This window comes from Cavia porcellus, unplaced genomic scaffold, assembly GCF_034190915.1.
Source record: "Cavia porcellus strain 051 isolate PalLab524CR breed Dunkin Hartley unplaced genomic scaffold, mCavPor4.1 scaffold_17, whole genome shotgun sequence".
In the NCBI taxonomy this organism is placed as follows: Eukaryota; Metazoa; Chordata; class Mammalia; order Rodentia; family Caviidae; genus Cavia; species Cavia porcellus.
In genome coordinates this window covers 54,836,146-54,906,888 of record NW_026947500.1, presented here as the reverse complement: position 1 = coordinate 54,906,888, position 70,743 = coordinate 54,836,146, and the positions used below count along the sequence as shown (strand labels likewise).

Below are 70,743 nucleotides of genomic sequence, written 5' to 3'. Positions count from 1 at the left end.
GAACAATCTGGGCTTTGGGCAGAGTGCACTGAGCACTTACAGCAGGCTGTGGGGCTTCTGGAACCTGCGATGCTCCCCTGCTTGCTGAGATATCCACAGTCCTCCAGACACACGGGGAGGCAGTTGCAGGCGCCCCAGATCCGCCCGGTCCTTCCTCTGCACAACGAAAATTGTCATTTTGACTTCTCTTTGCTGCACAGGTGTTTAGAATTAATGGCCATACTGTTTCTGCACTGTTGCAGTTAATGACACCTTGGGATGTTAATTAAGGGCCTCTTTCCTTCCCAGATAAATGAATCATGCAACCTCAGCACTGCTTTGCCTCCCTGGGGAATCCCCAGGAGTCAGATACTTGGTAAGTCAGATACAAGGTAAACACACTTGCAGATGGGGTCCTTTGTTGTGTTTCCATGGATCAGCAGCGAGGGGCTGAGGTATCATTGACAAATAACCTCTGATGTGCGTCTGTAACACAATCATCAAATCCATAACTGTAACCAGAGTGTACTGGCTATATTTATGCTAAATAAAATAGATTTTAGCATAAAAACATTGTGGAGGGTCAGGAGGAAAAGGTAATTGTGGATTGAGAATCTGCAGCAATCTCTTCCCACTGACAAGGCAGGTTGAATATTCACTCACATCACACTAACCTCACAAGATTAAGGAAATTGGGTGATGGACCACAGTTCTAGCATTTCACCCACTGGGACAACTAGGGAGTTGGTTAATGGAAAGCTATAAGCTTTTGAAGTTATCTTTTTGTCTTACTTTCTCACATTTGTTTCTCTGTGTCGAGACTGGTTCACCACAGATAACTCTTTCTCTGTAAGCAACGATATTTCTAGGAAGCAGCTTTCTCTATAATGTGCGCTGGGGCACTGGTTTACCTCAGTGTCTGAACATCTACTCACCACATTCAAAGTGCCAGGTTAAACCTTCAGTACCACTTTGGGATGGAAGAATAAATATTCACAACAAAGGAAACTGGGATGCAAACCAAATACAATGAAAATGACCTATACAGAAGTTTGAAGTGCAGGTTGTTTATGTGAGCTCATTCTGTTTTCCTGATATGAGAATTCACTGCTATAAATTGCTCTCTGAGGGCTGCTTTCATTGCATCGCACAGTTTCTGGTAAGTTGTATTTGCATTTCTATTTGATTGTATCTATACAATTCCTCTAACTTAAAAAAAATAAAGGGGAAATGTTAGTATAGAATATACCAAAAAAAGTACTAACATTAGCAGCATTGAAGTAACATACAAGTGAAAGAGAGCAAAGTAAAAGATAGAAGATATGACAAGAAAAAGAAAAAAAAGAGTGTATAACCAAATGAGGAGAAAAGAAGAAAAAGTACAATTAAAGAATTTTAAAATATTTAAATTAGATAATCATATGAAAAACCCCTAATGAGGGTAAACAAGAAAACCACATAAAAGACAATAGAAGTGAAGGCATTAGCGAGACTATTATCACCCTTTCTGGAGCTATTTGAAACAGAGCACCTCTTTACTAGACTTCTACTATGGAAGTCTCCCTGATATTAAAGGGTTTCTGTCAGTGGGGTTGCTTCTCAGAGCCTGTTCTACTAGACAGGAACATTCAGGACAGTCCATAGGCTGACCTCCACCCCACCCCATCAACAGGCAACTGTTAATGCAAAATTCATGGATTCACATTCAGTATCTTAGGTTTGGAGGTGTGGAGTTTGTAGCTGGAGACAGGCATAGGCCTGGAGTTGGAGACACCCACTTTTCTTCTAACCTGTAGACTAGTCTGGATTGTGGTCCCTAAATCCTGGTGCTCATGGATCAGTGCAGTTGGAGATATGGACAGCAGGTGGCCAACAGTAGGGCCATCGGCTCTTGGTAGGAATGAGCTATCTGGGTCAAAGCAATCTGCACCATGATGAGAAACCATGTCAACCAAGCTCTATGCCAGTCCCAGCACAGTGCTTCTTGGCCCAGACCACTGCACTCCACCCTGATATAACATTCAAACCACAGGGTTTTTTTTTAGCATAGAAACTGCGAAGACTTCAGTTCCCCTCTTCTGACCAGCAAGGTAAATACTTCCTGCCACCTGCCAGCTGGAGAGTGAGCACCCACTCAAGCCAGAAGCAGCTGGCATCTGCCTTCTCTTGGTGGAGTGCACACTCTCCACTGGAGCTCTGCACAGCGCCATGGCACAACCACTACTTTCCTGGGCCCAAACTGAGTATAGGGTGGGCATCTCTGCTTCTCCCAACCCACCTGGAGAACCCAGGAGACTCCGAGGCCATGGGTCCTGGGAGGCCACATTTTTCAACTTCCCCATTACCTTTCTTCTCTCTCCTTTTTCAATCACCAGCAGAATCCTACCTTTGCTAATAATGATTTTATCTCCTTTCCGAGGTTTTGATCATTGCCTCCTTAAGACACAGCCCTGGGTGAGCTCATCCCTACACGTGATGGCTGCTTGGTTCACCTCTATCTCTGTGTTCTCACCCTGAAACTCCTTCCAGTTGCCCAGCTCTCAATTCTGCTGTTTGTTGCTGCACTTCTGAACCTATCCTGCTTTGTCTCCTGTCCTACTGACAATTCACTTTTGTAAACTAGAATCCAAACATTGTGCTTTCTTTCCCTTTCTCCTTAACTTACATATCCCAGGGTGTCGCCTGGGACAGCCATTCCACCTCATAAATATCCTGTGCACCCCTCCACTCCCCTCCACCATCTTAGTACCACAGCCTGGGCGCCAAAGCCTTTTCCTCCTCTGGAGAGCTGCATTGTCCAGGAGTCTGTATTTCTGATTTCAGGCTTGTTTATTCCTGTGGTTTGTTTGCATGGAGCAAGGGCAATATTTCCAAAAGATATTTTGTTTCTTTTTGTTGTTGTTGTTGTTGATCATTTTTAGAATTTATTTCTATTAGTACATATTTGCAGCTTATCATGACTGAATTTCTCAGGATAATTTTGTACATGCCATAACACATCTTTATTCTTTTTTCGCCTCTTGCCAAATGTAGATTACATTGTATTTGCTTCTGGATTTAAATCTCATGCATATTAACTTTGAGACAGCTTTTTGAGTTTTACTTCTATGTTCTGGAAAATAGATATAAATATGGCATCTACCTCACAGCTTGGGTGTGAAAACATAAGCAGACAAAATGTGAGGAATGGGAGCTGGCACAGAGGACAAATTATTTAATTATATATTACTAACTGAAAGATATTTTAAATGAATTTCTGTGACATAGGATAATTTCCAAAGTTCTTCTTGTGGACAAGTTTTTGTCCTTTCAGAATTGATGTGGTGAAATCCTAGCCTCCAAAGGGAGGATGTTAGCAGATGAGATCTTTCATAGATAATTGGGGTGCAAGGCTAGTGTCCTCAAAGCTGGCATGAATGCCATTGTGAAAGAGCACAAAGCTCTCTTTTTTCTCAGCTCCTTAGAATGCAACATCTTCCCCAAGCAGGAAGAGCTCGATTCTGGAGCTGGCCGTGCTGGCAGCTGATGTTGAGCTCCCAAGCTCCAGGACAGTTAGACACAAACTCCAGTTGATTCAGCCTGCAGTACCCAGTTACCACTATCCAAACTCACTGGAATGGTTCTGAAGAAGACAGAGAAACTGCCAAATGCTACTGCTTTTGCTCTGCTTTTTCTTCTTTTGAGTTGGAAGCCCTGTCAGGGGGTGCAGTCAAGAAACAAATCTCCTTGGACCTTGACTTTTTTTCGCATTTTATTGGCTTCCCTGAAAACCACCCGTCCCTCAGTTTCCTTCTATTTGTCTCTCACATTTTTTTCAGGAGTTAGATGAGCCCTGCTCCAGGACATCTCTGAATTCCCAGTCAGGAGTCACGAATCTTCCTATGAGTTCAGAGCATGCTTCACCTTGCAGAGAATCGGCTACTCTGGTGTTGGGAACCATTGATGCTGGAAATTGACCACACATGCAGGGTTGAGGCATGGCCAGGAGATGACTATGCCAAAAACAAAGAGCCCCCAATCAGCCATGCAAAGAAGTTGCTTCAACCTAGAAAAACACCACGTTCCTAGATAATCCAAGCAATGGGTTGCTAGGCAGCAGAGTTGAAACTGACATCATCCTTCTGAGTATATAAATATAGGTTGAGCAATGCCTTTCCTCTCATCAGGAGAATAAGGGCTCTACCTAACACCAGCTTTGTCTCTTCTTTATTTTCTCATTCTCTCGCAGTCCTTGACCCCAAGAACCTCAGGGCCACGTGGGTTTCAGCATTCTGCATTCATGAAATATGAGCACTGGTCTCTTTTACCCTGAAGTTAATAAACTCCTGGGGAGGCAGAGACTGTGTCAATCACTTTTCCCCATTGTGCCTGCAGTGGGTAGTAATATTCCTCCAAGATGAATCTTGCATAAATGAAACATAAACATTAATTCATTTTTCTTCCCCACATGAGATGTTGTTTTCATTTTATAAGTGAGGATTCCAAGGGTTGGGAGAATAGCAAACACATGCAATAAATGGTGTCACTTGAGTTTGGTTTAGCCTGCAGCCAGGTTGGCTGTGTACCAGATGACTCTTTGACTTGGAAAAGCATATTAATTATTGGCAAAATAGTTGATTTGTTACTATGTTAGGGATATTAATGATGTATCTGTGACAATGAAATTTCATGTCAATAGCATAACTAAACTTTGCATAAACCAGTAACAGGATTATGTGGGAAGACAAAGGTAACCTGGAAATGAATGCAATTGCAAAAACAGATATTTTCTCTTTTTTTTATTTAAAGAGAGAAGAAAAAAGAAAGGACATAAAAAACAATGCAGTAAAAGGGTACAAATAATACAGTATTTCTAGAAAAAAATACATACAGTACGAAATCACCAGTTAACAGACTACACATTATCTTCCCTGAAACAGTTGTCCATATCACTAAATTAAAGGATACAAAGTGAACATTCATACAGTGAAACTGTAGGCAGTTCCATTCAATGATCCAAGCTCAGGTATATGGTTTTCCATCCTACACTCTCGAACATACCTGCGGTTATATCCCTTAGTCCACCTTACTTTCCTCTCTTTTTTACAGTAACAATTAGACTTTTAGGGTTTAATTACTCTCACGGTTCTTATTACTTTTTGAAGACAATAAAAACAAATGTGACTAAGCAAAACAGAGTCATTTAGAACAGAAGGATGGGCATAGCACGTGATGCAAAAATAGAATACCAGATGATCAAAAGTGGTTACCATTGTGCCTCTTGCTATTTTCAAACTGAGTTGTCTATATCATCAGGAATAATAGAATTGATCAAAACAATATGGAACAAAACCAATAAAATCTACACTGAGGACCTTACAGGACTTCAAAAAAAAAAAGGATGATAGTCAATCCATATTGGGCATCATAGTATATCTTATTGCCTTCAAAGTGATTGCCTATACCCTCAAACTTGATACTATCAAACAAAATAGAATATATAATAATCAGACAGAACAAGATGGGGAGAGCAATACTGGGGTTCAAGTCAGGTTAATAGGACAACAAAAAGTTACTATAATATGTCCCGTTATTCTTTAATTTAGTTTTCCCTTAATTAAAAAATGCAAGAAAATAGATTAATTTAAAAATAGGGGGAAGATTGAGATAAGAGAGGATATTGTAATAGAACAATGAAGGGCAGAACTGAGCAATTCAAGCATCATTGTGTTCCACCACCAGATAATCTAACATAATAGTAGTCACCATAGTGTCTCTTTCCTTAAATTATTTGAGTGTAACTTCACGTGCTATAATATAAAGCATACCTAGACAGTGTGAAGCCTTTCAAGAGAATGCAAGAATTACAGTGTATTTAGAACCTGCTAATAGAAAACAAACAATGGTTTCTATATTATCTCTTTGTCTATAAAGAGTTTTGTTTATACTATGCATATAGTGAAATATAGTAAGATACAACATGTTAAAACCAGTGGAAACAGATGTACTACAGCTTGATAGGACATTAAAACAAGATGATATTAAATCAGCACTAGCTTTTATGTTGTGTTGCCTTCTTCAAAATAGCTATTCCTGCTATCATAGATACTAAAATCGAACAACCCAAGTTAAAACCATTGCGGATAATCAGTGAAAACATTATATGACTTCAAACCAATATGACTGGGAATCATGATTACCACGTACTTCTATGTATTGTTATCATTTCTTACACTAGGGAAACCATTCGGTATTTATACATGTGAGTTTGATTTATTTCACTTATGAGTATGGTCTCAAGCTGTGTCCATCTATTTATAAATGTATCAATGCGGTCATTCTTTATAGCTGAGTAGTACTCCATCGTATAAAAATACCACAACTTTTTTATCCATTCTTCAGTCGATGGACACTTAGGCTGTTTTCAAGATCTGGCTATTACAAATTGTGCTGCTATAAACATGGGTGCACATATATCACTGTGGTATGATGCTTTCAGTTCTTCTGGGAATATGCCTAGAAGTGGTATAGCTGGGTCATAAGGGGCTTCCAGTCCTAGTTTTCTGAGAAATCTCCAGACTGACCTCCACAATGGTTGCACTAGTCTACACTCCCACCAACAGTGCAGTAGAGTTCCTTTTTCCCCACAACCTCTCCAGCATTTGTTGTTGGTGGTTTTCTGATCTTGGCTATTCTTTCAGGAGTGAGATGAAATCTCAGTGTGGTTTTGATTTGCATTTCTCTAATGACTAATGATGATGAACATTTTTTCATATATTTATTTGCCATTTGTATTTCTTCATCTGAGAATTGTTTATTCATCTCAGATGCCCATTTTTGGATTGGGTCTTTGAATTTTGGGGGTCCGATTTTTTTTTAATTCTTTGTATGTTTTAGATAGAAGTCCTTTGTCTGAGGGGCAGTTTATTAAGATTTTTTCCCAGTTTGTGGGTTTTCTTCTCACCACACTGGAGACTTCTTTTGATGTGCAGAAACCTTTTAATAAGAGGTGATCCCAGTTTTTGATTCTGTGAAGTATTTCCCGTGCAGTTTGAGTCCTGTTCATGAATTCTCTATCTACTCCTATATCTTCAAGGTTTTTACCCAATTTGTCTTCCAATAGATTTAGTGTTTCTGTTTTAATATTTAGATCTTTGATCCATTTAGATTTTATTTTAGTACATGGTGATAGGCATGGGTCTAGTTTTAGTTTTCGACATATGGGAGCCAGTTTTTCCAGCACCATTTTGAAAGAGACTGTCGTTCTCCCAGTGAACATATTTGGCCCCTTTATTGAAGACAAGGTGGTTGAGTGTATTTGCAGTTGAGGTTGTATCTTCTAATCTATTCTACTGATCTTCAGCTCTGTTTTGGTTCCAGCACCATGTTGATTTTACTACAGTTGCTTTGTAGAGATATTGTAGAGATATTTTCTATAGGCTTCTAAATGCCACTGAATCAGTTCTGCCTACCTTTGAGTCAGCTCTCCATGACTGTACCAAAATTCCTGGGTTAATCACCTTAAAAGAGAAAAGGTATTGTATGACTTATACTTTCAGGCTCAATGCATTGTTGGTTGGGTCCCTGGCTTCTGGCGCTGTGGCATGGTGGAATAGCACTGTGCAAGTAAGTAACTCAGCAAATCTGCTCACTTCATAGCAGCCAGGAAGCAAAACAAAACAAAACAAAAAACAGAAAGAGGTGGGGTTTTCAAAGCTGTTTTCCAGGCCACACTCCCAGTGACCTAGGTTCTTCCCATGGCATCCCACATATTGAAGGTCTAGCCACTTCCCAATATTCCATGGGCTGAGGCCAAATATAGGCCTTTGGGAAATTATCTTCCTAACCCAGCATTGCATAAATAGTGAGCAGAGTCTGCAGCACAGGCTACATAACCACAGAAATAACCATTATTATTGTCATTTGAAACACTGGAGAGGCAGCTAGCTACTGCTTTCTCAGCAAACTGCATTCCAGATACATACATGCATGCATGCATACAACACATGCACACATTTTACAGACCCTGGCACAGTCCACCTATCCAATCTAAAAAGGGAACTGTAAGGCCAGGGTTTGGTCCACCACAATACCAAAAAGGAACTGGTTGTTTTCCTCAGAAATCCTCCCATTTCAACACAGCCTTCAGGACCATAAAAAGGGTTGGGAGCTGGCAGGCTGAGAGAGAGAGAAGTGTGAGGCATCCTGACTGACCGCATCTGCATGCAGGACTAGAGTCTCTGCTAGAGCCTGGCCTTCCTCCGACACAGAGCACATCTCACGGGCTGGAGGAGGTGGGTGCGGGAGCTGCCTGCCTAAGCTTTGGGGCTGATGGGTTCTCATGGATAGTTCTAGCACACCTGGGAATTGAGTAAGAGAGAATCAAGCCATGGTTCCATGCTGGGTTAGGTGGGGTTGAGTGCACCCCTAAATGTATACCTGGAATATTTGAGGAACAGTCTTTGGTATAAAGGCTGGAGCCAGTAAAGGCAAGGACAAAGAACAAAGCTGGGTACCTTGCATGGTTGTTTTAGTTACTTTTGTTCTCTAAATCCCCAGGCTGTCAAATGAATGGATGCAATATTTCAGACCTTTAACTAATTGTTTATTGAATACTCTGTATATCTCTTCTTCCATGTTCTTTATTCCTTGCCACTGATTTGTTATTTTTATAACTGAACAGTTAGAAAAATATCTGTCCCCAGCATATTTTGATGGGGATGATGTAACGGCAGGGCCCTCATTCTTAGCACTTAGACTGATCTTGAGACAACTCATACCTTTCCAGTCATCTCTAGGACCATTATCAGATCACCCAAGCCAGGAACAAAAGCTTTTCATGAGGATGTTCACCAATGGAAGTCACCATGAAGATGACTAGCATTGTAGAGACAAAGGAAAAGCTTGGAGGAATTGTGCTGATGAGCTCTTTCCTCAGATGAGATGCATGAAATCCAGAGAAGAGAAATAATTTATCCATTGTAGAAATCTTTGCTTGTTATGAGGAAATCCGTGCCATGCTAGGAGATTTGTAATGAAGAAATCAGCTTCCTTCTTTGTGGCCTCCAATGTATTAGAAAATGGATTACTTTAACAAATTCAATTTTGCCAGGAGGTGATTTCTCCTCTACTGCTGTTCTCCTTGCTACTCAGAACTTTGTTTCCGAGATAATACTTATCAACTAGTGTATTCCCTCCCAGGTCTATAAATATTTTACATTTTATTCTTTAGGAATTCTCTGATGTTCAGTAAATATGTTCTGAAGCCTGGGGCCACAGTGTGCTGATGTGACTCTGTCTCTGTAATTCTGCACCAGTTCTTCCTGATGCAGTCTTTATCTTTATCAATCATTTCCTCTAATGTATAGGAATTTTAGTTATTTTCTGGTTTTGTAAATAAGTGGGTTGCAAATCTGCTTCTCCAAGCCATTTTTAGAAATATTCTGGGTGAAAAGAAAATAAAAACTAATTTTGGTTTTGTTTAACTTGAATTTCTACTTTATTTCATTATTATATTTCTCTAAATTTTGAGTAATTTACTTTAACTTTATGTTCTATCATATTCTTCTTTTCTTTTACACAGCTTTGCATACTGTTTAATAGATATTAATATATAATGTTTTAAATGATTAGTATATTATTTTATTTTTCCTCTACATTTCCATGAAGTTAACTTTCCCTCTTTTGACTTACAATTTTTGATAGTTATCTAACACTGTGGTTCTCTTGATAAATCACGTGTAAACTTTTTTCCATCTAACTGTGAATTCTTTTCCTGAATAGAGCAAACTTGGACATGGCAAAATTTTTCATGTTGTGCTACGAGTGAGAGGGCACATGTGTCCAAACCTAAGACCTCTGTGGAGGCTCAGAAGCATAGTTGATGTACTCAACTGCACCTTGACGAATCTTACTAAGCTTCCCTCCTGTCAACTTTTAAGCAGAAGGTTCAGGGAGTTCTGAACATAGACTCCCATTCTTTCTACCATGTTGCGTCTTCTATTCCCTGGGCTCCATTATGATATAGGAAAAGAATTTTAGAGAAGTCTGTCCTCACAGGACAAATGACCTCAGAGTGCCATGTTCCTTTCTTGTCATTCCCAGGACCACACCCTCAACTGCATTTCTTAGTCTGCTGTCATAACAACCATGCATGGAGTGGAATCCACCTCAATGGACACCAACCCTGCTCTGCAACAACTGGAGTCACCGGCTGCTCAACACTCCTTTGGGTGGAGATTGATGGCAGAGAAGTTCTTGAAAGGGAAACCCAAACTCCTGGGGGTAAATCACTTGCAGATTTGGGAGGAGAGTGGTGCTGTTGTGAACTCTCACTTGAACACCCTAGTGCCAAATTTCTATTCCTCTGGTCTTGGAACACATCAACCTGTAGAAAATCATCAGAATTTGATTCTCAGGCCTCATCATTGGGAAATGATAATATGTTCTACCACATCATGCTTCCAGTTTAGTTATATTTCAAGTAGAGTGACTTCAGGTCTATTTTAGGTTGCTGGTCATTCTCAAGAAAAAGACAGGAACAGAAAAGGCTGTATGCACTGCCCCAGTGCCCGCCTGGTAGCTAAGGACCTGTGCTGTTCCTGTTTCTCTGGAACCATTTCATAGCCTGCTCTGCAGAAGATAGAATAGCTTCCTTTCTTCAAGCACTTCTCTCTGGATTTGTGGTCAATGTGGTTAAATTTAAAGGAGAATTGAGAAAGAGAAAAATGTCAGAGAAGGGAAAAGTTCCTTGATGATTGGGGTTTATCCCTATCTTGAATTTGAAATCAGCAAGGGAAAAAATCATTGTGTATACATTATACACTTCAATTTTTCATTGTTCTACTTTCATTTTGAAAATAATTATTATTTATGCCATATGGGATATGTTAGCATATACCACAATTAATTTTAAACATATTCATGTGCATCTTAGGCTGTGCAATAGAAGTTTTAGCTTCATAGAAAACCAGGAAAAAATCCTATATCTCCTGTTTCCACTGCCCCCAGATTTGCATCTTCCGACCTCAAGTGGTCTCCTCAGAATGCTGTGTTGGCTCCAAAAGATGAACCTACACTGACATGTGGCACTGGCAGAGGTGCACACTTATATGAGGATTTACTCTTTCTGTTGTTCACCTTGTAGGTTCTGAGCCATACAGAAGGACATATACCCATCATTATAGTATCACATAAAGTCTCCTTTCCCTGAAAATCCTGTGTTCTGTCTGTTCTTCCTTTCCTTGCTGTTCCTAAACCCAGAATCCACTGACCTTTTATTGTGTCTGTAGTTTGTTTCTTCTGGAAACTCACACAATTGGAATTATGCAACACACTGCCTTTCAAATTCATCTTATCTAGAGCCCCAAATACTGAGGAATGGAGTTGTTCACGGCATTCTTTTATTTCCTGTTAATGTCTTATGGGATTGGTATTCCTCTGCCCCACCCTAGGCTATTATGTCCTCAATAAGCTTTTTCTAATTTGTCTGGTTACAATCTTATTTTCATTTGTATTTTTATTTTTTATGTATTTATTGAACCAGAGTCTCCCTATGTAACCCAGGCTGACCTCAAACCCCTGGCAATATTCTTGTTTGGCCTCCTGAGTGCTGGGGTTATGGTATCCAGCACTATGCCTGACTCATTTACCTTTCAAAGACAGTTTTTTAGCTTTTAGTTGTATGAATTTTATAATTGATTTCCTATTTTCAATTCATTGACTATTGATCTAATTTTTACATTTCTTCCTTGCTTACTTTGGCATTGATTTGCTCTTCTTTTTTGGGTGTCCTAAATTGGAAAATTGGGTGATGGATTTCTAGATCTTTCTTTTTACCTAATATGTGCCTTGGAACTCCAAGCACTACATTTGCTAGGAAAATGTGTATGTGTTTTCATTTATAAATTGATGTCATTTTATTTTATATAAATACTATCCCTTCTCAGCCTTGTGGCTAAATTCAAGTGCATTTAATATAGACCCCTTTTTACACCCTGGGATACACAAACCTCTCGCACCTCGGACTCTGTAATTACAATGTGCTCTCAGTCCCCACACTCTGTGAATGTACAATCTGCCCTGTTTTGCTCCTTGGGTATATTGCCTCCTTTCCTAAATGTATTGCTCCTTGATAGAATAAATGCTTTGTAAATCCTGGGTGACTCACCTCTGGGAAGATGACAAAAGAGAGAAACCAATGTGAATGAAATAGCACTATGGGCTTAAAAATATCTCTGAGCGACTTTCTGCAAACTCCCTGTGGATCTGAAATTACAGAGGCAGTGACACATCTTCTGAGCAACTCTTTGTGTGAAATAAAGGGAAAACAGACTACGCAGAGGGGATGTGACTCTATCCAAAGATGGAAAATGGAAAAAATTAAGTAGTTGGAAAACAGCTGGCACAGGCATCATTTTGTCATAGATAATAACATTATTTTTCACCATTTCTAGACCATGCAGATTCTGATTGCTCTGATGAACTTTGGATTGGGAAGAGTGACAATGAGTATCATAATGTCAATTTTTAATGCACATCCCATTTTCTACGGCCTTGGTTACCCAATCTGGGGCTCTGTGATGGTGAGTAAAACCCTTTTTGAGACCATTGAAGGTGACCTCATTGTTAATATCCTAACATTGGATTCTTGTCCTGACATGATCCCATGTGGCTATAAATCTGAGAAAGGTATCTTATGTTTCTTTGATTTGGTTTTCTAGTACTTATGATAGTAATAACAATATAAAACTCATAGAAAGCTAGGTAGATGCATCATTTCATGTGCATGACTCAGGGTGTAAGACAGAGGCATGCGACCAAAACCCAACTTGCAAAGCCATAAGACTGAAACCAACCTTCATTTCACAGTAAAAACCCTGTGTTCCACTATTTCCAGGTGAGTCAACTCAGTGCTGCAAGGACTTCCAAAATAGAATAAGATCAGACACATTGAATTCATGAATATTTTATGTGATTTTCTAAGATCATTTATGGATAACAGACTTGTCTTTACTGATCTCACCCAGACCTGCTTATGTGGCTTGGAAAGGCTCCCACTTCTATGAAAGTCAGGGGAAACAAAAAGAGGAGCATTTGGCAAGGAATAATTAGATGCACATGTTGTACCAGCCATTTATAGTGTTCAAACTGCCAAATCAAATCTTAGCAAACACTCTTCATAGCTGGAGTAACTCCTTGATAAATTTCATTTTCATTTAAATTTGATAACAGTTGCAATTAAAACTAAAGCTAGAATTTTAGAATCTTTCCCCCAAGTTAAGATGTAAGAAAATTGTTCAAGATTGAAAAAATAAATAGAATATAAGAGGTATTTATTGCTTAATTGATGGAAACAGACTACTATTCTGTCTGCTAAGGAAAGAATAATTAGTTGTATAAAGGGCATGTGTTAGAATTGGGAAACCAAATCTGAGTGTTATGAGTCTTCCACTTACCAATGAAAGTGAGGATACAGCAGAGCATGATAGCAGTTCCGCCTTTTTCTTCTCCTTCTTGTTTCCAGGAGAGGTGAAAGATCTGAAGACAGCAAGTGCTGACCTACTTCCAGGGTCCTATGCATCTTAAGTATCAAATACAGTACTGCTAACACCAAGGATACCACTTAGCAAACCTCACTGTGATCTGGGTGCTCTACTGAATGCCATGTATGTGCAATATGATTTCCAAAACTCAGCAGACTTTTGAGAAAGGGTTTCTCATTATCTTCATTCTATGAATGAAGAAAATGCAGCTTCAATTAACTTAATCACAACATCACACTACTATTAAGTAAAAGAACCAGAACTCACGTAATAGGGTCAATATAATTTGGAAAATGCATCATCTAACAACTCTCATTACCTGAGGACTGTTTCACTTTCTTTCCAAAGCCACACTGGAATTCAGTTTGTGAATTCGAGGCCATCCTTTGCAGGTTCAGCAGAGGTGGGAGCTGTCTGTCAGCTGAGCAGTCATGTAGACTAATGTAGGCATGCCCCTCCAGAAGAGCCTTAGCTTAAAGGGGATCACTTTTGCTGCTAAACTCTATTGTCCTTTCTGAGTTTCAAACCTTGCCTATAAATTATATCGTTTTTCTTCCTTATCATGTGCAATGTAGAAATATTCAGAACAAATTAAGCATTTCTCTCATTTTTCACTTTTGGTCATCATATAAGTCCTTTATTAGAAGCCTGTAAAATTATACCCATATTATTTGTTCCAATTTTCTTTTGCAAGGTTTTGGAGCATTGCAAAGCTTTATTTACATGTAATGTTAACATTCGTTGTTAATTTTTTGAAATTTGTTTCTTGAGATAGCATGTAGAGATGTCACAAGTAAGTTAAACATACTATGTATGTTTTCATATGTACACTCTGTGTATACATGTATATGTGTGCATGTCCACAAGGGATTGGCTTTGGGGCTCTTATGAATTCCTAAATTAAAACCCACAGCTGATCAGGTTAAATGAGCCCTCTTTTGGCAGAGTCAAAACCTGTGATTGTGAGGCCCATTTCTGTATATTTCTGCTATGGTAAATAAAATAGCTTGATTGATCTTAACTTTAATAATAAACCCAAATATTGTTTACATGTGTATGTACTCCATGCATAACACTCCATCTATCATACTAAATTTTTATAGTCTGTAATAGTTTTTAACTGATAATTTGTTTTTAGTGTTCACTTGCAAATTCACTATTTATATTCATATTTAAATATTAACTTTAACTAGTCATTCCAAATATATTCCTGTATAAAGATTGTGATTAATAGCATCAGAATAGAGTGCCATAGTTTCTCATGTTAATTTGACTGGACCTAGAGTTTCCCTATTAAAGATGAAAAGGATTGTACTGATTGAGATGTTCTACCATAGTATAGAACTTACAGTTCTTCATATTTAATCAGTAATGTTACAATGTTGAATTGTATTAAATGTCTTATTTTTTCATTAATTTCATTAGTACAGTTTTGACATACATAATGATCACATTCATCGTAGGAAATTTGTACCTGTACACAACAAATCTTAAGTCATTTCTCCTATTAAAAATCACAATTATAATGTGAATTTTTCCCTTAATCTATTAACTTCATCAATTGTAATAATTTTTAGCACTGAATATATATGTGTTTTTGAAGACATTTCACACATGTTCATGATTTATTTCATAAAATGTGATGATTCCCTCTATTAGATTTTTGCATAAATCCAGTTGTTTATATTAATTATTTCTATCATTTGTCATTAGAAATTTATGGAGAAAGTGTATCAAACCATTTTACTTCTTCATAAATTATGGTAGTAAAATAAATTTAATATTGCTATTATTAAATATGAAAAGCAAACCTAGAATTCCAGATGAGTTACATATTTTAAGCAGAAGGTTTGAATGAGTTGACACTAGCCATATAAACTAAAGGGAAAATAACTGCTCAACGGATGGAAACAAACTAGCATTTTACTCATCATGTGATAAGATTTAAGTTTGTCTCCATTATTATTTTATTTACAAAATTTAAATTCAATTCAAATGAAAATAGTTCTTGGTTTTTTTTATTTTATCCAATTTAACACCATGTTAGAGTCAGTTCTTATTTGCAGTTTGGAAGGATTATTATTCAATATTGAGATGACTTTAATACCATTACCACTAGATGTGCTTTAAAAGATCAATAAAATTTCCCCCAAAATCCATCTGCTAGGATTTCTCTGTCACTTCTGGGAAAAGAAAGGTTTATTTTGCACACTTAGTTCTTTAAGGTAGATGGGTTGTTTAACATACCTGTCAAATATATGAATAGATTTCAGTTATGATTGAATATATTTGTTTGAAGTTTACATAATTTTTTTCTTTTATTCCTAGTTTATTATTTCAGGATCCTTGTCAATTGCAGCAGGAATAAGAACATCAAAAGGACTGGTGAGTGTGCTTCCACTTTATTTTTTTCCTACTCAACATGGATTTATTGAACAAGCGTGTACGCTTCCAAAGTAGAAACAGATTCAATGTAACTTTATATTATTTTCTAAAATCATTTTAGATGAAAATGTATATATTTACGTGTTCATTCTATTATGTTTTTAGTCAGATAAATATAGATACATCACTACCACTATTAGACTCTCTAATGTATCATCAAGTAGTGAACTTTTTCTCCTGCTGTCAAACCACTTAAATCTACTTTATTGGCAATTTTCAAGTAGACAATACATTACTGATTCATATCATCGTGAGGTATATTCTGCATCTAATAACTGAAACTTTACACATTTCTACCCATGTCCCATATTTCCTCTCTGCATCCATGAATTCGAATTCTGTGGGTTTTACACATAAGTGTTTTGCTTATTTCATTTTATAGGTACAGGTTCTTAAATGGGGTAACTGCCAAGATTTCCTTCCTTTTTAAGTCTGAATAATAATCTGATGTTCTATACATACGTGCTGTGGCACAGGTGAACATATAGATAGATGTAGATCTATCTCAATTTCTGACTGCAGTGATAATGAAAAGTGTGTAATGAACAAGGGCATGCACAAGTCTGTTGGAAGTGATGTTTTCCTTTCCTTTGAACACATGCTGAGAAGAGTGAATCTGGGTCACAGAGTAACTCTACATTTAACTTTTTGACTTTCCATGGTGTTTCCATTAATAGTTATACCGATACACTTCAACTAACATTTTCCAAGGGTTTATTTTCTTTTATATTCTCACCAATGCATGCTATCTTTTGTTATATTACTAAAGCCATCTACAAAACTAAGACATGACATATAATTGTGGCTTTGATTTGAATTTTACTTGTGCTTAGTCATGATGGCCATTTCTTCATTAAATTGCTCAGCTCTTTAGGAAACAGCTTTCTGAAAGTCAATCTTGATTGTCAATTTTATTAGGTTGAGAAATGCCTAGAAAATTCATAAAGAATGATTCTGAAAGTGTCTGTGTGGGGAAGGTTTCCAGAGACGATTGGCATGTGGGACAGTAAGCTGAGAGCAAAGTCCCATCCTCACTGTGGGTAGTCCATCCAATAATCTGTGTTCTAATGGGACAACAATGGAAAGAGGAGGAAGCCCAACCACAGAGCTTGCTCCCCCCTCCATATCCTGCCCACAATGGGAAAAGAAGGCTCCCCCAGCATGCTTTTCTGCTGTGATTATTCTACCTCACCTCCAGTGCGCAGTAAGAAGCCTGCAGGCCACAAACTGATGCCTCTGATACTGTGACCCTAAATAAGTCTTTCTAGCTTTCCGTTAATTTTCTCAAGTATTTCATCACAATGATGGAAAATTGGATAAAACAAGGTCCTTTGCCCAGGTTTTAGGTATTGATTTTTTGCTGTTGATTTCAGTGGGTTCCTTACATACTTTAAAAGTTGATCTCTTTGCATATATATATATATATATATATATATATATATATATGTATAGCTTGCAGATAATATTTATTAGGAATGTGCTAGAAATCTCAACATAGTAATTGAGTAAGGAGTAGAAGTGAAAGAGGAAAAGACGGAAAATCTGTAAATATAATTATTCATAGGTGTCCCTATTGTGTCAAGACATCTAAAGAACATACACAAAATCAATGAGTATATAAATCAAATACACCTATTTCCTACATATGTCTAATGTATAAAAATCTATTGTATACATATGTATATGTATATTTTGCTACAAAATGTTTATAATTTCTAGTTATGAAAATTACAATCCTTCTTCCTGAAAATCCTTTGTAGAAACAATATAAAGTAAATGGAGAGATAAATTATTCAAATGAAAAACAAAACAGTATAATGAAGATGCCCTTTTCTGCAAACTAACTTATGGATACAAAACAATCACAATTAATCATAGGTCATATGTTTTGTGCAACAAGTTATTTGATTGTATTTCAGGTAAAAGTCCAAAGAGATGTGTCTTTGTTACTTTTCTCTCATTGCTGGGACAAAACACCTGACCCCCAAAATGAAGGAAGGAAAGGTTCATTTAACTCAACCTTTGTGGAAGTTTTAGTCCATCATCAACTGGCCCAAGGCAGAGTGACATGGCACTGGGGCAACACCTCAAGGCATCAGCCAGCAAAAGCAGCCAGAGCAAAAGAGAGGAGAGAGCAAGCCTTTTTCCTTCCTTATATTGTATGCAGGCCACTTCCCCACTCCAGGGTGGGTGTAGCACTCACATAACCTGCTTGCCCTCATTTGCAGGGAATGAGGATATTTACAAAGAACCATAGCACTTGGTTAAGTCTCTTACTTAAACTTCTAAACTTCTCAAATTGACAAAATGTATCAACCATAACAAGACACAGCCATCAAGAATCTTCAAGAGCATGATGGTTGAAATTATTTAATTTTCACATAAAATTATTAAAAGTTGATATCAAAACTTTAAGATAGATAGGAGAAAACTCCTGGACTTTTCTTTGGAAATGATGTTGCAACCCTGATACTTTTAGTTTGTTTGTTTGTTTGTTTATTTTTATACCAAAATTCAGACAATAAAATGAAAGTAAGCAAGACTGCATAAAACTAAATAGCTTCTGCAGAGCAAAGGAAACAATCACCACATAAAAGGACAAGCTAAAGATTCAGAGATAATTGCAAACCAGAGTGTGTGTGTGTGTTTTTTTTAATCATACGAAAGTGTAAGTTTTTCCTGGTTGAAGTTGTCTTTCAAAAACTTTATTAAATAATTATCTAATAATAGAATTACTAGAATAAGACTGAATACATGGACAAAGTAGTTGGAGATAAAGTGTTTTTGAAGATAAAGGGGATTGATGACAGGAAATAACAGTGGCTTCAATCAGACAATCCTTGAAAGCTTGAAATCCCTGCCCATGAAAATAATAGTACGAAGTACAAATGTCTTAATACTTACTGACTTTTTGCTGCATTCGTTTCAATTGCATCCAAAAAGTATACGAAATTTTAATGAAAGAAATTTCTAGTAAGATTACTACATAATAGCAAACAAACATAAACCAAAACTTTCAAGCATCAAAACTTTCAATATCTAGCATAATGACTATTGAAATTATCAAAGTATTGAGTATGAAATGTGTAGGATAAGAAGTGGAAAATTTAAAGTGATGAGCAGAGATATGTCTGAATATGATTTTGTGTTGTTTAATGAAGTTTCACTTCTTTTCAGATCCAGAGCAGTATAGGACTGAACATCACCAGTTCCGTGGTAGCAGCCGTAGGGTTCATAATCATGGCAATCAGTATGAATGTGTTGGCATTTTACTATCCATTCCTTAACCATAATCAGACAGTATATACTCTTCCCATGTGCTTTTCCATTGCAGAGGTGAGTCTTCATCTTCTCATGGTGGAAACACTTCTAGAAACTGACAGTTGTGGGAGAAACAAAAGGTAACTTTCTGAAGTCACTGAGTTACTTTAGGAAGTTGACAGCAATTGAGAACAGAAAAATATTTACAATAAATAATCTCTTGAGTTAGTTTTTACTAAAAACCAGTCATTAGTCTAAACCAAATTATTTCTCTTACCCTTGCTTTGATATATAAAGCATGCTGTGACTACTTTGGATTCACCTGAAGAATCCAGGATAATCTTACCATGTTGGCTAATAAGCAGTTTATTTTTATCAGCAAATTTAATTCCTTTTTCACTATATCATCTGACATATTCTGAAGTGCTGGAGAGTAGAATGTGAACATCTTAAATCAATCATTATCTTGTCTACAGTCATCAAGGTGGAAGATCAAATTATAACATCAATATGGAATTGCTGGCATCTGAAAAAACTAAGACAGTAGTTAATATTGCCATTTCCACCACCATCTTGTTAAAGTATTTTCACATTCTGAGCCCACGATGACACTGGAAAGTACTAAATGAGGGGAAACACTGAGTATTTTATCTGAGAAAACAGAATAAATTACATTCAGTAGGTAAAAAATTGGCCAATTAATTTACATGAATTAGTAGCAAGGCTTCCAATGCCTTTCTTTGATCATTGTAATTAGAGGTAAAGGTTAGAACCTGAATTTCCTCTTGTTTTTTGTTGTGTTTTGATTTTTAGGGTCTGAAAAGTATGGTGCTCATCTTAAGTCTGCTGGAACTCAGCATTGCCGTGGCCCTCTCTACCTTTGGATGCAAAGTTGCCTGTGGTTTCCCTGGTGGGGTAAGTGTTGGCCATCATTTGAAAACCTCTCAATTCATTTTCTGTTGCTGTGTGACCAGGTTCACAAACCATTATTGGAGTCTTGGTCTAGTTCCAATCTACTAAGTGAGTGAACAGCAAAGGTTTAAACAAAGAGACAAATGGTATGATTCTAGGACTCTAGGAAGATCAAAACCCTCTAATTAAATTGAAGATTCCCTGGGGGTTAAGACATGGAACTTCTCCTGGCAGCCCATTTTTATTTGGTTTACAAAAAAAGGAAGGGGATACTGAGGTAAGCACAAGAACTGAGCAGGACCTTGGGAGTCAGTTCACAGACCTCTCCAAGAAGAAAAGTTTGCCAATTAGGAGATCTAATCTTATCTCTAAAGTTGGAAGTTTTGTTGCTCTGAATAGGGGTGTCAGCAGCCTGTGTCCTCAGTTGCCTCAGCTGTGGTGTCATCTTGACTTCATAGCATTTTCCCAATACAGCCACAGGTTCTTGTGTTCAGCCCCATCTTAACCCTATACCCACAGGCTTAAACAGCACACATTTATAATCACTCCATTGCTATGAGTCAAGATGCTAGACCCAGCTGGGCTGGACCTGCTCAGGATCCTACACAGCTGTGCTTATTGACCTAGGCCTGGGGTCTCATCTGCTCTCTTCAATGATCATGTAGCAGAGCCCACTCCCTCTCAGGTGTGGAACTCATGAGTATGCACTTCTTTGAGGACCATGAATATCTTATTATTTCAAATTCTTAAAGGGCCAACAAGATTAGGTCAGGTTCATCCAGAAAAAATGTCCTTTCTGATATACTAAAAGTCAACTGATCAGTAAGCTGCTCTCAGTAAGAGATCTCTCATCACATCCATGAGTCCCATCCATACGCACCAGAAGACACTCATGAGAATGCAGGCCACTGAGCAACATCTTAGAGCCTTACCTGTTGCCATGGCTGTAGAAAAGCATCCCCTCCAACATCTTATCATCTAAAAAGTCATCCACCCTGAGTTCAGATCAATATACACTTCGCAGTGCCTGGGGCCCCAGAGGTGCCAGATTTGACATTATTTCCCTGTTATAGGGAAGAAATATAAGGACTAAATCTTCTCTGTCAGTTGTGCTCCCTACCATTGGTAGAATCTTTGGTTTTGTAGCAGATCCTCCAGGGACTGTGCAGAAATATCACACAGAGACAAAGTGGAAATGAAAGAAGGGAGACCCAAGAAAGAGGTCCTTGGAAGAACAGAGCCAGGGGTGTGCCCTCCAAGCACTGACTTCTGGGGTGAGGTCTTGGTTGATAAAACCTCAATGGGTGCTCATTAGCCTCCTGGTCCTGAGGCCTATGGCAGACAAAACTCAAAGCCAGGAACATAATAATAATGGCTTCATGAGGTTGCTTTTGTGTTCCTCATTTAACTCCTTCTGTTCTTCTTCAGGAATTCCAGGCAGCCCCATCACACACCCCTACAGACTTCCCATGAAAGAAAGAGATGAACATTAATTCTTACAATGAATTTGCATTTCTAAGGCTACAGAGTGTGAGCCTCTCAGAAGTCACCAATGAACTTAAATCATTGAGTGAAACACACATTTAATCTGCGACTCCTCCTGCCCTATACTAGTTCTTGAGCTAGGAAATGTTCCCACTAATCTTGTTACACCCAGAATACCAGTGGTCTTTGTGCACATAGTGTCTAAATCTCAATGTCGTTCTGGTTCTGCCACTGCCCACAACCAGTTCCATGTGATACTGTGTTTTGGGAAAAGGCTAGATTGTTTTTTACTTTCATCATGATTTGTACCGTGGTTTTAATCATGTTTTATTTATGACCAGCGAACCATGATTTAAGATGCCATTGAGACTGCCATGGGAAAACTAGTTTGGAAGAAGAGCTGTGTGTTTTCCATGGCACCTTAGTTACACAAGGCATTGGCTACTGTGATCCTCAAGTTAGACAGATCCTCTCTAGATGCAGCAAGAACCATCAACATCCCCAGTTAAGCTCTACCTCTGATTGTGTTTTCTCAGTCTGGCATAACATAAAGAATGCCCAAGAAGTTAACTAAATTGATCTTGAGATTGATTCATGGAATAAAAATTAGGTACTAGTAATGATGATAGAGAGTAGTTCAACAAGGGAAACTGTGAAATTATTTGGCATCTTATCTATGGCATTGTGATTGGTTTCACAGGTTGTGTTAATTCTACCATCAAATCCACCTGTGGCATAAACTGCATCTTCCACACCATCTAAAGAAAGTTTGATGCCATCAACAGATCAAAAGGAAAACGTTCATGAAATCTTCCCGGGAATCAATTCATGCTTCTGATTCTTTACCAGGATGTCAGCCAGTGAATGGATAAATCTCACATTTAATGGTCAATGGTCCTTGAATGTTCTCATCCATCTTAAAGGCATTAAGTTAACCAAGCTTTAGCAACAGAAGCAAAACGAAATTAGAAAAAAGAGGCCCTCATTCACATTACCTATTTCTATGTCCCCGTATTCCTTCCATTGGTTTACCTGTTTAACTTTTTGCTCAGCTCATGTTTGAGGACTCAAGTACTTTTGCTCCTCCAAGATGACAATGATGATTCTTCCCCTTTCCTTTACCATCACCTTCTTTCTTTATTGCATAAAAAGCACCACGGAACAGCATTCAGTCCTTGTATGTGCAAAGGCCACTATGTGAAAATACACATGCATTGGATTATCTCCCTTTCCTCTATTTGGCAAGTATCTCTTAAGTTAGCAAACACTGCTATATATATAGCTTCACCATGTATGGTATTTACTTAATGTTCATTAAATGCATTTTCTTTGTTTACTAGTGAGCAAAAAATTAATTAGATACAATTAGACACAGAACATTTCTGAGTTACCTGCTTCTAATTCAGGTGTAATATTGGTAGAAAAAGGCTAAGAAGTTACATCAATAAATGTAGTAGTATGTTGGACATAGTAGTACACACCTATAATACCAGCACTCAAGAGGCTGAGGCAGGAGGATTGCAGCGAGTTCAGGGCCAATTTGATCTACACAGTGAGTTCAAATCCATCCTGGGCATGGTAAGACCCTGCCTTAAGAAAAGAAAAATATAGTGATATGTTAAAAACATGCTTTTAAAACAATCAACTTGGGGTTTCATTTTGAAAATTCTGTATCTCTTACTTGCTACCTGTGCTATGTAACCATGGGGTTGTAAAACAATTTCTCTGTGCTTCATATTCCTTTTTAATAAAAGAAAGTCATATGGCTCACAAACTTGAATTATAAATAATTGTATAATATAGATAAAGCAACTAGTACTGTGACTGGCCTATATCAAGTCTCAAAGTTTTAATTAATATATATACATAAACATATGTTCATATAGATTATTGTAGAATTCAGATTTTGCCATTTTCTTCTGTGAGATAATTGCTCATAATCTTTGCTGATTTATCTTTTTAGTAATATTTAGACATTTTCATATTAGTATCATCAACCTATCATCTATGTCCCATGATACAATCATACTTTTTCATCATTTTTATATATTTGAATCAGTTCTTTGTGGCCTCGTAACTTAAAAAAGACCAAGTATATAAATGACATATTTCCAATGAATCCAATCCCACCATTTTATTTCACTCAAGAGGAAAGAGTGTCTCTCTCTCTCTTTCCTTTTTCCTGTAAAGATGGAACTGTGAGGATGTAAACATGATGCTAACAGGATCAGCAGTGTGACTCTCATAACAGACAAATGCCTATGGAAGGTAGCAGAACTGAGAGAGCCCAAATGAAAGCTCTGGCCAGAATGGTACCCCTCAAGTCTCTGGATCAAAGCAAAAGTGGTATGGGGTTGGCCCCTGGGGTTTTAAATGTATGAAGAAATGAACACATGTATTTCTAGAGTCTGACAACTGGGTAAGAGGTGTGTCTTCTCATTGCTCATAAAAGTCAAACTTCTCAGTAACATCTGCAAGATCTCTCCACCTTGGATTTTGACAAGCATCTTGCACTCACATTTCCTGCTATGTTGTTTTGAGTTTAAATGGCCAGAGAATGGCTTTGTTGGTGAGAATTATTGCACATCTACGTATTGTGTTACCAATTATTGCACAATCTAAGTACTGTTGAAACTATTAGGACTTTAGCAACTGTTAAGAAATCAACAAAATGCATTTTGCATAAAGAAATGTACATGAGTCTTTAATGGGAGAGGTAGGGGCAGAATGTTATGGTTTGTGTTTCTATGCCTCCCAAAGCCTTCTGTGGTCATAGAAGGCAGTTTTTCAGAGGTAGCTGAATCTAGTTTGTGACTGATTTATTGCCTAATTCCAGGATTGGGAGTGTGAGTGCTACATCCTCCCTAAAATACATATAATGTAATGGTGGATAGCATACATATAAGGGTGGAAAAGAGGCTTGCTCCTCTCCTTGTTCTCTTGTTGCTTGTGTTATCTTCCACTGCCATGACTGTTATCCTTCAACCACACCATCCTGCCATGGACCCAGTTGATTATGGATTAAAATCTCCACAAAATGTGGAGATAAACCCTTTCCTCTTTAACTTTGAGTGTTCTGTATTTTGCCCTAGCAATGAGAGAAAAGCAATTTAAACATATTTGCCTCTCCATACTGAATAAACTCAGATGCAATCTCCATTGGCAAATGGGAAAGAAGGAAGAGGCTACTTGACCTAGGAAATTGTGCTAGGGTTCCAACTGAAGGAGCCAAATTATGAGAAAATTTGTGAATAATAATCATATTTTTAAAGTATTTCTTCAGCATTAACTCTGTTCCATGTGTATGTGAAAAGTATGTATTATTTCTCTTGACAACTTAAAATCTTTATTCTGAATTTCCTTAAGAGTTAATATGACTGTGATAATCAAGGAACTAGTAGAATTGGGTATAGAATTAAAAAGCACTGTAGGAAAATGGCCAGTAAAAATCATTATAAAGATATACAAGATCAATGATAATAAATGTTAAGATTGGACTAATAAATGAGCAGATTTAACCTGACCAGTACAGAGAGAAAATTGAATATGTACAGAATATGTACAAAAAGAAAATTGAAGAATAGAACTTTAATCCTGTTATGATTTATGGCATAGTTTGAGGATACAATTCACTAAATAAAGGGCCATGCCTTTATAGGTAGGAGTAGGGCAAAGGGAGATGGCCACATATTGAAATGTTTCTATGATAGGGCCAAGGATTTAGCTCACTGGCTCAAGTGCTTCCTGATAAGCAAAAGGTCATGAGTTTGATCCAACATAGAAAGAAAAAGAAAGAAAGAAAGAAAGATTTATATGACCATTTGCTTATAAAATAAGAACTTCTGAAGATTCATGCTGCTGCTCTTCTGTGATATGTATATTACCTATAATCAGTAGACTGTGTCAGATATGATGGAAAAATTTCATAAACTCAGTGTTTTATGGTTTTCATTCTGCATTCTACCCATGTCTTTCCCTGAAGGGCCAGTTACATCTGAACAGACAGGCAGATGTCCAGTTATAGTTTTGGAAGCCATGATGGGGAAACCCACTCCTTTTAAAGAGATGAATTTCCCTTGTTTTCCAGAGCAGGCATAGCATCATGTCATCACAAACCCTGACTAAGGAGACTTGAGGCAGAGGTCATATCAAATAGCATTATCCTACCCAATACAGAAAGCACAAAACCCACTCTGCCTGCCTATTCTCGTCAAATCTATCATTTCCTCACACAAAATCTGTAAATTGTTCTAAGCAGAAAGTTTCAGACTCTGTGGTAACCTGGTTTGAATGGCCTTTATCCGAGCTTCTGCATCTTTAGCAGTAATGACACCTTGTGATGGTAGCAAGGAGGAATTTTTCCTCCCACATCAAGAAGAAAGGTAGCTCCCAGCACTAATTTCCTAGGGGGCAGGACAGGAAGGCACCTTTGCAAATTCTGTCCTCAGCAGGTCTTCCACATGTCCTCAGTGATGGGAGAAATCTGTAACTTTAAAAAAATACTTATATCTTCTTATGGCTTATATCTAGATGTTGACCCAAAGCCTCATGCACCCATAGGTGGGGCTTTTGAAGGCTGGTTGGATCTAGGGTTCGTGGATGTGTATTAAAGGATGTGTATTAAATGGTTTCTAAGATAAGTCCACCCATTGATCTGGCATATTTTTCAGTGTGGATAATGGGAAAGCCCTCCCTATGTTTACCAAAATGTTTGTAGCCTGGATGGGGTAAAAAGGAAAAGGAGGCTTGATGATGCTGCCTCCTGCCCACCTGCCATGGACTGTTTCTCCTGTGGGATGCCCCTCTGTCATGCCACTCTGCCTTGGAGCCACCTAATTATGGACTGAAACCTCTACAAACTCCTCTCAAACTCCTCTCAAAATAAATCTTCCCTCCTTTCATTTGTGGATGTCAGGTATTTTGTCTCAGAATTGAGGAAATTACTAAGAAACATCTGCAGAAAATATTATAAAAACCATAACCATAAGAGAACTGAAAGACAATACTCATACCAAATAAAATGGTTTCTAAGATAAGAAATATTATTACTCTTCCAGTTTTTATTATTTTTACACTAGAGAAACAATGTAGTATGTACTGATGTGAATCTTGTTTGTTTCACTTCTGAAGATCATCTGAAGTTGCCTCCATTTACCTATAAAGGCCAAAAGAGCATCCTTTTTATAATTGTGTAATATTCCATTTCCAATGGATCATTGAGCAGAATGATTTGCACTATCAGTGTTTAAGTATATATCTACGTTTTATGCTTTTATTTTGTAACTTGAACAACTATTTCTAAGATGACAATATATAATGCATCAACTAATGATTTCTTAGTGTTATTTTTTAAATTCTGTATTATTCTAACTTTTTATATTTTGTTTTTTCTTTCTTTAAATAAAAAAGAAATATTATTAGAGAAACAGGGAAATTTTGTAACAACAAAATGGTCAATACAGCAAAGAAAAACTTGTAAATTTTGAGCCCTTAATAACAGACCCTCACAGATACAGAGATTTTGTTACTAAAGGGAATTTAAGTAAAAGAATGAAGAAAACGGGATGCACGCTGTCCCCTGAGCCCAGCCTGTTTGGGACTCCCGCCTCACCATCAGTGTGCAGAGGAGGGGCTGGGCAGAACTGGGGCACCTGTATCAGCCTCCCGGTGTGTCTGGAGGACTGTGGATATCTCAGCAAGCAGGGGAGGATCACAGGTTCTAGAGGCACCGCGGCCAGTGGTGAGTGCTCAGTGCACTCTGCCCAACTTCCAGACTATTTGGGACCCTCCAGGCTTCCGGGTGCAGTGGAGTGAAGAGATGGGTTTGAGGCCTCTGCATCTGCCTCCCCATCCCTGCTGCACTTGAAGAACTGTGGAGCTTCCAACAAGTGCGCGGGCACAGGCTGTTCCCTGAGCCCAGCCTGTTTGGGACTCTTGCACCTCACCATCGGTGTGCAGAGGAGGGGCTGGGTGGATCTGGGGCACCTGCATCAGCCTTCCCGTATGTCTGGAGGACTGTGGATATCTCAGCAAGCTGGGGAGGATCACAGGTTCCAGAGGCACCGTGGCCAGTGGTGAGTGCTCAGCACACGCTGCCCAAAGCCCAGACTGTTTGGGAACCTCCAGGCTTCCGAGTGCAGTGAAGTGGAGAGGCAGGTTTGAGGAGGCTACATCCGACTCCGCATCCCAGCTGCCCTTGGAGAGGTGTGGAGCTTCCAAAGGGCAGGTAGGCACACAGTGTCCCTGAGGCCCAGCTTATCTGGAGCTGCAGAGTTCTGAACAGGGAGAGGAGGGCCAGTGGTTCTGCAGGCCCAGAAGCTTGGGGTAACGGGGTGCCAGAGTCTCAGAAGCTGCAAACATAGAACGGGATTTCCAACAGACACTGAGGAAGCTTTCAAATAACACTTGAAACACAGAAATATAGGAAAATGACAAAACTAAAGACCAAATTGCAACCTCAAACCTCCAGCCCATCTCAAGAAAACCTAGGAGCAATGTATATAGAAGAAAATACATGCCATTCACCTCAACTATTGGACACAATAGCGACTGAAATTAACCAGCAAATCCAGGAAGCTTTAAAGGACTTCAAATTCGAAATAATCTCCCAGGTAAAAGATGAAATGATAAAAGAAATGAAAGAGATTCTGAATATATCTAAAGAAAACACAGATAAAAAATTCGAGGAACTAAACAAAAATATAAGCAATATAAGAAACAAACAGAATGCATAATGCAGATGCACAGAGATATACAGGAAATAAAAAACTCCACTGAAAGTTGTAAAAGCTGCCTTAATGAAAGTGAAGATAGAATTTCAGACCTTGAAGACAGGATTGCAGCTAGTGAACAGGATAGGAAAAATCTTTTTAAAATAACAAGGAATCAGGAAACAACAATTCAACAACTGCAAGACGATGCAAAGAAAAATAACAAGAATGATAGGGATTAATGAAAAAGAAGGAGACAACATAAAGGATGTCAAGAGGATATTTAGAGAAGTAATAGCTGAAAATTTCCCAACCATGAGATCAGAAACCGGCATCAGGATCAGTGAAGCACATAGAACTCCAAATAGTCATAACCAAAATAAAACTACACCCAGACATATAATAATCACCATCCCAGAAATCCAACACAAGAATAGATTATTAAAAGCTGTCAGAGAGAAAAGACAGATCACTTATAAAAGAAAACCTATAAGAATTACAGCAGACTTCTCAGCACAAACAATAAAATCAAGAAGAGCATGGAGTGAAGTGTTCCAGATCCTAAAGCAAAATGATTTCCAACCTAGACTGATGTATCCTGCAAAACTATCATTCAAAATTGATGGTGAAATACGATACTTCCATGACAAAGAACAGCTGAAGAACTTCATGAACACTAAACCAACCCTGCAAAAAATATTGAAAGACAGTTTAGACACACAAAGGAAAAAACCACTAAACAAAGCAGATAATTAAACAGAACAGAAAGATAAAGATGCAACAGCAGAGAGATAACATTCCAACAATAAACCAGCATTTAACAGTAATAACCATTAATGTAAATGGTCTCAATGCACCAATCAAAAGAAACAGACTAGCAGAATGGATCAAGAAACAAAATCCAACCATATGCTGTTTACAGGAAACCCATCTAACCCAGAAGGATACTCACAGACTGAAAGTCAAAGGATGGAAAACGATACTTCATGCAGCAGGAATCCAAAAAAAGGCAGGAGTAGCCACTCTGTTTGCAGACAACGTGAACTTTAAACCAACAATTACCATAAAGGACAAAAAAGGTCACTACATACTCGTTAGGGGAAAACTCCAGGAGGAAGAGATAACTATCTTAAATATATATGCACCAAACTCCAGAGCACCCAGTTATATAAAACAACTATTAACAGAAATGAAAACTCAAATTATCAGTAACACAATTGTAACAGGGGACCTTAATACACCACTGACACCAAGGGACAGATCAATCACACAGAAAATGAGCAAGGAAATAACAGAACTGAATCACACCTGCGAACAAATGGATTTGATAGACATATACAGAATGTTCCACCCAACAACATCAGAATACACATTCTTCTCAGCAGTACATGGATCATTCTCTAAAATAGACCATATATTAGCTCACAGAACATATTTAAACAAAAGCAAAAGAGCTGAAATCATCCCTTGCAAGTTATCGGATCATAGCGCTCTGAAATTAGAAATTAATGATAAAAGATACTGCAAAAATCTCGCAAACACATGGAAACTGAATAACACACTCTTGAGTAATCAGTGGGTCACAGAAGAAATTAAAGAAGAAATTAAACAATACCTACAAGAAAAGGAAAATGCAGATACAACTTAACAGAATTTGTGGGATGCAATGAAAGCCGTCCTCAGAGGAAAATTTATTGCACTGAGTTCCCATATCAGGAAAACAGAATGAATACAAATAAATAACTTGATGCTACACCTCCAACTGCTAGAAAAAGAGCAAGTCAAGCCCAAGGCTAAAAAAAAGGGAGGAAATTATAAAAATCAGAGCAGGAATCAAAGCAATAGAGACTAAGAAAACAACCCAAAGAATCAACGAATCAATATTCTTTATTCTTTGAAAGAATAAATAAAATCGATAAGCCCCTAGCCAACCTTATTTTTTAAAAAGGGAAGAAAAAGCTCAAATTCATGCAATAAGAAATGAAAAAGGTGAAATCACTACAGACCCAATAGAAATACAGAAGATCATCAACACCAATTTCGAAAACCTCTACTCTCAAAAGTTTGATAACAGAAGAAATAGACAGATTCTTAGAAACATATGAAGTACCAAAGCTAGATCAGGAGAATGTAAAACGGTTGAATAACCCAATCTCTGTTAATGAAATTGAAAATGTAATTAAGTCCTTACCGACAAAGAAGAGCCCAGGCCCAGATGGATTCACTGCAGAATTCTACAAGAAATACAAAGAAGACCTAATGCTGACACTCCTCAAACTATTCAATGAAATTGAAAGGCACACAATCCTTCCTAAGTCATTCCTGGAAGCAAATATTACTCTAGTACCAAAACATGAGAAACACTCAACTATAAAAGAGAACTATAGACCGATCTCCCTAATGAACACAGATGCAAAAATCCTCAATAAAATATTGGCAAATAGGATGCAGCAAATCATCAAGAAGATTATACACCATGACCAAGTGGGATTCATCCCAGGCATGCAAGCGTGGTTCAACATACGTAAATCAATCAATGTAATCTACCATATCAATAAAGTCAAAAGTAAGAATCACATGATCATTTTTATAGATGCAGAAAAAACCTTCGATAAGATCCAACATTTATTCATGATAAGAATTTTACAGAAAATTGGAATAGATGGTCTTTACCTCAATATAATAAAGGCCATTTATGACAAACCAACAGCCAGCATCATACTAAATGGCCCAAAATTGAAAGGCTTTACTTTAAAATCAGGCACAAGACAAGGATGTCCTTTATCCCCACTCATATTTAATATCGTACTGGAAGTACTAGCCAGAGCAATTAGGCAAGAGAGAGAAATAAAAGGGGTAAAGATAGGAAAAGAAGAAGTTAAATTATCATTGTTTGCAGATGACATGATACTCTACATAGAAGACCCCCTAAATTCCATTGAAAGAGTCTCAGATATGATAAATGAATTCAGTAATGTGGCTGGATACAAAATCAGTACTCAGAAGTCAATAACATTCCTATACACGAACAACAAAATCACAGAGAGGGAAATAAGAGAAACTGGACTATTCACATTAGCAAGCAAAAAAATGAAATATTTAGGAAATACTCTTACAAAAGAAGTGAAAGATTTATACAGTGAAAATTATAATACACTGAAAAAAGAAATTGAAGATGATCTCAGAAAATGGAAAGACATCCCTTGCTCATGGATAGGAAGAACAAACATTGTGAACATTGCCATTCTCCCAAAACTGTTATACAGAGTCAATGCAATCCCAATAAAAATACCATCAACATACCTTATAGATCTAGAGAAATCACTCCTAAATTTCATCTGGAACTAGAACAGACATAGAATAGCAAAGGCAATTCTAAGCAGCAAAGACAAAGCAGGAGGCATCACAATCCCTGACTTGAAGTTATACTACAAAGCAACAGTAGTAAAATCAACATGGCATTGGAATCAAAACAGAGCTGAAGATCAATGGAATAGATTAGAAGATACAACCACAACTACAAACACACTCAACAACCTTATCTTTGATAAAGGAGCCAAGCAGGTTCACTGGAAGAACGATAGTCTCTTTAATAAATGGTGCTGGAAAAACTGGCTCTCCATTTGCCGAAAACTAAAGCTAGACCCATGTCTATCACCATGTACTAAATTAAAATCTAAATGAGTCAAAGATCTGAATATTAAAACAGAAACAATAAATCTATTGGAAGACAAATTGGGTAGAAACCTTGAAGACATAGGAGTAGGTAGAGAATTCATGAACAGGACTCAAACCGCACGGGAAATACTTCCCAGAATCAATAGCTGGGGCCACTTCTTATTTAAAAGTTTCTGCATGTCAAAAGAAATCTCCAGCATGGTAAAAAGAAAACCCCCAAACTGGGAAAAGATTTTAGTGAACTCTCTCTCAGACAAAGGACTCTTGGCTAAAACAAAAGAGAATTAAAAAAAACTCAGACCCCCAAAACTCAAAGATCCAATCCAAAAATGGGCATCTGAGATGAATACGCAATTCTCAGATGAAGAAATGCAAATGGCAAATAAATACATGAAAAAATGTTCATCATCATGAGTCATTAGAAAAATGCAAATTAAAACCACACTGAGATACCATCTCATTCCTGAAAGAATGGCCAGGATCAAGAAAACCAACAACAACAAATGCTGGAGAGGCTGTGGAGAAAAAGGAACTCTCCTACACTGTTGGTGGGAGTGTAGACTGATACAGCCTTTGTGGAGGTCAGTCTGGAGATTTCTCAAAAAGCTGGGATTGGAAGTCCCATTTATTCCAGCTATTCCACTTTTAGGCATATTCCCAGAAGAACTGAAAGCATCATACCACAGTGATATATGTGCACCTATGTTTATAGCAGCACAATTTGTAATTGCCAGATCTTGGAAACCCAAGTGTCCATCAACTGAGGAATGGATAAAAAAGTTGTGGTATTTCTATACAATGGAATATTATTCAGCTATAAAGAAGGATCACGTTGAGATATTTATCAATAAATGGGCGCAGCTTGAGACCATACTCATAAGTGAGATAAATCAATCTCGCATGTATGAATACCGAATAGTTTCCCTAATGTAAGTAATGATTCAAATATATAAAAATATGTGGTAATCATGATTCCCCATTATGTGACCTTGAAGCCTTATAAAGTTTTCACTTATTAATTGGAAAGGCTTTATTCTGGGCTTCTTGATATGGAAATACTTGAGGCCATAGTATATGAAGTTTTATTCAAATATTTCAAGGAAAAAGACAGACACTATGGTAACTACTATTAAGTCGGGTTATTTGGTGGTGAAGCACTAGGTTGCTGAAACAGTCATGCTTTGACCTGTATTGTTATATTGTTATGTCCTGTTTTATCTCAATCTCTGCCTTATTCATTAAAAAATTATTTAGTTATTTTTTATGTTTTTTTAATTAAGAGGAAAAATTTAAAAAATTAGCTGGGTATATAATAGTAACTTTTTTGATTTCCTCTTAACTTGTTTTGAAGTCCTGTAATATTCCCACGATCTTGTTTTGACTGATTAGACTCTGTTCCATTCTGTATGATAGTATCAAGTTTGAGAGTATAGGCAACTACTTTGAAGGCAATAAGATTCACTAAGATGCCCATTCTGGTTTGACCATTGTCTCCTTTGGAAGTCCTGTAATGTTTACAATGCTTAAGTTTTATTGGTCTTGTTCTCTACTGTTTTGTTCAACTTTATAATATATAATGAGATAGACAATTTTTTAAGGAAAAAAGAGACATTGTTGATAACCATTGTTGATAACCTTGTACTCTGTTTTACATCATGTGCTATGTCTATCCTTGGTTTGACTGACAGCTTTGTTTTGCCATATTTGACTTTATTCTCTCCCCCCCAAAAAAATTAATAAGAACTAAGGAGTAATAAAACCCAAAATGTGTGGAAAAAAAAGAATGAGGAAAACACACAAATACTGTATGAACAAATATCACCAGAGAACTTCAGGAAGCTGCTAAAAAGACCTGAATTTCACAGCTTTGAAGATTGTTATCTCCTGATAATCTCTTGTGGTCTGGAGTAACAGTGCTGACACTCGGGAGGGTGATTCCCAGTAAGGTAGGTTCACATGAGGTTGCAAATAAGGGTGACTTGCACCCCAAGATTCATCCAGCTTGAGTAGGCATCAAGGTAAGCACTGCTCACTTGTTGTTTATGTGGGAGAATTTGGGAGAGATTCTGTATCTGAGTTTGGGCTGAGACCATGCAAGAGCCTAGGTTGGGAACAGATTCCAGCTGGATTGTGGATACCTGGTTGAGACAGATGCTTCTCCATCCAGGAAGGGTTCTGTGCCTGTGTTTCCTCACAGCTATTTGTTAGTCTCAGTGTATGCACAGACAATAATGGAACAGATACTTCTTTACCTGCCTCCCAGCCTCAGCACACTTACATTTTTTCCATATTGCCTCAATGTTACTTTATACTTACTATTATATACTTATAATAAATAAGTCTTGTAAGTAGAGTTGGAACCCAACCTTGAGTCTTTATCCACTTTCCACCCTTTTTGGGTCAAATGTTTTCAGTTTGATAAATCCTCTTCCCATACATCTAAAGATATTTACCACATCCATATCTTCATAAGCATATATTGTTTTATGGTAGAGTTAAAGGGTTTTGAAAAATAATATCATTTTCTTCACCAGAAGCATGACATGGACTAAAATTTCCTTTTCATAGCACAGAGAAGATGATATATACTAATTCCAAAAGAATCAAGAAATTTTTAGACCAATATATGTCACCATAAAACATGCCTTTTGAATATAATGCATAATTAACCCATGAAATGTTAAATATATTTTTAGAATGGCAGTGATACGTTTAAAAATTTTTAAAAATTTTAATCGATTTAATAAGTAAAGATTGTTTTCCATTTATACACCAGAAGTTGTTCTAAATGTTAAAGAGGCACAGAGATAGAAAATCTTACTTTTCTAGAATATCAAATACAGAGGAACATTTTGCCACTATTTCTTACATTTACATTATTTTTTCTCTTTTATTTCTTTTTCATTTTAAAATCTTTTTATCAGCATTGTTTGCAATACTTAATGTCTGACATACTTTCGAGCCTTAAAAGATTTCCAGTACAGGTGTTGCAATGCTTAGCTTCATTGTCATCTCAGGTGACTTGGGAGCTTCTGAGGGGATGAGTAAAGCACACTTCTGGTGGGTGAGGGCCATGGAAGCACAGCTTCAGGGTCTACATCTGGTTCCTGGCTGCTTCCTTCCTGGCGCTGTTCCCCTCCTCTGTTTCCAACCCTCCTCTAGCTGCCAGGACCTAGGAAGCTCTGCCATCAAAAATGGTCCTTCCACCACGAAGTTGCTACATAGGGGGAAGGGAGGAGCAGACTGAATTCTTTGAAACCATGAACCAAATAAACTTCGATTTGAAACTGGGTGTCAGGTGTTTTGTCCAGGAGTGGAAAGTAATGCAGTATAATTACCTGGTAAATTCAAGAATCTCCATGAAATATACACAGCTAGATCTCTTGCTTTTCAGGGTATAATGTGTAATACAGAGTGTAATAAGGCCTTGATATTTTGATCCAATAATATTACATAATTAAATACAATAATTAAATACATAATTAAAATACAATATCTTGAGAATAGTTAACAAATTGGTTTATCCTTTATGGTAAATATTGCATAAGTATAAGATGATAACTAAGAAAAGACTTAATAAAGAGTTTAATATAAAAAATAAGTATAAATATTTTAGATATAAGTGTACATTTAAGCCATATTTAAACTCTATGAAACCATTCATGTATGTCAATAAATGTTACAATGGAAAAAATCAAATGATACTAATTCTTGCATATAATAAATGCAATTTTAGGTGGAGTTTTTCACTATTTTTCAAAATCATTAAAATTTCATGAGGCAAATGCCATATTAATGTATAACGTATATATTTCTGAAGAAAATAAATACTCATGGAGGATAAAGTCAATTGAATAGGTTTTACTCTAAAAATTGAACACACTGGGATTCCAACCAATGATACAGAAAAGTAGCAGAAAAGCTTAAATTGCTCTGATTGTGAGGAGAAAGGAAATAAACTGGAAATGTACATTTGTGGTTCTTTATTAAATAGCTTTGCTGAGTTATGTTAACATAAGTATATCACAAAGTCCCCATGGGTTAAGATAAGCAGTACTATCCCTGAGTTGCAACCAAAAAACGTGAAACTCAGAGAACGTGAGTTCTTACAGGGGAAGTGTGGAGGATGAGAGATTTATAGCCAGGTTCACCTGACTTCAGGTCTGTGTCCTTTCAACTCAATCCACTGCCTTCTTCAAGCATGGGAAGCCTATAGGGATGTGTCTCCTTCACACTAATGGACACCCAGAGTTCTTGGATATGGGAATGGGCCGATCACAGCCCTAGAGTGATTTCGCCTGATTATTCCTGGCTTGGTGGGCTCTGGGATTCCACATTCCATCAAGTCCACTCTGCAGGACCTTAGATTCCATCTCTCCAGTTCTTAAGTACAGTTTCTTCTCCTCTCCTGGCCATCTTGAGAACTCTGTTACCCAGTTTTAAATAGTGTGAATTTTGCCACTACTCCAACTCCTGTTGAATACAATCCTCTGCATAACAAGAGGTACAATTGTTGTTCTCTTTGAAGTGCCTCTCCCAAAGCGGCCTGCACCTTGCACATGGGTAGCAATGGAACTTAACTAAAAATGTTTTCCTATATACATTTCACAGAATGAGCAACATTATGGGAAGCAGTGGAATCACTGAAGACATTCCGCCAGGAAAGATGCAAAGCGCACAGATAGGACACACAGACCCCTCTAGCTCCTCTCAGTGTCCACACGGCAACCTGCATAGTTTCATTCAGAACCATCTACAGTTCCTGGGTGTAAGTGATTTTTAGTTCTCTAAAGAAGTAAAAGTGACTATGGAAAGTTAAAGTTTCTTTTATTGTATTTGAGATGAACTATATTACACACTTTATATGATTAAATTAAAATTGTTATGAAAAAAGTCTAGGAATATATTAGGTCAAATGACATGATTTGAAAGTGTTCTAGGCTCCCCAAAATGAAACACTGTGAGTTTTCTTCCCAAATATACTGAGGCATTGTCCACTGATAGGGCCAGATAAACTGACACAAATGTACTTTCACAACTCTAAGTATTTTTTCCAAGGGACAATAAAGGTGGAAAATATGTAATGTGATCTTGGAATTCCAAGAAGTAATGCAATTTTTCTCCTTTAATCCTCATATTTACTTTTCCTTCATGCAGGCAATTCAAATAATGATTGGCCTGAACTGTTTGTTACTGGGGGTAATGGAGGCTGTTTTCTCCTTGTCCTCCATCTTGCAAAGCATTTTATCCAGCTTTTACATGGGCTTCCCATTCTGGGCTTCAGTGTCTGTGAGTATGTCTGTTCGAATAACCTTGGAAATTAGGGAAGTTTGGGGGTAAGCTGAAATAAAAATATTCAATGTGATGACCCACTTTTTGTAGAGAATAGCTAAGTGACTTTTTTATTGGAGGTATTGTGCCAAGCACTAAGGGAATTCATGAAAGGAAAGGACACATAAAATTGCGCCCTAGAACTGCTACAGAAGATGGCGAGAACAATGGGATAAATGTGTCCAAATGATGAGGAGTATTTTGAATGGGATCAATGGCAATGTGTCTTTTATTGTAATTTTTTTAATTTAAAGATTCATTATATATTGGATCACATCTCTTATACAGAGAAGACTCACTGTTCACATCCAGCTTGATCACATAGCATATCCCCAGAGTCCTTGTCTCACCTCTTTCCTCCTGCACATTATTCTCTCCATACAACCATATTCCTTTTTAACATTATTTTAAATTTTAGCTGCCACAAAAGGTGTTTCCTTTACATCTATGAGTTAACATTTCCACCTACATTTCCATTTCTCATGCTTCTGCACATCTGTTCCATGTCTTTCTAGCAACCTGGAAAGAATCAAGACAGACACATGTATAGGATTCAAGCCAATGAGTTATCCTTTTAAAATGTTCTTTTATAATATGCATATTGACTTGGGATGTAGAGAGCTTTGGTGGGGCCTTCAGAGTTAGAGTGGCTATAACAGATGGGAAAGAGTTCTGTCCCATTGTTGTCTTTCCTGTCTTGTAAACAATTCATTATTTCTGGAGCTTTGACAGTCTCATCTGCAAAAACACATACAAAATTTCTGGTGAGTACTGTTATCCTTTTTATTCACTTAATGGGCATGGGACATTCAACTTTGAATCTCTACACATAGCTAAAGTAAAAAGCTTTAAATATTTCAGTGAGTTTAATTGACTATTTCAATTTTTACTTCAAGAATATTTATAATTCCTTTTGTTTGGTTTTTTCCAATGGGCATTCATGTGTCAAAGTCCAGAAAACTTTAATGTAAGTTTCCCAACAAAATATAAAAGAGCCTTTGCATATAGACCTTTATCACAGTAGTTGAAGGGTCATTTTGACAGTCTAAAGAGAGAAAGAGAGCATATTTTATGGCTGGAACCTTCCAATTCAGTTTTAATAAAGGTTGGTTATATAAAAAATCATTTCTACCAGTGACAGTAAAACAAAGTCCCCATCAGGTTGGCTCTGCCTGTGACATTTCAGTTTTGGAGAACCAATTATTTAATTCTGCAAGATACTATGCCAGAAAACTTTTTTCTAATAAGTTGAACTGAATGAGTTGAACCACTTGCGAATTTCCCCACTGGCCAATAAAGACAGATTGTACCTCCAGGATGCCTTGTGAAGTGTGTCTACATTTGCAGAATTCATAGTCAAGAATAAAAAAGATTCTGGGTGTTTTTAATCAGGATGCAAATCTCTTTCAGGTTGGAGTAAATATTGGAGCTAACATCATCAGCACAGTACTTTCAATTATCGAGCTAAATCTATTATTCTTTAATTTAATGGACATATTACTATTCTACTGTGTTGACTTTTATGAGTGCCCTATGTCTAAATCATTAGCCACTGTAAGTATTATGTAGTTGGAAGATATTTTAACATGTAACGTGTTTTCCCTACAATAATCTCCCATAAGCAAAGACTAAAGATGTGTTTCTAAATGCTCAAATAGAATATAAAAATACATTAAAAGTTTGTGCAAAGACAAGGTAAGGGTTTTTGTACATAATTACAGAATCATGTGCATAAAATTATGTGTATGGTTTCATATATATATATATATATATATATATATATATCTGTATATTCTTTCAAATATCCTCTAATGGACAAAAAATTTTATAATGAAGCACTATCTATGGATAAAAATGTCCAGAAAAGAGAAAACTGGTCTGGAACATTAATCAAGAATTTACCTGCTTGTGGATTACTGGTAAAGTTACACAAAATTAGTGAAAGTTATTAAATTTTTCAAATTCGGGAACTGATCTGAGACCTTTCTTAGTTTACTCAGGAGAATCTAAGTCTAATGTTGATGAATACATTCTTTCTGTGGCTAAAGTTGAGTTACCTGAGTCGTGTGTGTGTGTGTGTGAGTGTGCGTGTGTGAATCCTTAGTGTGCTCAAGGTGTTTCTTAACTATGTGAAGAGCAACAATTAAAAGTAACCAACTCTAGAATGTCAAGAAACTTCCTAGTGGAGCCTGTGTCAGTCAGAACCCCCATGACCCATATTTCTCTCTGTAGAAGTCTATTTATGGTTAACCACCTGGAGAAGGCTGGTGTCATATCCATTGCATCACTTCGGTGGTCTCTGCACATCTAGGATGGGAAACACACCCTTCCGCTGAATATCCATTAACCCTGACTCTGGGGAGCTAGAATGAGATCACTTCAGGGTAGAGATGGGTAAGGAAACCTCAACCCTGAACTTGCCTTCTCTTTGACAGAGCATCTTGGTCCTCCAAGTGATAGTGACATGCATTCAGCTTGCCATTTCTTTAACCCTCTCTGCGTTCACGTATCATGTGGCTGGTAGTGAGATCAGCTGGGTAAGTAGCCTTCCTGTGGGAGAAGCAGATGGAGCATTTGAAGTAGTTGACAGAGTCACGTGTGCCAAATCTGTGTGTGCTCCTGTGCATGTATGTGTACAGTTTCTCATGCTGCCTATGTGTGCTCTACCATAGATTCTGCAAAGCCTCATACTTGGTGGCCGTGCAAGTCCCCAATCGTATATTTCTGTTTCCATGTTTCTAAAATGAAAGACATAGAAATGTAACGACTCACTGTATTCATGGCTTTATGTCATTTCATAAATGGAGTGGACTTTTGTCCTACTGCTCAAAATTCCCTATGTGCTGGCCCAGATTTCTGGATAAATAAATACTTCACAAGTTCACTCAGAACTTTTAAAACACCATTTAGGTATTTTATGGTAGTTCACACTGGCTAACATTTCCCTCTTCAGGTTGTTGTGAAGGGACTGGCTGAGAATGGTGTTTCGCCTTGGTTACTACTGACATTTGGGGGTGGATATTCCTTTGTTATGGGGAGATGGATGCTTGTGGACCTAGTATCTTTGGAGCATCTCAGCAGCTGGATGACATTACTTCTTTCCCAGCCCCACTGTTATAGCAACCAAAATGTCTCCAGATACTGACACATGGTACCTGGGGAGGAAAATTACCACCACTGGAGAACTACTGAGCTAGATAGAGCATTGCAGAGATAAGGTCAGGCCACAAAAGTGAGAAGCGCTGAGGACTTGAATGAAACAACTGTGGATGGTTATGTGATCCTATTTGCAGGTTTCTGCACTAAGCTGCTTCATCAGATCAAATTCTGAAGATCCTTACCAAGACCTGTTAGCTCAAGCTGAACCTTATGAAGACTTGACCATGCGAGATATGTCTCCCATCAGCTATGACCCATAAGAACTGGATAGCATGAGATCTCACCTGATGCACCCATGATCCATGATGACAAGCAAAGGAATTTTTGGGTAAGAATTTTTTGCATATATTTATTTTTCTCCTTTTTTAACATGGTGTCTTCAACTCTTTTTTTAACTCATCATGTTTGTCATACATAATGATCACATTTGTCATGTGAAATTTGTGCCTTTACATAATATATCTTAATCCTTTATCTCATGCCCTCCCTTCCTTTCCATCCTTCATTTCCTTCTCTTTGCACATCCAAAATGCATATTAATGCATGTTATTAGTACCTACCTGCAGTACATGATTACATTTATCATGGAGCATCTATAGCAGTACATAACATATTTTAATTCTCTTCTATCCCCTTTCCATCCCATCCCTCCCGGATGATTCCTCTCTTACTCCCTTTCCCAGTTGAAAAAGCTCTAAACATAGATATCCTTTCCATGTCTTTCATTAAGCAATTTCATACACACACACACACACACACACACACACACACACACACACACTTATGCAAATATATACACATGCAAATCAGCATGTATAAGTCCTTTATTTCAAGACTGACCAGCCAGTACTCACATTTGCACTCCATACATCAGTGACTTCTTTTCACTTACGTTACCTATTTCCATTTTCTAGGTAATTTTAATTCTTAGCTTAATAGAGGTGTTCATTGTGACTGCTCCATGCCTTTTGCCAGAAGATGTACCTCCCATCATGGATGAGAATTTGTTCAAGCTAAGTCTTTAACAGATAGTTTAGATGAATATTGGCCTGTCCTTGATACTGAGACCATCCAAGTTCCTTTGTCTGTGAGTGTTCCAGCTCTTTCCTGTTTTTGTCAATGTGAACTTGAGAAAATAGAATGGCATAGAAATAATTTATTGAAAAAAGTATAATGTGCTATATAACACAAACCTAATGAAACATCATCTTTCTCACAATGAAAATGTGAAGATGTAATCACCCTGCCACCCAATCAGGATGGAAATTGGTCATCCACCACAGGGACTGTGTAAGACATGATCCCTCCCCAGGAGGTTTTAACATGGGGATTTGAATTCCAGTATTTTTTTGAGGAATAAATAAAAATATCAATGGAGAATGAAAAAAGCTAAAAGAAAGTCAGAAGAGAAGGCATATTCTATTTCTGTAACAAAATACAACAGACAAGTTGATTTAACCAACAGAAACTTGGTTGGTCTCACAATTCTATAAGCGAGAGACCTGAGATCAAAATATTTTCACAGTTCACTTTATTTGTAATTTCTCTCCTTGGCTTGGAGAAAATGCAATCAATAAAATACATACTGTTAAGCAGTTCTATCAGTGTGTAAAGCAGATTATAATCTAGAATGAAAATTCCAAGAACTATAGTTGTGTACTAACTCCTTGTAGTCACCAGTTGAAAGGTATTCCCAGGTGATTTTCATCCTTGGATGTGTCTTCCTGCTGTGTGCATGGCAGACCATCCTTCCCTGGGTTTGGAGAAAGTCTTCAGACACAGAATCCCGGGTGCTGTGAAGAAACAAAGGCTGTAGACATTGGTGGCCCTGAGACTGTTAGCCAAACCACACTCTCCTGATCTTCTCTTACCTCTCCTATTGGGTTATTTTCTTTTTTAACTATTAAATATCACCTTTAAGAGATTGCAGTAGTAGAACAAAGTACAGTGCCCTCAGCTAGTTTTTCTAAAGCTATAATGAACATTCACCTAATTCACCCCCAATTTCTTGTTTTGATCTTCATGTGAAATTCCATCTTCCTCCAGCACTTGTGTTCATCTCAGGTTCTTTCGGCTGAGGCTATCCTTTCTTGTTGAGAAATCTGAGGTTTTGCTTGGACAGTCTTGCCATGGTTCCTCCAAATATCCATTGATGGCTATTGCCTGGCATGAAACCGTCAAGGTATAATCCCGTAAGTCCTGTGAGTACCACACCCGATTCTCTCTCCTCCATTATTTAAAACAATGCAACTTCTTCAGGTTGAGTGAACACTCTGGAGCCACTTCTTTCATTCCCTTCTCATTCACTATTTTTGAAGATTCCTGACTGAATGTCATTGTTACTTTTAGACACTGTATTGTGTCCCTCCATAAAATATCCCATCCCTTATTGCAGGGGCAGTCATTTCAGTTCAGCAATGATTAGCAATTAAACGCAGTAATGAGAAAGTAAACAACCCACATAAAAACTGCACAAAATAACTGAACACTTTACCAGAAAGTAAAGAAAATTGAAAATGGCAAAGAAGCACATGGCAAGAAGTTCAATTGTAGGAAATATAGTTTTTAGAAAAATTAAAATTATTACCCACAATGAGATGTCCATAGAATGGCTAAAACTTGTTTTTTATTAGTATGTGTTTGTGATGCATAATTATCCTTCATCTTGGAAAATTGATACATACCTGTATCACATCTGGATCCATTTTATTGCTCCCTCCTGCCCACCATCTCTTCTTCCTCCTGCTCCAGGTCTTCCATCCCCACAGAGTCTACCGCATTTCCTACCATCTGTCTTGCATTTTTCTCTTTAAATTATTTATTTCATAGATAGTTCATATTAGAGAAACCAAATGCTAGTTTAACTTTCTGGATGTGATTTATTTCTCTTAGTATTATGGGCTAAAATCCACCAATTTTCCTACAAGTGATTTGAATTTATCCTTCTTTATGGCTTCATAGTACTCTATTGTGTAGATATAACACTTTTGTTTATTTGTTCATCTGTTAATGGGTATGTACACTGCTTCCATAATTTAGCTATTGTGAGTTGTGCTGCTTTAAATATGAGTATGTGTGGATCACTATAAGATGTTGATTTTTAAATCTTTTAGGAAAATATCCAAAAAAGGTATAGCTGGGTCAAAGGAAAGTTCTATTTCTGTTTTTAAAGGAATATTCACATTGATTTACTCATATCCAGTGCATACTCTCGCCATCAATGTAGGATTGTTCTTTCTTTCCCCACAATTTTGCTAGCATTTATTGCTCTTTGAGTGCCTGAGAGTCAATAGAATGGTTAAATTTTTTTAAAAAACTGATCATAACCAAAACTGGCTTGAATGTGGAGAACAAGAACTGTCATCACTAACTGTTGGGAATGTGGAATGGTACGATACTTTAGAAAACACACTGGTATGTAAAGATATACCTACAACCCAGCCACTGAGCTTCCTGGCATTTAACCCAAGGAAATGTAGGTGTGTGTTCATTTGAAGACTACATACCAATGTTCACATAAGTGTCATTAGAAACCCATGACTGGAGACATGAAAATGCCCACTGACAGCAAATAGACAAATGATGGTACATCCATATTATGGAATACTGTCACTGATCAATAAAAAGGAAGGGGCTACCTCTATACACTGACACATGGCCAAACATAAAAGCAATCCTGTTGAGTGGCAAAAGATAGGCAATAAAAGGTACATGCCACATAATTTCATTTATCAAATATTTGAAAATGGTAAAGCAATCTATAATGACACAAAACAGACCAGTGCTGTCCTGGGAGATGAAAAAAATGGAAAGGACGGGATACTTTAGGGGAAAGGTGGCAGTGGTCAATACTAAGGCTGTGAAAATGGCTCAAGCTTTGCTGAGAAGTTGAAACTTCATTCCAATAACAGCCTTAAAATAACTGTACATTATTGTATGTCAAGGATACCTCAGTAAAGATGCTTCTGTTGAATTTTAAAAACCAGTGTTCACATGGCTGAGGTGGAGATTTCATCAGAGCTTCATTTCTCTGAATTCATCTTCATGCCTGGGGACAAGACTTATGTGGCAAGTACTGAGGCAAAATGGAGGAGGGTCTCTGCTCTAAGATTTCCTTGACTTGATGTGGGTCTTTGTAAGCATGGAATTGCCTCTTTTGGGAGTGAAAACTAAAAACAAGTGTGATTCTCTCCCCAGCTCTGCAATGCATAGATGCTACACATTTTTATGCTTTATGTATACTTTTGTAGAGATGAGGTACCTCATGCGGTTCTTCTGTGAAGACTTAATCTGACTGTGGACCCAGATGAATATATGAGATTATTTGTATCTTGTGGGCAAGTCATGCCATTTCCCCTTAAGGGCTATTTCACAACCAAGGGGCTTGTTCTGAGATACTATCTTCTAATGTCTTTATGTCACTGTATCACTCAGGGTTGACTAGAGAAACATAACACAAAATACACAATTGTATAAGAAATTACAAGATTGTCTTACAATGGTCAGCACAGAATTGGATGAGGTTGCATGCAGAGGGTGTCTGCACACTACAGGCTGAAGGGTGCAGCCTAAGGTCTGGAGCTTACTGCAGTATCCTACGCAGTCTATAATGCAACACTGAAGAATCTATGACTGAAGGCTAATGTCTACAATGAAGGCTGAAGAGTCCTAAGCAAAAGCCAAACAGTCTGTACCAGAAGCCAGGAGATGCCGTCCAAGCTGAAAGCAAAGCCTAGAGTTCTTTGGAAGAACTCACAGTCAGTCTCACCTCATTTGCCTTTTACTGTATGCAGGTTGCTCCCCTCCGGTGGGTGTAGCACTCACACCATCTGCAGGCCCTCCTCTTGCACAGGCTGAGGCTGTTACAAAGGGCCCTGGCTCCCTGATCAATCACTTAGTCAAACTTCTGACCTTCTCAAATTGACACAATGTACAGTATCCTAGAATAGTAACCCTTTGTTCTCTACATCTCAAGATGTAGAGCTGCTGAGTCACTTCGTTAAGCTTCTGGACTTCTCAAGTTGACTTAAAACAGTCACCTTTGATCATTCAGAAATTGTTTTGATAGCGCTTAAAAGAACAATAACTCAGTGGAAAATAAAATATTATTTACCAGTCATTCCAGTGAGTTCAAGCCACAGCCTAAGTATTTGGCTGCTTTAAAATTTCCATCATCCTTAATCTCAGTGTCCCACGAAGCCTCAGGACATGAGCAAAATGCTGAGAAATTTTCTGCTGGAGCGTGGTACACAAGGCCCGGAGTCTGTCTGCCAATGCAGTCCTTGTTCCCAAACATCTTGAGTGTGGTCTTTACCAGCTGTATTTATAACAGCATTCTACTCTTCTGAGAGCTGACTAGAATCTTCATCTAGCTCTGCTCACGGCATTTTGGAGCTGTTTCTCCAACTGGCATCTCAGAACTTTCCAAACTCTCCCTTCAAGCTAGTTCCAAAAGATTCTGAGCGACATGGTCAGACAGTGTTACAGAAATAACTTCCCATCTTTGTCTGTTCTTTCTTAGTTTTCCCATCTCTAAGACACAATACCTGACACTTGCAACTTTGTCTCACAATTGGTAGAGGTTTCAGCCCAATAGACCACTGGCTCCAATGCAGGGCATCATGGGTTAGTGGCACTGAAAAAGGTGAAAGAGTTCATAACATAGCAACAGGAAGAAAAAGAAGATCAAAGGAGGATAGAGGAACATAAACTCCTCCAGGCCACACCCCCAGCGACCAACTTCCTCCACCAGACTTCACCTTCAACATCATGTTTAGCAATAAACTTATCAGTAGATTCACCTGCTGATAAGCATCATGAACGGCACAATCCGGACACTTTTCCAAAGCCCCACCTATGAGTGAATGAATGAGGCTTTTGAATAACAAAACAATAATCTTATTTAGTGACCTCGACTATAACTCTTTGTTTATTAAAAGGAAAAAAGACAAAACTATTAGTATTATGTAATTTTGAGGACCACTTATTTGTAAGCTGACTACAATTCCTGAAATAATCATAAGTTCTCAACTATATCAGGACTATTTGCCTGTTATCTGGGAAATTAAGAAGTAGAATCCATATTGTCTACAGTTGTCTTTATTCACAGCCAACATACAATGGTGGTCTGAGATTTAAATTGATGAAAATGCCTAGCTGGACAAAAAAAATGATTAGTAGCCATAGACATATCCATTCCTAGAAGTTATCTATTTCTCTTAGGTAAGCAGGAATTGAGGTTTACTGACCCAACAACTGAACATGATCTGTGGTTGGTAATATGATATTTTCACTGCTTATTATAGCTCTTTATTTATTATCCTTTGGGAATAGTGAACTTTTCCCTCATTGGCAAATTCTCCATTGCTGCATCCTATTTTCTGATGGTGCAAGAGACCTGAGGACTGTTTCAGATTTCAAATGAAATTTGAGGATCAAAGAACTTCCTCATTCCCTTCCAACTACTGACTTTATGCCTAGATTCAAGGGAGATATTTGAATTCCAGCCATTGCATATGCATTTCATATAGCAAGAAAAAAATAAATAAAAACATGTATATAATTATTTTAAGTACGTAACTCTAAAGTAGTTCATAGTAATTGTCTCATATCCAATTAATTAAGTCTTACAGTTTGACCATACTGAAAGGGAAAGAAACAAAAAAATATACTCACAAATTTATAATCACTTGCCAGATAAACACAAGCTATTTTTCCAAACAGTAAAAAGAAAACAGTAGTCTTAATTTGATGTAAATATCTTAAAACAGAGTGATAAATACAATATTATTGGAAAACACAATCTCTAATCTGTAGGAAATCTTACACATGTTCTATCATGGGTCATTGTACATATGCATATACACAGACAAAAAATTTTGAATATAAAGAGCCTAGAAATTAGTTGTCCAGTCTGCATATATTTCCCATGTATCTGAAGTTCCCAGAATAGCCATTTTGATGTTCTGTATATCCAAGACAAAATAGTAATGCAATTATCATATATGCCTATATCTTGCTATGAGTAGAATTTCTTTTTCCTTCACCATCACAAATACAGTGGATATTGGAAGGTAAACTGGAAGATAGTCACCTGACATGTCCTTGAATAACCTGGTAGTTTCAGTCATGACTGAAGTTGATTGTGCTGTCACTGATTCTCCCTGCTACATGGAAGTCTAAATAACACAAGCTCCAGTGCCCAGATTTGTATTTCAGACGCTTATGATAAACATTTAACAATATAAGTAGAATAAAACAGAATTTGGGTGAAATTTTTCTGAATAACATTTTGGTTTAATTACAAATTTCTGCATTATTTTCCTAAAACCAGCTTTAAAAGGTCTTTGTAAAACTGTTGCCAGCAATGCCATCCTGAAAAAAAACCTGAAGAGAAGGACATAGCCCCTCATACACTAATGTCTGAGACAAACTTACAATTGTGAGAAATTACTTCCTTAATTTACAGGAACAGGAGTAGAAACTGGACAACATAAAAAACACATAAGCAAAAGTTTTTTCAAATCTTCTTTTGTTGCATGCTTTTATCCTGATCAGAAAAGACTAAATGAAACCATAATAAAATCCAGTTCTGGAACACCAATGATTATTATACAGTAATTAGATTAAATGCCCAACTCCAAGTAGCCTGCCAGGTCAACATGTGCTCTCCCTTATGCTCACCTTTAGGTATGGATTCCACCATCTATGGTGCCATTTTAAACATAATACTACATGGAATTATGGCAGTAAAGAGAATGTGGGAGATTGGCACATTTACACTTAAGTTCTCTGACCTAGAGACCATATTTATCACATCTGACCACAGCTGAGTGCCTCAGATAAATCACTTGCGTTCAATGCCATACTTTAATATCTTCACCTCTGAGATCCTATTTCAGTCCCAGTGGCCATGATGAGACCTTTTTCTGCCTCCTGTGATGTTCCAAAACATCACAGTCATCTGCAGGAAGTGAGTATATTTGCTCCATGTACAGCCCAGGGCCAAGTTAGTGCCTCTGTCACACACTGCACCTCATAAAGATCTACCTAAGGACAGTGAGGATGCCTCAGTGAGTCTTAGCAGTTTCTCCTGGTTGATCTCTCACTTATGTTCTGACCACCTCTAAAAAAAATTTGTTTTAGTGTGCAGTAGGGCAATTATCCTGAATACTTTTTAAATTTTTTCTTTTAATTGATGAAGAATAATAGTGCACATATACAAGGTATGCTGTGACATTTTGATTCATGTGTAGGGAAGGCTAGTGATCGTATCAGAATAATTTGTATATCCATTGTCATCTCAAAGGAGAGAGATGACTCAGAATCCTCCCTTCTAGTTACTTTGAAGGATAACTGCCCTATTTACCCAAGCCCAGGACTGCTGCTCCCATTGGTTAGGCTTAGTGGAGAAGTGGCCGTGACATAGACACCAAGCCATTTGGTCTACAGACAATGCTCTGTTCGTTTTCTTCACGTGAGAACCAGATCCTGATGGCCAAAGCAGATTCGCCCTCTCATTCTCCTTCCTGTTCCTCTTTCCCTTTGGTCAAACCACTGTCCATGGGCACAGAGGTCACAGTTCCTTCTCTAAGTGCTGCTTGTGGGCCTCAAAGATCCCTTTTGTTTGGGACTGTTGGAGGAACAGCTGACTAAGAATTTACTTGCTTTTATTAGTTAGGGATTTCTCAGTACTATCTGTGTCTTGATGTCTCTAAAAATTCACTTAATTTTATCTGAAAATAGCCTATGATGATTTTTTACTAAATTTTATTACAGACTAAAAAAATGTTTTTCTGAGCTAATATTTTCTTACCAACCTTATCTACAATTTTTAGTTATTATTTTCTTGCAGGGTATAACCACAAACACATTGTCTCAAAGTGTGTTTTTGTCTGTTTTAAGCTCTCAGTTACATACGCTATCATAGAAACACTTGGCCCTTACTTTCTCTCTTTTCTTTCATTAATTTTATCAACCCATGGAGGCCACATTCTCTGTTGGGGAATTTTACCAATTTAACTCTCCCCCATGTCTTGCATCCTCTGACCTCACCTTCCTTTGTGTCCTCTGATCTACTTAATCATACACTGTAATTAATTTAATTTCAAATTTTTCATTTGACTTGCAATTTTTACTTTTTGACCAATCAAAAATAATAGTGTGCATTATGAGTTCACTGAGGCCATCAAATCTCCAAGTGTTAAGTGTAATGATTTTCAGTGAAACTGCAGAATCTCATGTTATAATAATGGATGACAATATGGAAGGGAAAGGACAGAAAATTAAAATTGTCACTACAAGATAAGACTGGAAGTAAATATTTTGATATAATCATTTATGCTATGGAGAAAATGCTGTGTTACAGAAACAGTATCAACAGCGAAGTTAAGGAACATCAAGGCGGACTGCCCAACTCTGCTTTGGCCACACCTGTCTGTACTGTGGCCCCAGCAATGACGATAATAAAGCTACACAATGGGCAAGGCACAACATTTCTGAGCCCTTCACTTCTAGATATGGTGCCCCTTTCATGAGATTCTACCAGTTTTGATTCATGTAAATCATATGCATTTTTAACATCCTGAGATGTAAATCTGCAATGATCATTAATCTCTATTGAAGAAGAGCACACAAAATTCATGATGCTCCCTATATAAAAAAGGGAAATTGCTTTTCTTTTAGAATGTTCAAGACCCTGTTCAAAATGTGAGCAGTGAAAAGACTGTACTGTCAGGAACTCAAACACAGACGCAGATAACTCATTCATGAAGAATATCATATATCAACTTAATCCATTAGAACTACTTCATATTTATAATATATGATAGTGAAGGGTCCATGCTCACTGATATGATGGACTACTATTTGTCAAAAAAATCAATACATGAGCCACATAGCTATGAAATGCTAATTTTCCGGGATGCCAACTTTCCTGACACAGTGTTTCCTTCTCATAAAGATCCAGGTGCCCCTGGTCTTGTTCCCTGGGTGGTCCATCATGGATGAGGCTTTCTGAGACCAAATTTCTGCACTGATTCACATAAGTGCATGATATATAACAATAGAGGAACTTGAATGTCTTACATATTTGGGCATTTTTAAGTGATAAAAGATACCCAAAATATTGAAAGCATCTCAAAATATATATTGATCTTCTGCATTTTAAACATGAATTGGCATTGCAATGAGTGTCACAGCTGCATAAAGACAAAGAGATAAAGAAAAGAAGAATTTTGGCAGAGAACACACACCATTATCATCTTCTGTCAGTGGAAATCGCATTGTACCAGAGCAAATTGAGGGAGTTAGCACATGTGATGAAAGGCTTAAATGCTCATGCAGGGTAGTCTTATCCAATGATGGTGCTCCTGCCTTCTCTAATGGGCTTTCCACTCATCAGCAACCTCTCTCATTAAATTAATTGCTAGTGTTTTATTTCTCTTATGCCCTTACAAATGGAATTATTTCCATGATTTTAATTTTGGGTCATTTATTGTTAGAGTGCAGAAGTATATGATTTGTGTAATATTTAGGTGTTTCTTTACATACAACTATGTCACTTGCCAATTAGACATTTTTCTTTCATTTATGTTCCCCTTACTTTTCTTACTTAATTTCTCTGCTAAAGCTTCCAATAATATGTTGAACAAAAATGATGAATGTGGGTAAACACTTTATTTCTAACCTAAGAAAAAAGCATTTTCTGTCAACATTGTAATGTTAGCTGTGGTTTTCCCAGGAATGTTCTTTATCATGTTGAGGACACTGCATCTATTGAATTTTTTGAAAGGGTATCAGAGTTTTTAAAATACTTTGTGTGAATGAAATGGTTTTTGTTATTTGCCATTCCTTTCTTATGACTGAAACATGTTTGAGTGATTGTCCTGTGACAAATCACCTTGAATTTCAGAGACAAAGCCCACTTAGTCATAGGATTTAACGATTAATATGCTGCTAGATTTCACTTGATAGTATTTTGTTGAGGTTATTACTTTTTTCCTGCCTTATTACCCTGCCTAAAACAAATAGCAGATTTTTCATGAAACATTAAAAGAAGATCTGCTCAGAATGGGGAACAGGGGAGCACAGCCAGTCTCTCACCACTGGATGTGTCATAATTGTACTTTTTTGTGAAGACATTTTAGGTCATGAAAGTTTCCACCTGGTCCTGGTTTAATTAGAACTTCATTGTAAATAAATATTAATTTTTGTCTAGTGTATTTTTTTTTAAGATCATGTGAGTTTTCTTAATCATACAAACTGATTTTTTATTAAATCATGTTACATTCCTGGAATAACCACCCTTGGTTGTGACTTCACACTTACCAGACAGGTGCTTGTAAAGCTGAGCTAAATCCCTGGTCATGTATTATTCTTTGATCAACTTTTGGGTATGACTTAATAACACTTTGTTGGGGATTCTTGCACCTATATCAATGAGAGTATAATTTCATTTTCTTATATCTTTCTTGTTTTGAGGATTAGGGGACTATTGATCTCACAGAAAAGGGATAATATAAAATTATTATCTCCTCAAATATTTAATAGCATTAACCAATGATATGTAGTTGGATTTTTATTGTTGAAATGCGTTTGTCTGGTATTCAATTTCTTTAATAATTGATGGACAGTTCAGGATGGCTGTTTTAGTGAGTCAGTATTTGATTTGTGTCATTCAAATAATTATTCTACTTCCCACAAGCCATCAGATTCATGGTCTTGAATTTATTCCCAAATTTTCTTTATTTTTCATTTAATATCTTTGAAGTCAGTAGTAGTGTCTTTTTTCATTCCTCATTTCAATCTTTTTTGTCTTCCTTTTTTGGGGTGGAATGTCATTAGGAACAATGTTTGGTAAATTTTATAAATTCTTATTTAATATCATTTAATATAAGTATAGATAATGTTTTTCTGGATATATTTGCTATATAAGACATAGATAAATAAATGGATTGTTACACTTTATTTTACTTTATTTTATTATTTAATCAGGTGCTTGAATATACAGTAAATAAATTAAGAAGCAAGTAGAAGTTGAATGTGAATGTTATCTTCTTAGAGATGGTTTCATAGGATAGAATTTTTTATTTAGTGGGAGAACACCCATGCTCTGTGCCAGATTAACATAAGTTGTGTTGGCCTAGCCATCGGTGTGCATAGGAGGAGCTGGACGGATCTGGGTGCCTGCATCGGCCCCTCCATGTGTCTGGAGGACTGTGGATATCTCTGCAAGCAGGGAGGGATCACAGGTTCCTGAGGCACCACGGCCAGTGGTGAGTGCTCAGCACACTCTGCCCAAATCTCAGACTGTTCCGGACCCTCCAGGCTTCCAGGTGCAGTGAAGTGGAGTAGTGGGTTAGAGGCCTCTACATCCACCTGCCCATCCTAGCTGCACTTGGAGAACTGCTGAGCTTCCAACAGGTGGGCGGGCCTACACTACCCCCGGAGCCCAGCCTGTTTCACTGCCGCGCCTAGCCATCAGTGTGCAGAGGAGGAGCTGGGCGGATCTGGGGTGCCTGCGTCGGCCTCTCCATGTGTCTGGAGGACTGTGGATATCTCTGCAAGCAGGGAGGGATCACAGGTTTCTGAGGCATCATGGCCTGTGGTGAGTACCCTAACCCGGCTGCGATTGAAGAGCTGTGGAGCTTCCAAGGGGCAGGTGGGTGCACAGTGTCCCTGAGGCCCAGCTTGTCTGGAACTGCGGAGTTCTGAGCAGGCAGAGGAGGGCCATTGGTTCTGCAGGCCCAGTGGCTTGGGGTAACGGGGTGTCAGAGTCTCAGTAGCTCCAAACATAGAAGGGGATTTTCAACAGATCCTGAGGAAGCTTTCAAATAACACTTGAAACACAGAAATACAGGAAAATGACAAAACGAAAGACCAAATTACAACCTCAAACCTTCAGCTCATCTCAAGAAACCCTAGGAGCAATGTATATAGAAGAAAATATATCACATCCACCTCAAATATCGGACACAATAGCTACTGAAATTGACAAGCAACTCCAGGAAGCGTTAAAGAAATTCAAACTCGAAATAATCTCCCAGATAAAAGAAGAAATGATAAAAGAAATGAAAGAGATTCTGAATATATCTAAAGAAAACACAGATAAAAAATTGGAGGAACTAAACAAAAACATAGAATCCCTAGACGAGCAATATAAGAAACAAACAGAATACATAATGCAGATGCACAGAGATATACAGGAAATAAAAAACTCCACTGAAAGTTGTAAAAACCGAATTAATAAAAGTGAAGATAGAATTTCAGACCTTGAAGACAGGATTGCAGCTAGAAAACAGGAAAGGAAAGATTTTTTAAAAATAACAAGGAATCAGGAAACAACTGCAAGACGATGCAAAGAAAAATAACATAAGAATGATAGGGATTAATGAAAAAGAAGGAGACAACATAAAGGATGTCAAGAGGATATTTAGAGCAGTAATAGCTGAAAATTTCCCAAGCATGAGATCAGAAACTGACATCAGGATCAGTGAAGCATATAGAACTCCAAATAGTCATAACCAAAATAAAACTACACCCAGACATATAATAATCACCATCCCAGAAATCCAGCACAAGAATAGATTATTAAAAGCTGTCAGAGAGAAAAGACAGATCACTTATAAAGGAAAACCTATCAGAATCACAGCAGACTTCTCAGCACAAACAATAAAGTCAAGAAGAGCATGGAGTGAAGTATTACAGATCCTAAAGCAAAATGATTTCCAACCTAGACTGATATATCTTGAAAAACTATCATTCAAAATTGATGGTGAAATACAATACTTCCATGACAAAGAACAGCTGAAGAACTTCATGAACACCAAACCAACCCTGCAAAAAATATTGAAAGACAGTTTAGATACACAAAGGAAAAAACCACTAAACAAAGCAGATAATTAAACAGAACGGAAAGATAAAGATGCAACAGCAGAGAGATAAGATTCTTATAATTAACCAGCATTTAACAATAATAACCATTAATGTAAATGGTCTCAATGCACCAGTCAAAAGAAACAGACTAGCAGAATGGATCAAGAAACAAAATCCAACCATATGCTGTTTAGAGGAAACCCATCTAACCCAGAAGGATGCTCACAGAATGAAAGTCAAAGGATGGAAAACAATTCTTCATGCAGCAGGAATCCAAAAAAAGGCAGGAGTAGCCATTCTGTTTGCAGACAACATGAACTTTAAACCAACAATGACCATAAAGGACAAAGGAGGTCACTACATACTCATAAGGGGAAAACTCAATGAGGAACAGATAACTATCTTAAATATATACGCACCAAACTCCAGAGCACCCAGTTATATAAAACAATTATTAACAGAAATGAAAACTCAAATTATCAGTAACACAATTGTAACAGGAAACCTTAATACACCATTGACACCAAGGGACAGATCAACCAGACAGAAAATGAGCAAAGAAATAACAGAACTGAATCACACCTGTGAACAAATGGATTTGATAGACATATACAGAATGTTCCACCCAACAACATCAGAATACACATTCTTCCCAGCAGTACATGGATCATTCTCTAAAATAGACCATATATTAGCTCACAGAACATATTTAAACAAATGCAAAAGGTTGAAATCATCCCTTGCATGTTATCGGATCATAGCGCTCTGAAATGAGAAATTAAGGATAAAAGATACTGCAAAAATCCCGCAAACACATGGAAACTGAATAACACACTTTTGAGTAATCAGTGGGTCACAGAAGAAATTAAAGAAGAAATTAAACAATACTTAAAAGAAAATGAAAATGCAGATACAACCTACCGGAATCTGTGGGATGCAATGAAAGCCGTCCTCAGAGGAAAATTTATTGCACTGAGTTCCCACATCAGGAAAACACAACGAATACAAATAAATAACTTGATGCTACACCTCAAACAGCTAGAAAAAGAAGAGCAAGTCAAACCCAAAGCCAAAAGAAGAGAGGAAATTATAAAAATCAGAGCAGAAATCAATGCAATAGAGACTAAGAATACAATCCAAAGAATCAATGAATCAAAGAGTTGATTCTTTGAAAAAATAAATAAAATTGATAAGCCCCTAGCCAACCTTATTTAAAAAAGGGACGAAAAAGCTCAAATTCATGCAATAAGAAATGAAAAAGGTGAAATCACTACAGACCCAATAGAAATACCGAAGATCATCAACACCTATTTCGAAAACCTCTACTCTCAAAAGTTTGATAACACAGAAGAAATGGACAGATTCTTAGAAGCATATGAAGTACCAAAGCTAGATCAAGAGGATGTAAAACTGTTGAATAACCCAATCTCTGTTAATGAAATTGAAAATGTAATTAAGTCCTCACCCACCAAGAAGAACCCAGGCCCAAATGGATTCACTGCAGAATTCTACAAAAAATACAAAGAAGACCTAATGCCGACACTCCTCAAACTATTCAATGAAATTGAAAGGCACACAATCCTTCCTAAGTCATTCCTGGAAGCAAATATTACTCTAGTACCAAAACCTGAGAAAGACCCAACTAAAAAAGAGAACTATAGCCCGATCTCCCTAATGAACACAGATGCAAAAATCCTCAATAAAATATTGGCAAATAGGATGCAGCAAATCATCAAGAAGATTATACACCATGACCAAGTGGGATTCATCCCAGGAATGCAAGGATGGTTCAACATACGTAAATCAATAAATGTAATCTACCATATCAATAAAGTCAAAAGTAAGAATCACATGATCATTTCTATAGATGCGGAAAAAGCCTTTGATAAGGTCCAACATTTATTCATGATAAGAACTTTATAGAAAATTGGAATAGATGGTCTTTACCTCAATATAATAAAGGTCATTTATGACAAACCAACAGCCAGCATCATACCAAATGGCCAAAAATTGAAAGCCTTTACTTTAAAATCAGGCACAGGACAAGGATGTCCTTTATCACCACTCCTATTTAATATAGTACTGGAAGTACTAGCCAGAGAAATTAGGCAAGAAAGAGAAATAAAACGGGTAAAGATAGGAAAAGAAGAATTTAAATTATCATTGTTTGCAAATGACATGATACTCTACATAGAAGACCCCCTAAACTCCATTGAAAGACTCTTAGATACAAAAAATAAATTCAGTAATGTGGCTGGATACAAAATCAATACTCAGAAATCAATAGCATTCCTATACACGAACAACAAAATCACAGAGAGGGAAATAAGAGAAACTGGACTATTCACATTAGCAAGCAAAAAAATGAAATATTTAGGAATTACTCTTACAAAAGAAGTGAAAGATTTATAAAGTGAAAATTATAATACACTGAAAAAGGAAATTGAAGATGATCTCAGAAAATGGAAAGACATCCCTTCCTCATGGATAGGAAGAACAAACATTGTGAAGATGGCCATTCTCCCAAAACTGTTATACAGGGGACTGGGGATTTAGCTCAGCGGCATAAGCGCCTGCCTTGCAAGCAGACAGTCGTGAGTTCAATCCCTGGTACCGATAAAAAGACAAAAAAAAAAACTGTTATACATATTCAATGCAATCCCAATAGAAATACCATCAACATACCTTATAGATCTAGAGAAATCACTCCTAAATTTCATCTGGAACCAGAACAGACCTAGAATCGCAAAGGCAATTCTAAGCAGCAAAGACAAAGCAGGAGGCATCACAATCCCTGACTTGAAGTTATACTACAAAGCAACAGTAGTAAAATCAACATGGTATTGGAATCAAAACAGAGCCGAAGATCAATGGAATAGATTAGAAGATACAACCACAACTACAAACACACTCAACCACCTTATCTTTGATAAAGGAGCCAAGCAGGTTCATTGGAAAAACGACAGTCTCTTTAATAAATGGTGCTGGAAAAACTGGCTCTCCATTTGCCGAAAACTAAAGCTAGAACCATGTCTATCACCATGTACTAAATTAAAATCTAAACGGGTCAAAGATCTGAATATTAAAACAGAAACACTAAATCTATTGGAAGACAAATTGGGTAGAAACCTTGGAGACATAGGAGGAGGTAGAGAATTCATGAACAGGACTCAAACCGCACAGGAAATACTTCCCAGAATCAATAACTGGGACCACTTCTTATTAAAAAGTTTCTGCATGTCAAAAGAAATCGCCAGCATAGTGAAAAGAAAACCACAAACTGGGAAAAGATCTTAGTGAACTCTCTCTCAGACAAGGGACTCTTGGCTAAAACATATAAAGAATTAAAAAAACTCAGATCTCCAAAATTCAAAATCCAATCCAAAAATGGGCATCTGAGATGAATACGCAATTCTCAGATGAAGAAATACAAATGGCAAATAAATACATGAGAAAATGCTCATCATCATTGGTCATTAGAGAAATGCAAATTAAAACCACACTGAGATACCATCTCACTCCTGAAAGAATGGCCAGGATCAAGAAAACCAACAACAACAAATGCTGGAGAGGCTGTGGGGAAAAAGGAACTCTCCTGCACTGCTGGTGGGAGTGTAGACTGGTACAGCCTTTGTGGAGATCTGTCTGGAGATTTCTCAAAAAGTTAGGATTGGAAATCCCATTTATTCCAGCTATTCCACTTCTAGGCATATTCCCAGAAGAACTGAAAGCATCATACCACAGTGATATATGTGCACCTATGTTTATAGCAGCACAATTTGTAATCGCCAGATCTTGGGAACAACCCAAGTGTCCATCAACTGAGGAATGGATAAAAAAGTTGTGGTATTTCTATACAATGGAGTATTATTCAGCTATAAAGAAGGATCACATTGAGATATTTATCAATAAATGGGCACAGCTTGAGACCATACTCATAAGTGAAATCAATCTCGCATGTATGAATACCGAATAGTTTCCCTAATGTAAGTAATGATTCAAATATATAAAAATATGTGGTAATCATGATTCCCCATTATGTGGCCTTGAAGCCTTATAAAGTTTTCACTTATTAATTAGAAAGGCTTTATTCTGGGCTTCTTGATATGGAAATATATGAAGCTATAGTATATGAAGTTTTATCCAAGTATTTCAAGGAAAAAGACAGACACTATGGTAACTACTATTAAGTCAGGTTATTTGGTGGTGAAGCACTAGGTTGCTGAAACAGTAATGCTTTAACCTGTATTGTTATATTGTTATGTCCTGTTTTGTCTCAATCTCTCCCTTATTGTTTAAAAAAATTATTTAGTTATTTCTTATGTTTGTTTTAATTAAGGGGAAAAATTTTTTAAATTAGGATATATAATAGTAACTCTTTTTGATTTCCTATTAACTTGTTTTGAAGTCCTGTAATACTCTCACTATCTTGTTTTGACTGATTAGACTCTGTTGCATTCTGTATGACAGCATCAAGTTTGAGGGTATAGGCAACTACTTTGAAGGCAATAAGATACCCTAAGATGCCCATTCTGGTTTGACTATTGTCTCCTTTGGAAGTCCTGTAATGTTTACAATGCCTAAGTTTTATTGGTCTTTTCTCTACTGTTTTGTCCAAATTTATAATATCTAATGAGATAGATAATTCTTTTTAAGGAAACAAGAGACAACGTTGATAACCATTGTTGATAACCTTGTACTCTGTTCTACATCATGTGCTATGTCTATCCTTGGTTTTGACTGACAGCTTTGTTTTGCCATATTTGACTTTATTCTCTCCCCCCAAAAAAAGTAATAAGAACTAAGGAGTAATAAAATCCAAAATGTGTAAATTTTGTTGTAAAAAAGAGAGGGGAAAAAAAGAGCTCTAACGGATATAACAGCAAGTGTGTTTAGGGGTGTTAAATAGCTGACTATATTAATGTTTTTGGATCATTGAACACAGCTGTTTGCAGTCTCTGTTTGAATGTCCACTTTGTATTCTTTGATACTGTGATTTGAGCAACTAATTCCAAGATGATTACATATGTAATCTATTAATAGGTGATTTCTTACTGTTATTTTTTTTGTAGTTCTGTATTACGTGTACCCTTACACCGCTTTGTTTTGTTTTGTGTTTTTCTCTTTTTCCTCTTAAATAAAATTTAAAAAAACATAAGTTGTGTCAAAGCAAACCTGCCAGTTGTACTAATGATTATTCCCATAATGCTCCCAAATTATGTATAATTTTGAGCAAAGAAACATGATATACATCAACTTTTTAAAAACCCATAAGAACTGCTTATTTACAGAGTTCTTGGTGTGGACATGCAGCAAAAAAGATAACTCAGAGAGATGAGGGTATAGATTTTCTCCCTCACATGTTGGCCTGATCTTCAAGAGGCAGAGAAAGACACAAGCACAGGAAGACTTCAGGCTTCCACATCTGTGTGTTGGAACAAACAGAAGCAGGTAACACTTTTTGTTCTTCATTATTCAAGACAACAGAAAGTACTTGTGTCTGTTCTCTGAGACAGAAACACGCAAACTGCTGAGAGACTGGGCAGGGTACAGGCATGGAGCAGACACTGTTCTGCCTTGCTTTCTGTTTGTAGATGTTCAAAACTAAATATTCAGGACCTTGTTTGCATCATATGTAAATCCTTAGTGTCTTAGCAGATGTTTTCACTGTTTATTTCTGCCATTCTGCATAATTCACCCATTGGTAAACATAGAATAAGATGCAGAATCAGGAGAAGTTTTTTCAACCTTGTTTTATTGCAGATCCAACTTAAGATACAGGTAATAATATGACAAGACTGTGACATAGAAGCATGTTTGGCTATCGTCTGCAAGTGAAATTCAGAACATTGAGACTAGGAGGTAATCTAGCTGACATTTTGGCAAACATTATTAGTGGAAATTGTGAGTGTTTTCTTACTAATCATGAAGAGATATGATGAGGACACCGGTAGATATGAAGAGGTATTAACCTATAAAGGGAATAGGACCTCATAGTTCACACTTAGGCAGTGTGATGGTACATGCTGGTCTTTTAACCCCAGTGACCAAGGAACATTGCAATGTCATTCTCTAAATAGTCAAATGAAGGGGAAAACCAGGAAGCACTGAAAAGATGAGGATGGACATGAAAATCTTACTCAAAACACTGACTACTTGTTATATTGTAACTTAAGGAAGCAGTCGAAAAATGAACTCTGAGTTTATTATCTGATAATATTTGAACATATGATCACATAAATCAATAACAAAAATAATTGAGGATATTAGTGAATAAAAGTATGCCCAGGTAATATTATGATAAATGAATTTACACCCAAAATATGTACTTGTATATTGAATGGATAAGTAAGTAAGTGAATGAATTAATAGGATTTGCAATGAGGAATGACAGTGTATAGATTTCAGAGTCAACAGTTCATTTTCTTACAACAGGGGCTGTCAATGTGGAAATAACTAATACAGATCCTATTTATGAAATATTAGCAAATAACAATCATACACCAAAGAGAAGTAAAAGCTCCTACCAGTCACTTTAAATGTGAACTCATAAAACTAAATCCCTACTCTTAATCCAGCTAGAGAGCAACAATTTAAAATTATCTTATATACAGAGTTAAGCTGACCCAAGTGTCCCATAGGTCGCATTACTATGATTTCTCAAACTTTTCATTAACACTTGAGAGAATGTTATACACCCAGACATGTCTGGAAACAGTAAAACCTGCTGCCTTTTTACTTTTTTGGAAATTTGACTTGAGTATCAAGAGTCAAATCTATGTTTCCACTCTAATCCAGGGATTCTATTCCTAAATAGCTGTCAAAAGATCTAATTCAACAATACCAGCATAATATAAGGGGGGAAAATGTACCATACAAGGAATTATACAAAATGCAGCAATGACTACATTAAAAATATTTGTAATAGGAACTGTGCTAGATTTCATAAACATTATATTAGCTAGGTAAAACCAGTGCAACTAGGAATAAATTTTGCCTCTACTTTCCGAATGTTATAAAATATTCATAAAGTTCATGTAGACATAAAAATCTAATATTTGAAAAAAAGATTCAAAATAAATCAGTTTACAGGAATAAACACTCAGGAGTTTATTCTACACTGGAAATTCAAAATAGTTTTTGAAAAAGTGTACAAAAGCACATCTTAACTTCTTGAAGAGTATAATAAAATTTATTCAACTTCTATTATATACTTAATGGTATTAGGAAATTACATGAAATATTTATAATTGTGAAACCTTAAGACATAGGTAAACTGCATTTTTCATAGCTAACAAACTTAGTCGTCACATGCATAAGGATGATGCTTATTACAACACAGTATGAAAATCAGAGTATAATTTACCTGTATAGCCTCAGATACTCTCATTTTTCTCAAAACTATCCTGAGATTACAAATTGTATAATATCCTTAAATAAAATCCAGAGCAACATCATGAACTGGTTGTTGCTCAACTATGTAAAAATTAAATAGATGTATCATTACTTCAGCGGTGGGCCATTTTTACAATATTTTGACCACATGCAAAATCAACCTTAAGTTTCATAGTATTTGTTTTTCTTTCCAGTCAGATTTTATTGGTGCATTTTAGGTATATATAATGATCACATTCATGATGAGAATTTCCACCTGTACATGATATAATTTGGTTTTTTTCCCAGTTCCTATCCCCTCCCTTCAACCACTCCTCCCTTCCATTTACAAAAGCTTTTTTCACATTTTCCTTCTTTTCTCATTCTTTAACTTTTCCTTTCTTTCCTCCTCCCCCTTGTGTTCCCATCTACATTTCAAATTTTTCTTCCTTTTTCACAATACCTATCATATAATTTGGCCCTTATTTATCCTTTTGAGTATTCACACCAAAAAATCAGTGTGGTATTTATACATGTGTCTCTGATTGTTTTGCTTAAGAATATGATCTGAAGGTGTATCCATTTACCTAGGAATGTGTCAGTTATATCTTGATTTATGACTAATACTCCACTATATAAAAAATCCTCATGGTTTTATCCATTTCTTGGTTGATAGGCATTTGAACTCTTTCCAAGATTTAGCTATTACAAACATGGGTATACATATATCACTGTGGTATGATGCTTTTAATTCTCCCAAGAAGATATCCAGAAGGAAAATGACTGAGTCTAATGGAACTTCTAGTCCTAGTTTTGAAGGAATCCTTCTTAAATTCCCACAGTGATTTCACCAGTCTACCCTCCCATCAACAGTGAAAAAGGACTCCCTTTTCCCCAGAGCCTCCCACCAGCATTTGCTATTGGGTGACTTCTTGCTGATAGCCATTCTTTCTGGAGTGAAGTGGAATCTCAGTATTTTTTTTTTTTGGTCTTTTTTCTTTTTTTATTGGTACCGGGGATCGAACTCAAGACCACCTGCTTGCAAGGTAGGCTCTTATGCCACTGAGCTAAATCCCCAGCCCCGAATCTCAGTATTATTTCAATTTTCATTTCACAAATGACCAATGATGTTGATCATTTTTCGTATATTCATTTGCCATTTCTACTTTTTTATTTGAGAAGTGTCTATTTGTTTCCGATGCCCATTTTGGATTGCGTCTTTGAATCTGGGGAATCTGATTTTTTTGAGTTACTTATATATTCTAGATAGTAATCCTTTGTCTGAGGAACAGCTGAAAAATTTTCCCACACTGTGTGTTGTCTTTTCACTGTTGGTTTTTTCTCTTGCCATACAAAAGGTTTTTAATGAATTGAAATCCCAATTATTGATTCTTTAGGATAGTTCCTGTGTAATTGGAATTCCATTCATGAAGTCTTTGCCTACAACAATGTCTTCAAGAGTTCTATCAATTCTGTCTTCCAGATTTAATATTTCTGTTTTAATATTTAGATGTTTGATCCATTTCAATTTTAAGTTTAATGCATGGTGAAAGATACAGGCCTAATTTAAATCTTTGACATGTGGAAAGCCAGTTTTTCCAGCATCATTTATTAAAGAGGCTACTTCACTTCTAGTGAAGGTGTTTGGCTCCTTTGTCAAAGATAAGATGGTCTGTCATTGTTTCTGCATCTTCTAATGAATTCCATTGATCCTTGGATCTGTTTTTTTTTTTCTTTTTTGCCAGTACCATGCTGTTTTAGCAGAATAGGTTTGTAGTATAATTTCAAATTTAGGATTATGATGCCCCATCCCTTGCCTGTGTTGCTCTGAATTACTCTTGCTATTCTAAGTCTCATTTGATTCCAAATGAATTTTAGGATAGTTTTCTCTAATTCCTTAAGATATGCTATTATAATTTTGATTGGTATTCTATCAAATCTGTACCACAATTTTGGGAATATGGCAATTTTCACTATGTTGGGTCTTCCTACCCAAAAGCAAGGGAGATCTTTCCATTTTCCGACATCCTCTTTGATCTCTTTTTCAGATTATTATAATTTTCAATGTAGAGGTCTTTGATTTCCCTCATTAAGTTGACTCAGTTATTTCATTTCCGGGGATGCTATTTTGAAGAGTAATATTTCTCTACTATTATGATGATTTTGTTATTTGCATACAATAAAGCTGTTGATTTTTGAGTGTTGACTTTTAAATCAGCTACACTACTGAATTTGGTTATTAAACCTGAAAGTCTTTTGGTGGAGTTTTTTGGGTCTTCTGTGTAGCATATCACATCATCTGTAAATGATGCTAAGTCAACTTCTTCCTTTCATGTCATTATTTCTTTTGTTTCTTTCTCTTGTATCATTGTTATGGCTAAAGTTTCTAGAATTTTATTGAATAAGAGTGGTAATAGTAGAAATCCTTGTCTTTTTCCTGATTTTAGAGTGAAAGCTTTCAGTGTTTTGACCATTTAGTATAGTGTTGGCTGTTTGCCATACACGGCTTTGATCAGATTGCAATAAGGATCATCTACTGCAAATTTTAGGGCTTTTTTTCATTAATGGGTGTTGAACACTATAAAAAGCTTTTCTGCATCTATTTAGATGATCATATGGCTTTGGTTCTTGGCTCTGTTAATGTGGTGTATTAAGTTTTTAAATTTCATATATTGAACCAATTCTGCATCATTCCTGGCATGAATCCTACTTGATCACTGTGTATAACCTTCTTGACAGTTTATTGCATTGTTCTCCAGTATCTTGCTGAGAATTTTTGCATCTATGTTCATTTGAGCAATTGGCCTATAGTTCTCTTTCTTAGTTTGGTTCTTCTCTGGTTTGGATATCAGTAATGCTTGTTTCCAGGAATGAATTTCAGAGTATTGCTTCCCTTTCAGTTTCATTAAAGAATTTGAGAAGTAGTGGCATTAGATCTTCTTTAAATTTCTTACAGAATTCAGCAATAAATCTGCAGGGCCTAGATTTTTTTTTTGCTGGTAGGCTCATTTTATTATACCTTCAATTTTGTTGATATTGATTTATTTGAGATTTTGTATCTTCTTGATTCAGATTTGACAATTCATGTGTATTTGAGAATCTTTCAATTTCTTCCAAATTTTCCATCTTATTAGAATGCAATTTCTCAAAGTAGATACAGATGATGTTCTGGATTTCTCCAGGATCTGTTGTGATTTCATCATTTGTATACCAAATTTCATGGATTCAATATTTTTTTCCATAAGGTTGACTAAGGTTTGTCAATTTTATTTAATCTTTCAAAGAACCAAGTCTAATTCATTGAATCTTTGTATTGTTTTCTTAGTCTCCATTTCACTAATGTCAGCTCTGATCCTTATAATTTCCCTCATATGAACTTTGGGGTTGGCCTGATCTTCTTTTTCTAGAAGCTTGATGTTCAACATTAAGTTTTGTTTGAGCTTCAAGTTTCCCTGATATTATTATTCACTGCTATAAATTTCCCTCATAGGAATGCTTTAATTGTATCCTATAAGTTCTAGTGTGTTGTATTGGCATTATCATTTAATTGTAGAAACTCTCTTATTTCTCCTTAATTTTATCTGTGACACATTGGTTGTTCAAGTTGTTTCCATATGGTGGTTTCTTTGGCCACCAATTTCCAATTTTATTGCAATATAGTCTCATAATATTCATGGGATAATTTCAATTCCCTTACATTTATTTAGCATGTTCTCTGAACTAGTATGTGATCTATTTTGGAGAATGTCCTGTGTGCAGTTGAGATGAATGTGTATTCTGATTTTGTGGAGTGGAACACTCCATAGATACCTACTAAGTCCATTTGCTCAAAAGTATGGTCCAGTTCTAAAGTTTCATTGTTGATTTTTTGTCTAATCAATCTATTTCTGACAGTAGGGTATTGAGATTCCTCCAGTAAAATTGTATTAGTGCTTTTTTGATCTTTCATGTCCATTAACATTTGCTTTTTATAGCTGGATGCACTGGTTATATATATATATATATATATATATATATATATAATCTGTTCCTCTTGGATTATTCCCTTTACAGTGACATTCTTTGTTTCTTTTAAACAGCTTTGGTTTGAAATCCACTGAAAATAGCTACCCCTACTTTTTCAGGTTCCTGTTGAATGGAGTATTGTTTTACATCCTTAATTTTCAGTCTATGAATTTCTTTTGGAATTAAATATGTTTCCTTTATGCAGCATATTGCTGAATCTTGCTTCTTGATCCATTCTTCTAGTCTGTTTCTTTTGAATGGTGAATCGAGATCATTAATATTCATGATCTCAATTGACTGATATGTATTGACTTATCCTTGTCATGGTATTTTACTGTTGTTGGCTTCACTCCCCCTCCCATTTAATTATTTGCCTTTCCTGGCAGATTCATTCTGTTGGGGTTCATGGAGTTATAGTACTTGTTATCTCTTTCTAGAATGCCCTTCAGAACATGTTGGAGTGATGATGTGGGGGTCATGAATTTATTCAGGTGTTCTTTGTCATGCAAGTATCTTATTTCTCTGTCAATTTTGAAAAATAATATTGTGGGGCACATCAATCTGGGTTGGAGGTTGTTTTCTTTTAGGGCTTGATTTACTTAAAGTTCTCCTGACTTGATTTTTTTTATTGAGAAGTATGCTGTGATTCTGATGGGCTTTCATTTTGAGGCAATATATTTGTTTTCTCTAACAACTTTTAATATTCTATCCTTGTGTTGAATTTCTGGAATCATGACTATGATATGCTTGACTGTAGATTTTTTTTAATCATTGCTAATTGGAGTACTATGTGCCTCACGTATCTGTGCGTCAAATGCTTTTACCATGCCAGGGATGTTTTCTGCCATGACATCTGTGAACAGGTTTTTTATATCATTTGTGTAATCTCCTGCTTTTCCATTGACTACAAACTTATATTATTCTTTGCACTACCCACCAGCTGCTGCATTGATTTTTTTGTGGTCCCTTACTATTTTTAAGGAATCTTTCTTTTGATGATCACTAACTGCAAGCCTATCTTCTATATCTGAGACTGTCCTCACATTGACTTATTCTGCTGTGGATACTTTTGGTGGAATTGTTTCTTGGATGTCTGCTCAAATCTGTTTTATGGATGATATTTCTTTTCTATGTTGGGCATTCATAGTTTCTATCATTTTCCTAAGCTCATCTATTTTTTATCTGTATCTCCTTTAGAGTCACTGAATATGTTTTTCATTGTGGTCCCCATCTGCATAGTTATGTATATGATAAATTATTTCTGATTTGATTTTTTCTAGAAATTCATTAATTTGCTTTGTTGTTACCACATCAGAAAGGCCAGATCCATGGCTTCCTTATGATTCCATCTCATTACACCATGTGTTTGCCTTTAGCGAACTGATGTCTGCAGTCGGTTGCATCTTGTTTAAGTGTCTTTTCGCTTTCTATATATTTTAGTTTAATTCCTGCTTTGATGCTGTTAAATTATCTTTGGTGAGTAGCTTTATTGCTAATACCCTTAGGAAATGACTGCTTCTCAGAGATGTCATCCAGGTATAGCTGGCTTTTTGGTTTTGACTCTGTTGCAAGATCCTACCTCTTCAATTTATTGGGAATGAGAAGTTTCTGCCTATTTGGCTCAGCTGCTGGTATGTTGGCACTGACCTGTACTATTTTCTATGACCATTAAGCAATCTCAGTATTGATATAGCAGCAAGAACAGATTGTTAGAACAATTATATCACTTCATAGCTAAAGTGGTACAATCAGCAATAACAATAGCATGAAACATAACTAAGAAAATGAGAAACTGAGGTAACTATTAATTTGCCACCTTTAACCATATGAACTAAATTTGTGGTTATATAACAAAATCTAGAGTGAAAGTGATAATTGTGTACAGTAAATAAGCCCTCAATATGCCAGTTTTACCCTCATGTCAGAAAATTTAAAAGGGGCTAGGGAGGAAAACAGAGAAATAAAATAACAGAAAGAAATTAGAAGCAAGATTGGAAGACAGAGGAGGATCACACAAGCTTTGGGAAACTGGTGCAAAAGACTAAAGAGATAGAGAGAGAGACAGACAGACAGACAGAAACCAAGAGACAGCGAGGCAAGGAAAGAAGAAATAAAGGAAAGAACAGAACAGAACAAAACCCCCAAAACTAGAAACCATTCACACTCATATAAAAACAAGATCAAACAATACAGAATAAACAAAATAAGAAGCAAATCAAAAATAAAAAAAGAGAGAAAATAAATGCCCATTTCAAGGTTTGTCTCTGCTGTCACTGATAGATAACATGTGGAGACAGAGTTCAGGTCCATATTGATTTATCTCAGCAAGCCAGCAGGGGATTATCTCAGTGAGCCTTCACCTTTGCTTCATTTGAATTTCAAGCTGGTTTCTAGGTGTAAGGCTGGAACCAGACCTGTCCAACCGCCAGCAGTCACTTCCTTCTATGGGCTTGAACTTTATGGGGAGCCACAAAACGGACCCAGAGTTTGTTTGGAGTTCCAAGCTAAGCTGAGCTGTCTCAAAAATGGCTCCCCACCATTCCATGGGACCACCAAATCCAGTCTGCTGACCAACCAGTGCTTTCCACAACATCTACTGTTCATTCCCCAATACATCTCTCCATGGAGTCCTCTGGGGTCACCTGCAGTCACCAAGTGTCCACAGATTTAAACCACTCCTCCTGCACAGTGAGTCCTGGCTCAGAGAAAAGGTACCATCCACCACCTCCTTCTTCTTTGGTGAAGTTTCTCTCCCCTCTCCCCGTGGGCTTCAATCCTTGCATAAGACCTTTCCTGGATCTAAAGGACCCACTTCTCTTCTTCTCTTTCTCATGCTGCTATATTCCATTGCCTGGACATTTAATCTCAGGCAGGCTTTTTCTGCTGCTTACCACTCAGGACTTCCCAGAAATTCTCATAACATTTATTAACATGGAATATATTACAGTTCTCTGGGGACTGATATTTCTTAGCCTCAACCTTCCCTGTCCTTGATGTATCCTATATTCATACTTAGAGCATATTTAAAGCATCAGATTTAGCAGTATTGACATATGATCATTATTAGGCAATAAATTACCATTGTATAAGACAAGCTATCCCAAAAAAAGAAGGCCTAGTGCCTCCTTACAGTACAATATGAGTATGATATTTTGTACATAGTGTGCACACATCTGATACAACAAACAAAAGGCCACCTATTACAGGATGGATAAAACTGTGGATTCTGCTGGAGTGACTGTGGACGTTCCTCCAAATCAAAACCAAAGTGCCTCATTAAAAACAATGGAGACATCTGATATCAACTTTTATCTACAAGACATCCTTCACAAATTCCTAAAAGGGAACCTAAAAGCTCTGGGGTAAATAAGCAAACCTCCCTAATAGAGAATTTCCAATGAGAAAGAGGTAGAGTTATTTGAAGGTGGTGGAATCTGCTGGCCAAAGATGTGGTTAGTAAAGAGATGCCAAGATATTGCTTTATCCATCAACCTGTGGAATAAAACAAGAACAGCTTAAGTAAAAGCAAGGGAGCTCATTCATATGGTACAGAGTCCTAAGGTCCAGGGTGATGCTCACACTGACTATGCCTTATGAATACAAGGCTGACCCACTTCATCCAGGCCTCTGGAAAAGGTAGTACTTCAAGGGTAAACTCTACTCAGCAGTATTTGAAGTCTCAAGACCACAATGTTGGGTGTAATGTTGTATCTTAAATGTATATTTCAGGTTTGTCTTATCAAGTAGAGTGTTTAACAATGTTGTTTGGTTTGTCTCTACCTAGGTGGCTCAGATTATGATTGGTGTGAAGTACACCTTTTATGGAATAATCGTATTTTTTGCTCTTTGTTCTACAAAGTGCAGAACTGATTTCTTTCTGTGTTACACAGAATTCCCTATATGCACAGGGTTGTCTATAAGTATATTTCATTTGTAATCAAGTTAATAATTATTTAAAATTTCATTCACGGGGCTGGGGATTTAGTTCAGCGGCATAAGCGCCTGCCTTGCAAGCAGGCAGTTGTGAGTTCGATCCCTGGTACTGATAAAAATGAAAAAGACAAAAAAATAAAAAATAAAATTTCATTCATGTTGCCATCAAATCAACACATAGCTGGTTTATTTGGCATCTTGTTGACTGAAGAGAACTTTCAAAGATAGTTAGCTAAGAATTAACTTCTGACAGTTGTAATATATTCTAAAATTATTGGGACCTTAAATTCCTTTCATTGGTATGTAGCATAGCCATTCAATACGGTGTGTAGCATCAATCATTTTTACTTTAAAAAAAATTCTACTTTCAACACATGACACAGATGTCATTGAAAGGTAATGCTATTTGATCTTGGCAGGGCTAGAAAAGTGTTGCTTAAGTTGTTCTTTCTCCATTCTTGGCCCTATATGTTTGCTAAGATAAGTGCCACGTAGTCTTAGCCCCTGGGCTTAAATTGTGTCTTCAATTTATATCAACTCCTTTTTTTCTCTGTGTGGAATAAATGACTTTCCACTATTGTTTTTAATCTTTCCCTTTATTCTTCCAAAGAAATTTTATACTTCATAAAAATAAAATAACTTTGGTACTTTAATTGTGTGTTACATACACTTTGATGATCCTTTTGCCTCTTCAATTTGAAGAAATAAGTCATGAGGTGAGCACAAGAAATTGAGAAAAACGTATCAGGGAATGTGGTAGAAGGGGTGAGGTAAAAAAAAAAACCAGAAAGACACACAAGCTCAAATATTGCATGATTTCTGTTATATGGGAAAGCCAAAATATGATACTATGAATATGAAGCAAAATAAAAGATAGATAGCAGAAAGTAAGGAGCTAGATCTTTCTCAAATGGGAAGGGATCAAGAAATGGGAGGACAGGAGAGAGGAGGGCGGGGAATGTGAGAAGGCTGGGGAGGGTAGAGGGGAGGGGAAAAGAATTGAGATGTGTTGTGCACATGCATCAGTGCCCCACAAGGAAGTAATCATTGCACACTGAAAACATAAAATTAAT

The 70,743-nt window shown here is 36.9% G+C and overlaps 1 protein-coding gene across 1 annotated transcript; it reads left to right on the top strand.

Annotated features, from left to right (window-relative positions):
* The first annotated feature begins 10,067 nt into the window (after nucleotides 1–10,067).
* Nucleotides 10,068–40,743, top strand: LOC100715578 (membrane-spanning 4-domains subfamily A member 4A-like). The gene is made up of 6 exons (XM_063229094.1): nucleotides 10,068–10,242; nucleotides 12,414–12,542; nucleotides 15,831–15,887; nucleotides 20,022–20,123; nucleotides 39,760–39,951; nucleotides 40,618–40,743. The coding sequence occupies exons 1-6, from the start codon at nucleotides 10,108–10,110 to the stop codon at nucleotides 40,741–40,743; spliced, it is 741 nt and encodes a 246-aa protein (XP_063085164.1). The 5' UTR covers nucleotides 10,068–10,107.
* Nucleotides 40,744–70,743: the final 30,000 nt, after the last annotated feature.

What these genes read in the sequence shown, in the direction of transcription:
- LOC100715578 (XM_063229094.1), top strand. Translation starts at nt 10,108, where the DNA reads ATGCATGGAGTGGAATCCACCTCAATGGACACCAACCCTGCTCTGCAA. An exon ending in GGAAACCCAAACTCCTGGGG is followed by an intron (nt 10,243 to 12,413) that starts GTAAATCACTTG and finishes CACCATTTCTAG; the next exon opens with ACCATGCAGATTCTGATTGC. An exon ending in CCTGTGGTTTCCCTGGTGGG is followed by an intron (nt 20,124 to 39,759) that starts GTAAGTGTTGGC and finishes TCTCTTTGACAG; the next exon opens with AGCATCTTGGTCCTCCAAGT.